This window comes from Agelaius phoeniceus, chromosome 17 (genome assembly GCF_051311805.1).
Source record: "Agelaius phoeniceus isolate bAgePho1 chromosome 17, bAgePho1.hap1, whole genome shotgun sequence".
NCBI lineage: Eukaryota > Metazoa > Chordata > Aves > Passeriformes > Icteridae > Agelaius > Agelaius phoeniceus.
Genome location: NC_135281.1, coordinates 15635841 through 15705963, shown reverse-complemented (window position 1 = coordinate 15705963; position 70123 = coordinate 15635841). Strand labels below are relative to the sequence as shown.

Below are 70123 nucleotides of genomic sequence, written 5' to 3'. Positions count from 1 at the left end.
GTCCTTAATAAAGGTAATCATCACATTTAAATTCCCTGTGTAAGTAAATATCAGAAAATTCCAGAAAAGTCCATCCCTTGATAAAGGGCAAAATGCTCACCAGCAAGCATTCAGCTGCCAGGACAACCTGTGGCACCTGCCCAAAGCCTGCAGGTGCCATCCCCAGGAGGGGGCTCAGCCTGGGGGCCCTGCCAAGCCCACCTTCCACACCATCCCAGAGAGACACAGCTGAGGGGGGATGTGGTCCTTGCCACCTTTATGAAACCAGACATGGACAAGAACAGAATGGCTTTAGCCTGAAGGATGGGGGCGAGGAAGTAAAACCAGCAGAATGGTGATATAGGGAAGGAAACTGCAGCTGGTGCACAAAACCAGCCTCAAACACATTGAGAGGCAGCTTGAGGAAATAGAAAGAGGAGGGTTGGGAGAGGAAAATAGGCAGAAATATCTCAGCAGGACAGTGACTCCCTTCAGCACAGCACTGGGGGCCTGGAGGCCCCAGGGTGAGTGGGAGCTGGGCTAAGACCTGGGCACAGAGAAGGGACCAGGGAAGGGTGGGGCAGGGGAAGGTGCAGGGTGAGAACAAAGGGGGAAGTACCAGGAACCAGAGCTCAGTCCCATGGCATTATCAGCCTGCCATGCTTCACTGGTTTGACTAAATATGTTCTTTTTAAACCAAAAGCAACTTCTTTTTTTCAAGAGTGAAGTAAGAGAAGCATCTCTGACTGGCTGCATTCTGTCCAACAGAGAAATGAAAAGTAGGGCTAAAGATGGAAACCCAAATGGAAACACCCCCAAAAATGAGTCTGCTGCAAAAGAAGACCAGCAGATAGCTCAAATCTCTGCAGCAGCCCCTCTGCAGAACAGAGCTTGCACTGCTTGTCCAGCAGCTGCTCAGCTACAAGTGTTAATTCCTGAAGTTGTTTGTGAAAGATGTATTAGGATTCTTAAAAAAATTTACTTGCCTTCCTAGGAACTGCACTTCACCCCGATGATGGTGGGGAATTGATTTGTATTTCCCTGTGTCTCCTTCTGGTCGAGTCACCGAGTAGCCTGCATACTGCACTCTGCATCAGAAAGGGGAGAAATAAAATAAACAAAAAATAATCACCCGTTGTGTTTGCTGTGCTGGCAGCGCTTCCAGGGCTGCAGTCAGAGCTCCCGGGGCTCTGGCCATGGCTCAGAGCCTTCCCATCCACGGAGCAGCCACACAAACCTCCTGCTGCCCTGGGCTCAGGCACGTCCCACAGCACCTCAGGGCCCCGCTCAGCAGCAGCGTGGGACCCAGCACAGAGCCAGGCCTGGAGTGGGACACAGCACAGAGCCAGGCCTGGAGTGGGACCCAGCACAGAGCCAGGCCTTGCAGTGGGACACAGCACAGAGCCAGGCCTTGCAGTGGGACACTGCACAGAGCCAGGCCTCGGAGTGGGACACAGCACAGAGCCAGGCCTGGAGTGGGACCCAGCACAGAGCCAGGCCTTGCAGTGGGACACAGCACAGAGCCAGGCCTTGCAGTGGGACACTGCACAGAGCCAGGCCTCAGAGTGGGACACAGCACAGAGCCAGGCCTCAGAGTGGGACACTGCACAGAGCCAGGCCTTGCAGTGGGACACAGCACAGAGCCAGGCCTTGCAGTGGGACACTGCACAGAACCAGGCCTTGCAGTGGGACACAGCACAGAGCCAGGCCTTGCAGTGGGACACAGCACAGAGCCAGGCCTCGGAGTGGGACACTGCACAGAGCCAGGCCTGGAGTGGGACACTGCACAGAGCCAGGCCTGGAGTGGGACACTGCACAGAGCCAGGCCTTGCAGTGGGACACTGCACAGAGCCAGGCCTGGAGTGGGACACAGCACAGAGCCAGGCCTTGCAGTGGGACACAGCACAGAGCCAGGCCTTGCAGTGGGACACAGCACAGAGCCAGGCCTGGAGTGGGACACTGCACAGAGCCAGGCCTTGCAGTGGGACACAGCACAGAGCCAGGCCTTGCAGTGGGACACAGCACAGAGCCAGGCCTTGCAGTGGGACACTGCACAGAGCCAGGCCTCGGAGTGGGACACTGCACAGAGCCAGGCCTCAGAGTGGGACACAGCACAGAGCCAGGCCTTGCAGTGGGACGCTGCACAGAGCCAGGCCTTGCAGTGGGACACAGCACAGAGCCAGGCCTCAGAGTGGGACACAGCACAGAGCCAGGCCTTGCAGTGGGACACAGCACAGAGCCAGGCCTTGCAGTGGGACACTGCACAGAGCCAGGCCTTGCAGTGGGACACAGCACAGAGCCAGGCCTTGCAGTGGGACACAGCACAGAGCCAGGCCTTGCAGTGGGACACAGCACAGAGCCAGGCCTTGCAGTGGGACACAGCACAGAGCCAGGCCTTGCAGTGGGACGCTGCACAGAGCCAGGCCTCAGAGTGGGACACTGCACAGAGCCAGGCCTCAGAGTGGGACACTGCACAGAGCCAGGCCTCAGAGTGGGACACTGCACAGAGCCAGGCCTCAGAGTGGGACACTGCACAGAGCCAGGCCTCAGAGTGGGACACAGCACAGAGCCAGGCCTTGCAGTGGGACACTGCACAGAGCCAGGCCTTGCAGTGGGACACTGCACAGAGCCAGGCCTTGCAGTGGGACACTGCACAGAGCCAGGCCTTGCAGTGGGACACTGCACAGAGCCAGGCCTCGGAGTGGGACACTGCACAGAGCCAGGCCTTGCAGTGGGACACAGCACAGAGCCAGGCCTCAGAGTGGGACACAGCACAGAGCCAGGCCTGGAGTGGGACACAGCACAGAGCCAGGCCTCGGAGTGGGACACTGCACAGAGCCAGGCCTCGGAGTGGGACACTGCACAGAGCCAGGCCTGGAGTGGGACACTGCACAGAGCCAGGCCTTGCAGTGGGACACAGCACAGAGCCAGGCCTTGCAGTGGGACACTGCACAGAGCCAGGCCTCGGAGTGGGACACAGCACAGAGCCAGGCCTTGCAGTGGGACACTGCACAGAGCCAGGCCTTGCAGTGGGACACAGCACAGAGCCAGGCCTTGCAGTGGGACACAGCACAGAGCCAGGCCTCGGAGTGGGACACTGCACAGAGCCAGGCCTCGGAGTGGGACACTGCACAGAGCCAGGCCTTGCAGTGGGACACAGCACAGAGCCAGGCCTTGCAGTGGGACACTGCACAGAGCCAGGCCTGGAGTGGGACACTGCACAGAGCCAGGCCTTGCAGTGGGACACAGTGCAGAGCCAGGCCTTGCAGTGGGACACAGCGCAGAGCCAGGCCTTGCAGTGGGACACAGCACAGAGCCAGGCCTCGGAGTGGGACACTGCACAGAGCCAGGCCTCGGAGTGGGACACTGCACAGAGCCAGGCCTTGCAGTGGGACACTGCACAGAGCCAGCAGCCTCCCAGCCAGCACTCCTCTGCTTCCCACACACCGCCCTGCAGGCTGCAGCAGCCCCTGCCCACGGAGCCAGCACAGCCAGGGCAGGCACAGCCAGCCCAGCCCCTGTCCAGGGTGGTAATTGTCCCCTGAGAGCACTCAGTGCCCCTGCCTGGGGTGGTAATTGTCCCCTGAGAGCACTCAGTGCCCCTGCCTGGGGTGGCAATTGTCCCCTCAGAGCACCCAGTGCCAGGCTCAGCTCACAAAGCACCACGGGGCCCACAGAGCCCGTACCTGTTCCAGAGGTCATCATCCTCGCCACCCCAGCCCCAGAAGGCGTTGGGGAACCCGTTGATCTTCTGGAACTGCTCGACAGTGAGGCCACTCACGCCCCCGAAGAACTCGTTGTACGGGAGCCTGAGCAGGAGAGAAGGGTCAGGGCAGAGCCCCCCTGCATGGGGCTCTCCCACCTGCCCTGGGAAAGCCCCAACCCTGAGGATGCTCTCTGACATTCCCTCTCATGCTCCCTTTGCACAAACTCTGAGAAAAAACCCACACTCATTCTCTGCCTTAAAAATCGATAAATGGAATCTATCAGTGTGTCCTCAGCAGCTGTGGCAGCAGGGAGGAAGAAGAGTGCTTACAGGTACATGTACTTATCCAGCTTGGCTGCAAAGTGCCTGGGCATCTGCCCACAGCCGTAGTAGTTGCGGTCGTTCTCTGGTATGTGGTCCACGTCGTGGAAGATGAGGCAGTCCCAGTCCAGGTCCTTCATTGCTTCCCGAAAGCCAACGTTGAAGAGCATGGCACGGTTGAAGGGTTGGTTTCCAGCCTGGCAGGGAGAAAGTTCCTTCTCAAGAGGAGTCCCTGCAGTTCTTGCTCTGTGTGTGTTCCCAGCCCTGCCTAAAAACTGCAGAGGGCAACCAGGTCCCATACTGGGACCACGAAAGAAGTGATGTATTGGAGCAGACCAGTGAGATCAACCAACACTGGAATATTCAATTTACAATACAGGAGTAAAAATAAAGATGCCGAGGCCTTGTTTCTCAAACACTTGGAAAAAATCCCAATTTTGATCAATCTGTTTTAGCTAGAGCTAAATATGGAGGCACATTTACCGTGTGGATGAAGCCAAGCAACCTAAGTGAGAGGTCCATGTACACATGAAATAACAGTCATGTTCTACATGAAATGCTTAACTCTGGTCAGGCCATTCCTGTGCCTGGGGGATGCTGCCTGGAACCACTGCAGGGATATACAAAAAAACTGCAGCATTGCCTGAACGGCAAATACCTGGTCCAAAGCTTTTTTTAAAAAAATAACTCCTACTAAACAGAATTTAAAAAATAAAACAACAACAAAAAATCCCCAATTTCTGTTTTTCATGTAAAACCAGTAACTTCTGGGCACCAGTAATCTCTTAGCTGTGCCACTTTTAGACAGAGCAGGACAACTTAGACATTGCAGCATGAGCCTGCACCTGGCAGTCAGAGGTGTGACCTGGCAGGGCCAGGGCAGAGCTGTGCCTGCCCCTGCTCTCACCTGCTCCACGACGTAGAAGGCGAACTGCAAACGCTGCCGCTGCAGCATGGGAATGAGGTGTCTGAAGAGGACGGGCAGGTGCTCGTAGCGATTGCGGAATGGGATCAGGATCGCCACCTGAGAGCAGAGAACAGGCCCTCACCCCCTGAGCCCGGGCTGGGCAGCAGCTGGGCTGGGGTTAGAGGAGCAGGAGCAGCACTAACCAAGCACTCTAAGGTCTCCCATGCAGAGCAGCCTGACACCCTCCCAGCTTCCAAAACATGGATTTCCTACTCAATTTTTGAGGAATTGTTGCTTTGGAAAAATTCAGTGTCACCTTGAGAAGGGAGACCTGCAGTGCCCCCTTGTCCTCTCTGCCCAGCACTGGGGACAGTGAAGCAGCCCTCGAGTTCACCATTCCTTCCCTGGGCACTGCATTGCCACAGTTGAGAGCTCCTCCCACCACTGCAGAGGTGCTCCATGAACACCCTCCCGCTGCCCACAGGAGCAGCACACGGGGCTGCCCAGCTCCCAGTCACCTTCCAGCGAGGCAGGCAGTCACTCGGCTTCCAGTGCCCTCCCAGCTTGATGGAAGGGTCTTTGGAGAAGAACTGGTGGATGTCCTCCATGGTGATCTCGCTCATATTTACATCAATGGGGCCCTCTGTGGAGCAGGAGAAGCAGAGAGGTGAGGCCCTGCTGTGGTGCTGGGGCAGCACTTGCTGCATCCCTGTCCTCCATCCCCAGCACTCAGCTGCTTTTCTCCAGCACCAGCAAAAGCAATCAGGAAATGCTGCTGGTGTAACACCTCAGCCTCCTCAGCCTTTGTGGCTGCTGTTGGATGCAGCTCTCCACGTGAGCCCCACTCCAGGGCTACCCCTCTGCTCCTCCCTGCGTGTTTCCAGCAGACTGAACCCCCCCCCTCAGCAGAGAGCATGCCTCCCTTTGGAAACATTTGCCCCCAAAGCCCAGTTTTCCCCCTGAGGGCAGCTTTGGGGGAAGCATTTCCCCCGGGGGCCCAGCCCATGTCCCACAGCAGCCTGGCACAGCTCGGGGCTGGGCCTGGCAGCACTGCCGAGGCACAGGGAGCCACCCCGCCGTCACTGCCCCTGGAAAAGGGCTGGCAGAGCCTTTCCACCGGCTCCCAGCACACAATCCCTCTTTTGTTTGTGTTTGCCAGGCAATGGGTTCCTACTTCAGCAGGGAGACATGCCTCCGACACAGCAGGGATTAATTCCTGAGGGTGGGTAAACAATGATTTCCCAGGAGGGAGCTGGCTCTGAACAGTGCTCCCATTCATCCCTAGGTGCCTGGCAGGGAAAGGTGCAATGGTGCTGAGGCTGGGAATGCCACTGAGAGCCCTCCAAAGCCATGGGGAGCAGGAGGGGGCACGGGGTGACAGGATGCCACTCACTCATAGAAGGGAGCCTCTCAGGACAGGTATTGTTGGGGAAGTAGGTAAAGTCTTCAGGAAGAAACGTTGTGGCTTGCAGAAGGGTGTCATTGTGGCTCAGATCAAGAGGATAATCTGGGAGGAAAAAAAAAAATAGAGAAGCTTTCACCTGAGCTATAGATCTGTTATTTCCAGCCACATCCCCATGCTACTGCAAGCAGACTCCAAAGTCAACCACAGCTGAGGATGTCCCCAACAGCACAGCTGTGTCCCCAGTGGAACGTGCTCTGGCCTTGCAACCCAGCTGGGTGCTCATCCCCATCCTGGGACAGGTGCCTGCAGGAGCCCCAGCAGCCTTAGCACCACACCAAAGAAACGTTTGCATTTTCTGGCCAAAGGAGGAATTTTGATCATCCAAAGGAGCACGTGACTCTTGAAAGGAAAAGCTACCAGTGCCTTGTCCCTGAAGGACCCTGGCACAGCAAGGGGATATGTGCTCCTCCAGCAGGTCTGCTCCCAACAGGAAAGAGGCAAGTCCCCAGGCAGGTCTCAGTGCCAGCTAGAACTGCCAGTGCAGTAAGTATCCTCCACGGGGCAATCCTGCCTGGAATCCTCCTCAAAGGATCAATAAAAACTCTCACATTACACAGAGACTTCCCTCTGCTTCCTGCAAGAGCAGAGGAGCCCCCGAGCTCCCAATTCCCCTTTAACACCCTTGAACCTCGCGGGCAGCACTCCCAGCCTGCTGCACCTGAGGATGCCCGAAGGTTTTCCACCTGAACAAGCTGTGGGTGCTAGTACATAACATCACGGCAGTAACGTTGTTTATTCACTCAAGTAAACAGTATCCAAACTATCTCAAAACTCAAGATGGGCTGTACACAGAGCCTAAGGGCTTCTCAAGTAGGATAGAGGTTATTTTGGATGTTTGACACTGTTCCAAATTTCCAGAAGCAATTTTCCCTGTAAACTCCCATTACCAGAGCACACCCGCAGTACTCGGCCCAGGTCCCTGCCCACAGTGAAGCTCAACTGCTGTGTTTTGCACCAAGAGCTGCCTTTTTTGCTGGGTTTCCTCTTGCAGCCATCTCAGTGCCCACAGCAGTGGGTACTCCCCAGGCAGTGATACCCACCCAGGCACCCAAAATCAGTCAGGGAGGGAAGGCTCTGACCCCAGTGTTAATGCAGTCCTTGTGGCCACAGCACCAAGTGCCTTCCAGACGTCACCACCACCCATCCCGTGCCTGCTCTGACCTGCCTGCCAGGGAAGGTCGCCCAAGGACGGTGCATGGTGCTCATATGTGCTAAAACTGTGCTCATGGCTGGGGCTCCTGGGGAGGGACGGTGTCCTCACGTGCCTGCACAGCTGGGACTGACTGGGACGAGGTTCAAGCAAAGCCCAGTGTGGCAGCACCAGCACTGGTGCCACTGGCACTGTGGCCACCAGCTCCTGCCTGCTGCAGGGGGACACAGGGTCCTGGATCACCTGGTGCCCCCCAGGCCACAGCCCCAGCAGGACGAAGGCTCTCACCACTTCCAGCAGAAGCAATGAAGCATCTCACCCTCCTCCCTTCAGGGGATCAGCCACTTCCTCACCCTGCCTCTGCTTTACTTGATGTTTCCAGTCTTAAAAATAGCCTGGGGTGGCTGCCCTGGCTGACTTCGTGCAGCACAGGGGTGACCCGGGGTGTTCATCTCCTCCTAAGTCGATAATTCCCCTCCCGTGCCACCCCAGCCAGGGCACAGCTGAACTGGTGGCTGCACCTCAACAGGCTGGGCACAAGGACACGGCTCATACTCCTGCTAATGAGAAAATGATCCTGCCTTGTAAAACTCTGTCAGCCCCTGCTCTGCTGCTGAACCCCGGCGGGCGAGGAGCCGAGCTCCCCACGCCAGCCTGGTGCCAACAGCCCCGGCGTGTGGGGACGTGCCAGCAGGGAGGGGACAGGCTGGGTGTCACCGGCCCAGCAGCAACGCCTCACACACAGCCAGGGGCAGCTCTGCCTCCTGCACCACACTGACAGCACAGCTCAGAGCCCACACGCTCCTGTGCGGGGATGATGAGGGGCTGGCAGGGCCAGCCTGCGCTCCGCTCCCCACATCCTGCCCAGAGTTCAGCAGATTATTTGTGGCAGATCCCCAGCCAAGTCAGCTCGGTTCATACTCGCACGGGAAGGGTGAAGCTCACGGGCACAGGCTCCTCCACGTGCCCAGAGCCAGGGCTCTGCGCAGGTGCACGCCTGGGACGGTATTTTTTAAACATGAAACCTGATCCTTGTACTGAATTTGAAAGTGTTTACCCTCAGACTTGTTGAAGCTACAAGTTGAATTCCTGGAAAGCAAAAAGGTTTTCAGATCAAATCCCATCACTTCAGACCTTTCAAAAATTTCACTTCTTATACAAGTTAGAAGCATTTGAACTTTTTACATATATAAATAAATAAAATTTTTATATTTTGACAGTATTTCTATATATAGGGTATTTTTATGTTATATATATATATTATATATAAAAATAAAAGCTGTAGACAATTAATCAAAGCTTCCACCCTGCATTTACCAGTATAAATTAATGCCTTCAACTTAATTTTCAATGAGAATGGGACTTTGAATCAAAATTTCAGTTATTCAAGAAATACCTGAGTCATTCACACTGCTGTTCCTCTTGGCATAGGCACTGCGGACCACCTGCTCGTACACCTGAGCTCCTATAGTTCGCATGTTCTCACGGATCATGATGCCTTGGGCTTGCATCATGAAGAGGTAGGTGTTCACTGCAAGGAGGAAGAAAAAGGAATATTTCCATCAGCATCAGCTTTTGTAGGGAAAAGAAATCAGGGTTTTTTGGAAGCACTCGCAGCCTCCTGTTTGATTTGAGCTCCCATGCCAGAAGGATCCCTGGGCTGCACGTGCTGCAGCAGAGCTGGGAAGGGCAGGAATTGGGCAGTGGAGGCGTAGGGCACGTGAGGGAACCCAGCTGTGACAAGGGGGATGCACCCAGCCAAACCTGACTGCCAGGCTGAGAGACAGCACTGCAGCTTAACCAACAGCACCTTTGGCTGCTTAATTAGGGGGGTTTAATTAGGAAATACCATTATAACAGGAAACCCAGCTGTGTGCCTGGAGAGGGGCAGCTGTTCCAGACTGCAGCACCGAGGGCTGGCACTTGCCTGGCAGAGGCACCACAAAAAGCACCACAAAAAGCATCCCCAGACCAGGCTCTGAGCCCCCAGCATGTCACACCCCTGGGCAGGCAGCAGCACAAGCCCTGGGTCCCCAGGGCAGCTCCCCAGCCATGTCTCTTCCCCCTCTCCTCTCCTGCTGACCCTGTGCCCTGGCACAGCTCAGGCTGAGCCTGATTAGGTTTCAGTTTAAGCTGACACCCAGCTGGCAGCACCAGGCCCCAAAGCAACAGCAGCAAGCACAGCCCTGTGTCCCCAGCAGCTCCCATGGCACAGCAGGACAGACACCCACAGGGGCAGCAGGACAGACACCATGCACAGCACCCCTCGCCAGTGCCACTGTGCCAGCCACAGCCCTCTTGGCGTAGTTTGAGGCTTAAGAATGAAGTGGAAAACAAAATCTTGACATGAAGATACTGAGAAGGGGCAACCTAGAATGCCTATTCTGCACTAGCAATTAAAAAACCAGGTCAAAAGACACTCCAGGAGGGATAAAGAGGGCACTGGGCCAAGGAAACAACAGAGACCCTGCTCAGAGGAGGGCAGTAGCTGATGCAATGTCACCAGGAAACACCCATAGCAGACAGGTCATTTGTACAGCAGACATATCACAGCCTGAAACCAGCAGCTACCAGTGCCAGGAAGGCACAGCCATGGCAGGAGCACCGGCAGCACAGGTTGGATACGGCACCACCACAGGAGAGGGGCATCCCCACCCCGGGGTACACACCCTGCATCCCCACAGCTGTCCCCCTTCTGCACCCACACACCGAGGCAGCTCCAGAAAGGCTGCCCAGATACATTTCCCAATCCCAAATGTATTTTGTTTTCACACAGTAAATATTTGAAAGGGGGATGGAGCCCCACGTCATGCCCAGAGCCCAGCGCCCTGCCCAGCTGCTGCCCATGCCCAGCCTGTCCCGGAGCCATGAGGAATCACTGGATTTTCAGAAAGAAGGGGGTCAACTGCATGAAGTGCTTGGCAACTAAACCTCTTGAAATGCAATTTTGAATGTCCATTTCCAGCCCCTCTCTTCCCCTACACGTGCCCTTTGCAGTTGGGCCAGTGATGGCACCTTAAGCCAGTGGTTACACAGCAATGAGCAGCAGCTGCCTCAAAGCTCAAACCCTCTTGGCTCAGCCACCTGTTCTGGGGCCAGCTCTGGAACCAGAGTGACCTCCAGGTCAGCTGGTGGCACCTACAGCTTAAACCAGAGTGAGCTCTGGTGCAGTTTCTCAGCAAGGCCCAGCCACAGCCCTGCCTCCGGTGTGCCACGTTAAGGGTTGGTGCTTGGGGCATCTGGTCCCCAAGGCCACATCCTGCCCAGTGACAGCAGCCACCCTGCTGCTGGCACCAGGCCCTACCAGCAGGCAGCAGCAAGCAAGGCATGCACAGGGCACAGCATCTCCTGGAGCTGGGCAGGGCATGGCAGGGCACAGCATCCCCCGGGGCTGGGCAGGGCATGGCAGGGCACAGCATCCCCCAGAGCTGGGCAGGGCATGCAGCCATGGGCACAGCATCCCCTGGGGCTGGGCAGGGCATGGCAGGGCACAGCATCCCCTGGAGCCGGGCAGGGCATGCAGCCATGGGCACAGCATCCCCTGGAGCTGGGCAGGGCATGCAGCCATGGGCACAGCATCCCCTGGAGCTGGGCAGGGCATGGCAGGGCACAGCATCCCCCGGGGCTGGGCAAGGCATGCAGCCATGGGCACAGCATCCCCTGGAGCTGGGCAGGGCATGCAGCCATGGGCACAGCATCCCCCAGAGCTGGGCAGGGCACGAGTGACTGAGTGGGACAGCGGCACCGCAGCCTCGGCGCCGCCTCCAGCCAGCACTGACAGCCCTCCCAAAGCCACTGAGCCTGGCCAAGAGGCAGGCACAGCGTCTCTCCTCTGCACAGAGCTATGGGGGCTGAAGCCGCTCAGCCGGGCCGCTCTCAGGCCCAGGCTGCTGCAGGAAGGGGCAGCCAGGCCGCATCTTCCAGCGCACACGGAGCTGGGTCAGCGCTGAAAAACAACTCGCTGATGCTGATCAAGTAATTTCACTTTCTACTTCATTATGCTTCTGCTTGCTGGGTAAAGCAGATCCAGGTTTGGTGAAGCATGAAAGAACAGAAGTCAGCGTGCAATCCTGGCGAATTTGAGGAAGAGGCAGGCTTGTCGGGCGCACTGAAAGCGCCGTTTGTTCCCTGCGCGGCGCAGACGGAGCCGGGCCCCGCCACAGCCACATGACACGGCTCGCAGGGCTCCAGCGGCTGCGGGGATCCTGAGCAGACTGTCACAGCATCCCAGGGGAGCAGGCAGCAACAACACCAGCTTTGTGTCAGGCAGCACTCGCCTTTTCACACATTAACCCCTTTAAGCAGATGATTAAGGAGATACCTGGCCAAGGATGGTGTGCCATCAACACGCCCAACACCCAACATCAACAGCCCCCCACGACCAGGGACCAGAGCCCCTTCTCCTACCCCCAAAACTGCCTGCGTGAGATAAGCTTCACAAACACTGTGTTTATCCAGAACATGCAATTCTTTCAGGTCAGAAAATCGGATTTAAACCACATTATTGTAAACATTTCACCCCCTGTGCACACACGGTGCTTAGATTGGCTCCAGGGGCTGCTGTGGCCAGGGCTGGGGCTGCACCAACATTTGGGAATCACTCCTCCTCCATTTACTGCCCTTTTGATGAGCAAATTAGCCATGTTTTAAATTTATTAAGCCTGACCTGGCTGACCCTGCAGAGCCCAGGGCCCCTCTACCCAGAGGCGTTTCCCAGAGCAGATGCCCATCACCCCTGAGCATTCACTGCTGCAGACACAGACTCGTGGTGGGCTTGGCCTGAACCGTGGTTCAGCCAGAAAGCAATTCTCCCTGTTGTGATATATTGCTAATCTCATCACACAGGATGATCTCGAAAATTACATCGGCCTTCTGCCTTTCCTCCCTGTGAGCATGCGGGGCTGCAGAGCCCAGCACGGAGTGACAACAGCCTGGCTGCTGCCACTGGGCAGCTGGACAAGGACAGCATGGCAGAGGGGAGCTGTTCCTTCTCCTATTCATTTTCAGCAAATCCTCATGCCCCACCCAGAAAACAAGCAGAATTTAAGAATCCATTTGCCCAAATAACTGCCTGAAGATTATTCTCGTTGGTTCATTAAAGGACAAGTCAACCCTGCTGTGATTTAAACACATGGGAAACATGACAGCTTGTCACCAGCTGGAGCAAGGCTGCACCCCAGGGCATGGCACCCCTTGGGAGGCTGCACCCTAACCTCTCTGCTCACAAGCAAACTGGGAGAGCAAGTGCTCACTCCAGCCAGCAGTGGATGCAACAACTTCAGCCAGGGAAGTAAAGTCCAATTACATAAATGAGCACTGAAGTCTTCCTGTAATCATTTCTCTGTTAGTATTTTCGGAGCACTTCTAATCAAGAAACAGCTGACTCTCCCATGGAAAATTAGTTTCATCATGATGATACATACTAGAAGAGGCAACAGGGTAATTTGCAGCTTGGGAGCTGATTTGGAAGGGGACTGACTGAGATCTGTGCCAGCCCCCGACACAGGACGGGGCAGACCTGACACGTCCCACTCCTGACCCGGGAGCTTCCTGCAGCATCCCATGCTGCAGGGGACAGCGGGGTGCCCGGGCTGGGGGACACAGCCCCTGCAGCTGGGGCAGGAAGAGGGGCCAAGTGCCTCACAGCAGCCCTGCACGCCCGCAGCAGCATCAGCGCCCAGCACTGATGGCCAGAAAGCCAGGCTTTCCTGAGGAAGGAGCCAGCCTTCCTCTGCTTTGAGATTTAGGGCTTTCTGTCACATTCAGCATTTTTCCCATTCATTAGTGCACTCAGAAACACAGAGGGGATGTTTGGGTTCATCGTGGTCTCACTGCTACGTGCAGCCTTCTCCTGCCAGTACCTGGAGCCCTGTACCAGCAAGGACAATCCCAGCCTGCCCCCAGAGCCCCAATTTCAACCAGCACAGTCTCAAACCAACGAATCACCAGGGAAACTCCTGCTGAACACTGTGCCAGATGCTTGGAGTGGGCACAAGGCACCAGCAGAGCTCGTGGGACCCCTCACGTGGGAGACGCAGCAGTGGCTGGGAAGGGGAGAGGGTCCCACAGGCAGCAGGGTGGGTGCTCAGGCCACCCTGCCAGGGCTGGGGGCTCCTGCCCGCTGCAGACACCTCCCGCAGGGCCCAGAGACAGCAAAACCAGCAGAGTCATGTCAAGGCTACGCCTTCTGCTAAGCTCTCCCCGCAGATCCCCAGCATCAATCCAGCTCCATTAGCATTAGCAATATAAAGGGGTTTAATCAAACTAAGCCTCTAAGGCACTGATAGACAGTTAGGATAGTCTTAACTCATAAATAACCCAACTAGGAAAAGTAGCAGCATCCCAGCGCTAATACACCATGAGACCTCAGTCTCCATTAGCTTTCCAGTGGCACTGTATTCCCCAGACATGCTGAGTGCCAGAACAATTAAATAAGAGGTTCCTATTAGTTTTAGAGAATTTAATATTAATGCCATCACTGTTACTTAGCCCTTTGCCTCTAAATAGCACAGGAAGGAATAATTTGATACATTAAATGGTCTAAGAATTAACAGTGCAGCAGCAGCACTGAGCTGGTAATTACAAACCACTTGTTCCCAAAATTGGCAAGTTGGCAGCTTGCACGTGCACACAGCAAGCAGGAAGATGGGAGGCTAAAGTGACACTCAGTCAAAACCTGAATATGGGAAATTTGTACCTGAACTGTCTTACAGAAAAATGACCCCGGGGAAGCCTCAGGAAGGGGAGGAAAATCCATATTATACTAAGAGACTCTAAATTTTTCAGGCACACATTTAAGGTGGCAACTTCCATTTGCACTGCCACAGCTGCCTGCACAGAGGTGTTTGTGCCACTGCACTGCTTTGGGATACCCAGCAAGGGGAGCACAACATGCTCTGCACACACGGGAAAACCCAGAAGGCCAAGGAACTCATAGAACAGCCACAGCACCAAAGCAGGCGTGGAAGGAGCTCTGCACCCCAGAGCAGGCAAGGCTGGCAGTGGGCCAGGCCAGGTGCCAACCCAGCTGTGAGCACGGGAGAGCCAGGAGCACACAGTTACCTGTGCGCCAGGGCAGGAATGCAGGGGTGGCTGTAAAATCACACTGGGCTGTGCTGCAGCTCCTCTCTGAGGAAGGGCACAGTGACACGTGCAGGCTGGAGCGCAGAGCATAACAAGCACTTGCCCAAGTTAAATATTACCCTTCCTCGAGAGATTCAGACTCTCTCTCCTGCTTTAATTGCCATTCAGGAGATGCAATTGCACACGGCTGCACGTCCTGTCTATTTTCCATCCCTCCGTGCCCATCTCCAGGCAGTCTGCTCTCCCCACCCTGCTCCCTTCACCAGGATCGGCACAGAGGCTCCCCAGGAGGAGCAGAGATCCGCCGGCAGCACGTTCCGTGCAGGCAGAGCACAAACGCAGCCACCACAAATGAGCAATCAAAGGCTCTTCAGCAGGCGCTGACACCGACACCGACCCGACCTCGGGGCTGGCAGCACCGGCTGCTGCTACCACAGCAAACATTTACACTTCCAAACACTCACAGCTCGGCGCTTGCTCCTTCCGTTCATTAGGAGACAAAGGGGTGGGAATTCCTGCCTCCTGGACACCCTCCAAAGGCGTCAGGAACCCCAGGGCCTGAGCCCAGTGCTCATGTAGGATCAGGATGAACAAACAGAGGGAAAGCATTTGTAAAGAAAAATAATAAGAATTAAGTGAATGCTTGGGCAAGCAAGGGAGAGGAAAAAACAGGCAGAACCTCCCCAGCACTGTCCTTGAAGCAGGAGGGCAGGGAAGGACATGGGGACAACTCCTCATCCCCTGTGCCATGGGAACTGGAACTGCTGCAGGAGACAAAGGAAATCCTCTACTGCAGGCAGGCCCTGCCACCAGCCTGGGCATCCTGCTCAAACAGGCAGCCACAGGACACGCAGGAAAATGGGGACATGTGGAGTGGAGCTGCCGAGGAAATGCAGTCAATAGGGAGTTCACCAGTGCTGTCCTTCACCAGCTGGAAGCAATCTAGAATACAGTCAGACCACAGCAGAGAACAGGAGACAGGTGGGATTTGGATTTAAAATTTCTATACACATCAAACACCAGTTAAATAGATTTTGAAATCATTGTTTTGTTAGTCTTCCAAATTAGGAGATTATACCCATTGGAGAGTACCCATTGGAAACTGTCAAAAAACAACTTAAGAGTAATGGATCTACTGACTCAGTTCACACACCACAAACTGCACTGCCTGGAGTCTTAACACCCTGACTTTGCTGGAGAAAAAGAGAACAGGTTCTGTTGTTTTGGCTATTCCTCCCCCCAAAAAAACCACAGACCTGATTTTTCAAGCATGTTCTACAAGTTCAGCGTGGCTGAACAAAAAGGGTTATCACATGCACAGCCGCATGTCTGCTGCAAGGGAGCCGTTCCAAGGGGGTCCGAGAGGCTGTTCCAGGTCAGTGCTTTGCCTGTCACACCCGGCTGGCCCGGGCTGCGAGGGGCGGCGCACGGGGCAGGGGCTGCGAGGGGCGGCGCACGGGGCAGGGGCTGCGAGGGGCGGCACACGGGGCAGGGGCTGCGAGGGGCGGCACACGGGGCAGGGGCTGCGAGGGGCGGCGCACGGGGCAGGGGCTGCGAGGGGCGGCACACGGGGCAGGGGCTGCGAGGGGCGGCACACGGGGCAGGGGCTGCGAGGGGGAGCGCACGGGGCAGGGGCTGCGAGGGGCGGCACACGGGGCAGGGGCTGCGAGGGGGAGCGCACGGGGCAGGGGCTGCGAGGGGCGGCGCACGGGGCAGGGGCTCCGCTCCCCCGGCCGCGCACGGGGCAGGGCGGTGCCGCAGCATCCAGGAGAGCGGGCGCTCCCCGCTCCGTTCAGCGAGACCCCCGGCACACCTCCCAGTGCCATTTACGGCTAGAGCACGGTCCAGCATGTCCTATCTACACGGTCTGAAAAGCCAGCTTGGGGAAAGCCCTGCTCCCAGCCGAGCTCGCCCACGATGCGTGCGCCCAGGGGAGCCGCACGGGGAGGATCCCAGGGCAGGGATTCTCATCCCCGAGGAGCGCTGGCCTGTACCGAGCCTGGCCCTGTCTCCGAGCTCCGCAGGGCAGCTGGGGACACCCAGCAGCCGCCAGGGAGGGGCACGGCAGGGGCAGAGTGTGCCAGCCCGCCCGGCTCGCCCTGGGCACACCCGGGACTGCCCTGCTCGGCAGGACACGGCCACCTGCAGCAGCCGTGGCCTCTGACCTGACTCGAACCTGCTGCTTCCACTCTCACCGGGGCTAAACGGCCCAGAGCCAGGCCCATCTCTGCAATGCCAGGCAGGAATAAAGCATCCCAAGCTGCCTCAGCCCTGACCTACAGAGGCTGCTTTGCAGCACATGCGATTTGCACCACGGAGACCAAGGAGAGATCCCTCAGCAGCAACACCCCGAGCCTGTCCCTGCTGTGGTTTCTTTTCTGTACATCGCCAGGTCCTGGGAAAGCAGCCATGCCAGCAGCCAGGGAAGGAGCACAGCCACAGCCCCACCTCCACACTATGCATCTGCCTCGCTTGCCAGACCTTTCAACTCCTGAAAAATTCTCCAAGCTGGAATTCTTCAATCATGTGGGATGATTGTTGTCCGAGATTTTCAAAGGCAGCAGCTCAGAGCTCCCTGCCAAGGGTACTCTCACCATGCAGTGAGTGTACCCATTTAAGACCCACAGCAGCTTGGCCTCCACAGTCAGATTACAGAGCTGTTCTTGTCTGCAATAATTAAAGGCAACACTGAATGGCCTCTCCAGCTGCTGTGTTTTATTAGAAGCAAAAAAGCTATCAGAGAAAGGGTGCAACTTTGAACTTCCAGCACACAGACCATTACCTACAGGATTTTGTAAGAACTCTGATGTCCCAAGACATTTATTAGCTTTGTTGTGAGCTAAGCAACCTTGGAATACACAATATTTTTATGATTTTCTTCCGCCTGACAAGCAAACTGGTAATACAGCTGCTGTAAATAAATTAACTGATTCCATTATCAGTGTAGGGAATGACTTCACTGGTAAAAAAAAATCATCCCTCTATCTATGAACTTATTTAACACCTAAGAAACTGCCCATCAAATCCCAGCCTGTGTGACACCTCCCTATGTGTCAGCATAGAGCAATGCCATGAGTCTGTTTGGGATGCCATGAACAGGGAAAAGAAAAACCCTTCCTTCAATCACCCCAGGTCTGTGCCACCTGTGCCCTTCAGGACCAGACCCTGGGCAGGGCAGGCCATGAGCCCAGCACTGCCCTTCCCTCCTCCCCAGACGCCCCAACCCTCGCCAGCAGTGCCGGCGCCAGGCACGGGCAAGCCCTGAGCCTTATCATGGGCAGGGGGAATCAGAGAGCAGATCCGCACCACCCTGTACCACAGCAGCACTGCCATTAAGTTACACATTAATCCCAGATAAGCGCCACAAGGCTATTGAGCCAGCCAGCTCAGCAAGGGATCAGCACTCGCACAGCCCCGAGCTGCAGCCGGGGCTCGCGGGCCACCAGCACTGAGAGGGACGAGGCTCAGAGCCCACCAGGCTCACCTGGCTCTGTACACACAGGAACACCCTGAGGCAAGTTCAGCAGAGGCTGTCTGTGATCAGGCTGTGGAGATGGGACACAAAATATCCTGCCTGTCCCTCTGTGGGCAGGAGCAGCCACCACTGCCTCCTCCTGCCCCGGCCACCAGCTCTGATCGGGTCTGCAGCTGCTTGGGAAGGGATGAGCACACACAGGGGCACATGAGGAACAGCAAACATCCTTTTCTTCCTTCCCTCTCTCCCACTGAAACACCTTTAAGCTCCTTGCACACAGCAGCAACTTAAGTTTCTTTAAGAGACTTGAGTGTCTGCCAAGGGTTCTGACCACTCTCCCATTGATACAAGCAACAGGGCAGAGGGGGGGAAAAATAATAAACTAATCAATTCCAAGCTGTCTACAGCCAGAAATGGAGCTCTGCATGAGTCAGACATACGGCTACCTTGGAAAAATTAAACACCTCGGGAATGGGAGGCCAGTGCTCCCAGGTGGAACAGCCAGAAGAGCAGAGCAGCAGCGAGGGCAGGACTCCTCTGGGCCAGGGCAGCCCCAAGGGGTCTCAGCAAGGAGCTGGCTGAGGCTGGTATCCCACAGACCCTGCCCACATCGGCACCTCCAGCTCACTGGGCATGGCACGAGCCCACAGCAAAGCAGCAGCCCACCCTCCTCCTCCTCCCTGCCAAGGCACCAGCCATTCCCTCCATCTGGATAATGAGATTTTACATTACACCATTTACCCACTCAAGTCACCCCATTGGTGCAGGTTGTGTTTGCTTCCCCAAGCTACTACAGCCAAAGGCCATCCTCCCCCACTGGCCCCTTTCCCCCCGTGGCCCTGTGAATGCCCTGTTGCTCTCTGGCACATCCCGTGGGTCTGGGCATTGGTGAGCCCTCCCCAGCCAGGGGGGACACCCCATGTGCAGAGGGAGGCAGCTGGGGGAGGGCAGTGTGGGGAAAAGGGTCAGAGTCAGCACCTGCCACGAGCCCTGCTCTGCCCCAGCTTTCTGCAGTGCAGCAGCAAACCCACAACTGCTGTGTTGACAGGCGTTTTCTCTTGTTTAATTAGGTGAAAGCAGGGTTAACCCAGAGCACCCTGAAGCCGGGCAGCCCTCGCCCCCCTCCTGCCACAGCTCCCTCCATCTGCTCCTGCCCGAGGGCCCTTCCCAGCCCCATGCACAGAAGCAGCAGCCCTGGAGCTGCTCACAGGGCCAGGTACCAGCAGAGACCCTGCTGCTGCAGCCCAGAAACTGCCAGGCCATCCAGGACAGCCCAGCACACTCCAAAGCCAGGCTGAAGGGGTGGCTGCACACTCACAATCCTGCCCAGGCCCTCCAAACACAAAGGGATGCTTGACCAACCCTTTCCTATAACTCCACACATGAGTTAGGGCAGGAAGATGCATAACGGGTCTGGGCAGAAGGAGAACTGAGGCAGCACCTTATTTGCAGGTTTGATTAGCAATAATTGAACAGGGAACGTTTTACACCTGGCTGTCACACAAGATGCTCTGCCAGCCCCACACCAGGGCTCAGGCCACAGCCAGGAGAGATGGGGCAGCCAGGACAAGGGGCCCACAGCACAGGCAGGGCGTGACAGAGCACGTCCCTGCACTTGCTCCAGAGTTATTCCTGCAGCAGGCAAGGAGGCAAAAACAAGGAGGCCTGAGAGGCAGAGGGGAGAGATGCTTGCAAAGTGCCAGGGCTGCTTTATGCAAAAGGAAGGAGCAGTGATGCTGTGGGAAGCACCTGCTGCTGCCTGAGAGCAGCCTGACCCACCTCAAAGCAGAAGCTGCCCTTGCCCCTCAGCCAAGCCTTTTGGTTTGGGGTATTTTCAGTTCTACAGGCAGTGCCCACATTCACAAAGTGGGAGAGCTGTGACCTATGCTTGCCATACTTGCATCAAACGACAGCAAGACAGAGCTTGGTTCCTAGAATAAACTTCCCCTTTTCAGAAAAAGAGAGGGTGATTTGAATAAGCAGTGTATTTTCAACATCTTGCTCAACTGGACCATGGCAGTGCCCGCAGGTGAAGCGGTGCAGACCATGCTCACAGGGCACCCAGAGCACCAACACACCTCTCGTGGCAAAAACCCCAGCCCCACAGGAGAGAGACACCACACTGCACAATGCACTGGCCCTGCCACTCCAGGCCAACCCTGACAAGCACAACAGCTCTTAACTGGAAAGTGATTTTAAACTTTTAACACCTCGCAAACACCTGCCCATAGGGACAGCTCTGAACCATGGGCTCCCTCTGCACACCAAGGGCACAGCAAGGAGCGAGTGCCTCAGGGCTGGCAGCAGCAAGGAACACCCTCTGCCTGGCTCTGCCTGGCTCCTCCACAACCAGCACCAGCTCCTGTGCTGCCAAAGGTCCCAGGGCAATGCTGCACCAGGGCCAGGACAAGGGGAGCAGAGGCCCCTGTGAGCTCCAACACTGCTGACAGCCACTGCAGGGAGATGTGGGGCTGCCTGTGTGAGCAATAGGGAGGCTGGTCTCCAATGCAGAGCCACACAAGCTCACAAGAGTCACAGCTGCTGTTCTAGAAGGTGGAAGCCTGACTGCTAAACAGCAGAGTGTCTCACTTAGCTGTCAGCACAAAGCTTTATGTGTCTGGAAACATGGTTTCAACCTGAAAGCTAGAAAAGGAAGCCTTTTCCCCTAAATGCTCCATGGTGGTCAATGACTAACAACATTCTCACACTCCTACCTCCCCATCACCTCAAACTTCTCCAATCTGGTTCTGCATTTGGTCACTGCTGCTGTCAAACCTGCCTGCTGAACCTTGGGCTTCTTCGAGAGCACAGCACCCAGGCACAGGCCTGAGGCATATTCCCACTCAATAGCTGGTCCCCAGGCTGGCATTTCCAAGGGCTTTGATCCATTCCAAATAAGGCAATCAGCTTAGCCCTTGATTAAATACATAGCATAATCCACCTAAATCTTGTTAGCCGAGAAGCAAGTTGCTCCTCTCACCAGTTGTGGGTGGCAGTGCGCGTCACCGCGGGGCAAGTGGGGCTGTGGCACTGCGCAGGTGGCCCTCGGGGCACGTCCTGGGCAGGCAGCAGCACTGGGGCAGCTGCTGACCACAGCAAGGCTGCTCCAGCCAGCCCCTGTGCACTCCCATTCGTGGGGTCCTCCTGCAAAGCTTCCCCTGCAGCATGCAAAAAGCACCCACAGAAGGCACCTGCAGCCTCCCAGCTGGCAGGTACAGGGAGGGTGCCCCCAGGGCACCGGGCACCCAACAGCCAGCAAAACCCTCAAAAAAAACCAAACACAGGAAAAGAGAATTCACTGATCCTGAGCAGGGAGCCAGGCTGCAGCAGGGAAGGAGGATGTGCTGCAGCTTTGGGGGAATTTCACACCACAGCAGTTTTTCCTTCCTTGGGAGGAATGAATCAGTAGCCCAGCCCTGTAGAGCCTCGGCAGAACAGGACGGTGCTGAGGGGGAAGCACGCCACAAGGGCCAGACAGGGGCCTGGGCAGGTGAGATGCAGGTGTGCAGGCAGGACATCAGCCCCACGCCCACCCCTCCGCTGCTCTGGGCAGTCCCTGCAGCTGGGAAAGCAGGGAAAGGCAGCAGCTCCTGCTGCCCCCAGACCCTCTGCACTGCCCAGAGCACCCCCACTGCAGGTGCACACACGTTTGCACCGTCCCCAGCAGCGGGACACAGGGAGAGTGAGTACCCAGTGGCAGTGGTGCCACCCGAAGCCGTACTGGAGCAGGGGAGATCTGCTCCCCAGACACAGAGCAGGCGTTACTGAAGTCGTTAGCAGACAAATTCCCTGGCAAGTGCTATTGCTCCCTGTTTCCCTCCTGGTTTTGGACCCATGCTCTGCATGCAGGTGACCCTCTGGGGGCTGGTCACAGCCTGCAGGCAGGAGCCCTGCAGATCTCTCTTCCATGCTGCATTAGCAGCTCCAGCACTTCCTGCAGCAGCCAGGCACGTTCAACAGCTACTGGAAAGATTTTAAGCTAATTTAACCCATTAAACTAGTTAACACATTATATGGCTTCTGTCATCCCAATTACCCTAAAAAGCCCAGGTATTGATCTTGAGACGAGTGCAGGGAGGAGGAAAAAAAATATTTAAAAATTAGTAAGAAGGGGAAAAGAAGGGAAAAAAAAGTCTTGGGCACAATCCCAAAACACAGTTGCAGGCAGATCAGGAAAATCTTCACAAGATTTCAAACAACAACAACAAAAGAAAGCAGCCAACAGAGGCAATATCTGCTCTCACCAAACACCAGCCAGGAAGGCTGAGCAGAGCTCGGCTCGCCAGTCACCAGCTGGTGTAACAGGAATCAGGTTTGTGGCATGGGGATCCTCCCCCCAAGCCGGGCAAGGGAACAGGCTGCCCGCAGAGGAGCTGTGATGATAAATGACAGCAGTTGAGCACTGCAGGGGCATTTCACCGCTTCAGAGGTTGCTGCTATAACAATCTTCTCTGACTCAGCAGCTGAAAGGGATGCCGGGAAGGAAGCACCATAAAAAAAAAAAGTCATGCATTATTAATATGGACTCTGGCAGCAAGACATGAGTTGGAAAAACACCGAGGGAGAAAAAAAAATGACTGCAGAATAGGAGCGAGCTGCATGTGTGGAAGCATTTCACATTCCTGCAGGAGTGGGGGCCACCCCGCGCCCCTGCAGGGTCCCCGGCTCCAAGGGAAGCCCGTGTTTGCTGACAGGAACTCCACATGCACGGTGCTCTCCCTGGAGCCAGGCTGCTGCAGCCCTGTGCAGAACCTGGCCATGGCCTGCACTCATTTCCAGCCATAGCAGCTCCTGGCTTTCCTGCCGAGGCACACGGCTGTTCCAGCAGCTGATTTTATTTACCTGTGCTCTGTGCATCGCCTGCTGACTCCCCAGGGCTTCCCCCCGTGCATCCCAGCCCTGCCTGGCCAGAGCAGCCGTGCCAGGAGTGCCCAGGGCTCCGAGGCACAGCCTGCAGCCTCTGCCAGCCCTGCTGGCACAGGGGCCACGGAGGCAGGCACTGAAATGCCTCCTTTTCCTGACAGGTAGCAAGGGAAAAAAAATCTGTTTGCACTTGACTACCTGGTGCACTGCAGTGTTTGCTTTCCTCTCCTATTCCAGCTGCTTTGTACAGTTTTTTTGAAGGCAATTTATAAACATTGGCATTCACGTAGCCACCTTCTCCACTTCCCACCCGAAATCCTTGCTCCCCACCTGCTGCTGTGGGGACTCACCATCAATCCAGAGTGTGCACTCCTGTGTCACAGGCAGCCCATGGCCCTCTCCAGCCTGTGCTGCCAGTGCAGGGACCCCCGAGCCCCACTCAGGAGCCTCTTGGCAGGCTCTGAGCACAGCTCAGCCCAGCCCAGCCCGGGCCCCAGGCTCTCCAAAGCAAGGGAGGTGGTGGCTAACACAGCACCAGGCTCCAAGAGTCTCCTTGGATAATTTGTATGGCAATAGCATTCAATAAAGCCAATCAATTATTTTGCCATAAAATTCTCCAGACGCACAAACAAGCGCTGGTGGAACTGCTTACAGCCCAGCCCAGCCCACAGCAGTGCAGAGGGTGCTCTGCCTGTGTTTCCTTCCTTCCATCATGTGTGCAGTGGTATCCTCCACACAGAAACAGCTCCCAGCCTTCACCTGTCAGGTTAGAAAGGCACGGGGAGGGAACAGCTTCATAGGAGCTGTCCCACACACAGCCCAACCATCACAGGGGCACGGGCCTGCCCATTGGGGCAGGAGAGGGGCAGGGGCTCCCACCGAGCAAGGGAGACTGAGGCACAAACCACAGGAAAAACCCACAGTCGTATTTGCACTCACATCCCCCGGGAGCAGCCCCTTCCCTGCCGCAGGAGCTGGGGGCAGGCGCGCACACCCAGCCGGGTCCCCCGTGCTGAGGAGGCTGCCCAGCTCCCCAGCAGCACCTCCAGAGGGGCCCCAGGGTGACAGCCCTGCCAGGGCAAGGGCTCCAGAGAGCTTTGTGCCAGCCCACGGATGCCACGTACAGCTGCAGGCTTACAAAGGCAGAACCCGTTGGTTTTGCACCTCAAACAAAAACCTAGGAAAATGACCTTTAGGAAGTGACACACAACGTCACCACACGCTTCCAGCTAAAGCCCCAGCAAGCAAGCACTGAGCCATCACCTCCCCTGCACAGCCAGGAGGGAAACAGGAGCTCAAATCCAGCTTCTCACACCCCTGCAGGCACGTTTGTGTGCCTTGAGAAAGCAAAGTGTCCAATAAGGGGCACTGAAGCTTGTGGCTTTATCAAAAACACCCATAGTCACCATAAAGCATCGTGGATCCCCCAAAACCACCTCCCCCCAGGTCCCTCCTTCACTTTAGCAAGACCAGCAAGCAGCAGGAAATTCCTTCCACAATGAAAAAAGGACCCCGTGGCCCTGCCCATCGCACTCCACACCATATGCAGTGTCCCACAAGGACACCTCCCACCAGGACGAGGGCTACACGTGCCATCCACTGTCACCCCTGGGACCTTTCCAAGCAGCAGATGAGGATGGCCCAGGGCTCTTCTCCTGCCGGGCACTGACATCACCCTCAGCTTTCCAATCCACCTTTCCTTTCAAAATAAGAGCAGCTCCAGGGTAATGCTGAAAGCCCTGGTGGTTTTAATGTTATCTATTCCACATTCCCTAAAAAACCACACCCACCAACATCTCTCAAAAATTTCTGATTTGGGCTTATCTTGCATTTCAACAGCACAGTCCACTATACATTTTCTCCTCTATCTCTCCAAACAGGACTAATCCCCATGGTATTTAGAGCTAGTGCTAGAAAAGCTTCAAACACACATTAACCACCCTAAAGCATCCGTGTTCAAAATGCTGCCAGCCAAAACCACAGCCAGAAGATTCTGAATGCAATGGAGAAGAAAAAGCCTGTATGGAAATAAACTTTACTAAAATAACCCAGCAAAGGTTTTGTCAAAGTAAATACACACATTGTATTGTGACAATGATGTTTTAAAAATAAAGCTGTTGAGGGAAGGCTTTTCTTGCTCTGTCCAGCTGCAGATCAGCTCCTCTTGCAGAGCCCTCCCAGTGCAAGGGCACATCTGCCATGCCACCACCACTGCCGCCACCCCTGTGAGGCTCCCCGGAAATTTCAGTTAAGATTAAGTATTTAAGGACTCCATGTGCTTGGACATTTAAATCCACCAATTGTAACAGCATTCAAATGGGATCAAGTGCAAACACAGAGCTCCCCACACCGCTCAGCTCCGCTCCTGCACTGGTCCCCAGGGGGGTTCCTCGTACCCTGCAGAGCAGATGCTGCCTGAGTTAATGCAATTAATGAGTCCACCTGGAAGAGAGGCAGAGGATCAGCCCAGGAAATAAAGCAGCAGTGCCAGAGCCCTTATCTCCACCAGAACCAGCACCACCTGAGGCAGCTGAGTGCCTGCTGAAGCCCTGGCCTCCCATACCCATGAAGACCATTGTCTCCTGGGCTGACAGCATGGGTGGTTTTGCTTTAAGGTCTGCTCTGCTACAGATTACTGAGGGTTTGAAGCACTCAATTCACTGGAATGAACCAGTACCTGGAAGCTTCTGTGTCTGCCAAGCAGCTTCCACAAGCCAGGCTTCCAGAGATACACGGATGAAACATGAACTCTACACATAATCTGCAGTTGCAACACCCAGAGAGACACCAGCAAAATAACCCAAACCAGATGTGCCTGACAAACAGCACAGGTGCTTACAGGCAAGGAAAACCCAGTAATTCATCTGCCCTCACAGTAATTTGTTAGCCTTGAGCAAGAGGTGGTCTCCAACCGACATTGCACCACCAGCATCCTGGACACACTGGCACAGGAGCAGCTGGGTGGAACAGGGCTGTTCCCCATCCCAGCCCTGCTTTGTAGGAGCCTCTGTGCTGGAAGAACGTGGTGCTGCCAAAGGAATGTTTCCCACAGCTGCCACCAGTCTCCTCCTGCTCAGAGCACAGGAGATCCCAAGCTCAAGTTCTTGTATCAAGAAGCACTTGAGCATTTCTTACTACCCCCAGTCACTGTCAGACCCAAGGACTGCAATATTCTCTGTGGGACTGGCTGTGGAACCAGGCTGCTCCCTCCTCAGGTTGTGAAATGCTGCTTGGCAGATCTTTGGGCAGAGGAGGGTGAGGGAGGGCAGGGCTGCTGTGTTCCACAGTAAGATACCACACTCCTCATGTGCCCGGGGAAGACCTGGAGATGGAAGCCAGGGCTATAACAGCACAAACCTCATTTCATTATTCCAAGCTGCACCTTCCCCTTCTGTCCTTGCTCAGACAGACCCAGCATGCTGCCAGCAAACCCAGAAGGACACCTGCACCCAGCCCCTGCCCGGCCAAGCTGAGGCCATCGCGGCTGAGCAGGGTCCTGGGCTGGGCACCAGCCCCGGTGAGGGCTGCCCCTGGCCCGGGGCTCTGCCCTGCCACCCCCTTCCTTCTGCCCAGGCTCCCACAGCAGAGCTCAGAGGCACAGCAGCAGCAACCTCTCCCCCACACAGCTGCCCCAGCCCAGCAGCTCCACTCCCCACCGTGCCATGCCCCTGCCTTGGCCACCGCTCTTCCTCTGCCCCTCACCACCACAGGCAGCTCAACCAGAGTGTCTCCAGCTGGGACAAGCTGGCAGTAGCAAAATCTTTTGCCATTTTCATCCCAGAACTCCTCTGTGCTAAGATCTGCCAGGCTGATGCACTAAACGACCAAGGTGGATCAGCCACCCTTGGTGATACAACATTGTTCCATAAGTGACAAATGAGCTGTACCACGGCAGCTGTTGGTCCCCACAGCCCTGCTCTGCTGGTCACCCACACCCACCAGATCAGAGTTTCAAAGCATTCCTGCCTATCAAAATCAAGTTCTTGCACCACAAATGTAATTCAGGGCTTGTGGTGCTATTTCATGCCCTGTATGACCAGTTGGGAGCAATTCCTGATAAGTTTGGAGGAAGTAAAGGCAGACTGAATTACAGCTCTCTCTCAAAGGTAACAATCCTTCACCCAGTAATTTAAATTCTCTACATTATTTTCCTGCATCAGATCCAACCAAGTATGACTTCTGGGGAAATCAAAATTAAAAAAAATAAAATTAAATAGAGGCTCCAACAGCCATTGAGACAGAGGAAAAGCGAAGAGCTGCTACCTGAGCATCAGGGAAGGCCCCTGCCAGCCCTCCCAGCCGTGCAGCCACCACCCTCCACACCAGGACCAAGTCCAAGGTCAGAGGTTGCAGCTAGAGGTATCAAGATTAAATGATTTTCAGCTTGAAAAAGCATTATTGCTTTCAGTTACAGGAGGAAATCCCCCTAGTTTCCTAGGCCCTGTTCAAAGAAAACAAAATCAGACACTTGTGGAAAAGCTGTATGAGCCACCACCATGTGAAAACAGGGCACGCAGGGACGACCCCACACGCCAGGGATGAATTCAGAAGCAGAGGATAGGATGAAGCAGAAACAGCTTCTCCAGGTGTTCCCCCTCCAGGTCAGCACACTCTTTGTGCCCACATCATCCCTGCTCCGACCCTGGGGTCTGGGCATGGACAGAGTGGCTCTGGTGAGCCCATTTCTCCACATCCTGCCTGGGGAAGGCAACAGGCACAGAGGGCAGCTGTTCCAGGGGGGAGAGCCTCAGTGCCAAGAACAGGCCCTACAAAATAACATGTCGAGGCCTCCATAACAGGACAAAACTGTCTGCCCAGTGCCAAGCTCTGTTTTTCCCAAGATGAGGCCAGTGTGAGTTCTTGCAGGGAAGGCCCAACCTGCCCTGCTGGTCCCAGGCCCTCTGAGCACAAGCAACCTCCCCACCTGCACGGGCATCCCACGTACCTGCTGCCCGAGCAGGGCCCTGAGTGGGACACGAGGGCAGCTCCTGGAGCCTCCAGCCACCCCAGCCCCGCCATGCCCTGGCTGCAGAACAATTGACCTCATCCTGCACACCATGGGCACGATGAGACAGACCCACACAGCCACCGGGAGCAGCTGGAGGTCAGGGAGAGCCTGCTGTGCCTGTGCCATGGCTGGGTCCCTGGCACTTCACCCGCCAAGGTGGGAGCCCAGGGATGGAGCTGCCAGGGTGGTGTTTGGGGAGGACACACAGGAATTGGATGTGAGAGCTGGGAAGGAGGTGGCACTGGCTGTTTACATTGGATCGCTCTGCGCAAACTTGAGGCCACAAGAACATTTCAGATCCCCAGGAGGAAACCCTGGTGAAGAACAGAAATGAGGAGCTACCTTGGGTATCACGTACGTCCAGGCACAGCACAAACATAAGACCCAAAAGCCCTGGACTGCCTGCAGGAGCCAAGCATGGCTATTTGCTGACAGTAAACAGAAATTTCTTCCTGCATTTCCATTTGAAGCAGATTGCTGGGTTACCTGGGCTGTGAGGAGCCAAACACCACGGTCAATCAGGTAGCAGGCCAGCACTGGGCAGGAAACTCAGAACCCAGGCTGGGGTCCCCTTCCCCATCTGCAAAGGGCACCAGGAGCAGTTATCCAGCTTTTCCAGCCGACAAGCATGCCAGCTCCACACCAATGCGCTGAGACAGCACCCAGAAGTGCAACTGTCCCAGTTTTCTCCTGGCACTGGCGCACAACTGCTTGAACACAACACGCCTCGGCAGTGCTGGTGAAATTTACCCCCACAGACACGGGGCCTGGGGACAGCCTCCCACCCATGGTGACAGCACACCCTGCCACAGGGCCATGGCTCCAGGGCAGGCTGGCTCCAGCCCTGCCACCACCAGCTGCTGACCCACGAGCACAGACCCTTCCCAGCAGCCTGTGGCACCAGGCAGACAAAAACCCTTCCAGGCTCCAGCTGGTTCAAGCTCACTTGCAGCTTCAGGTCCCATTTATTTGGATTTTTTTCTTTTCAATTGAGGTACAATCAAGGAATTGATTAATCACTTCCCTGCCCATGGTTTAGCCAATGAACTGCGAGTCCTTCTTCGGCCACTTCCCCAGCATTCCCTACAAGGGATGGTCTCAGGACAGAGGTTTCCCCAGCCCTTCAGTGGCCACAGAAGAGCAGCCCAGTCCCACTCCATGCACTGAGGCAGCAGCAGGCAGGACAAATGCCCCAGAACTCTCTGCTGACAGCATCTCTCCATCACCTGCATGTGGTTGATTTATTCAAATCCCCAGCTCAGCTCATCTCCTATCACACTCGCTCTTCTCCCAAGCTTCTACTCACCCCTGCAGCCTGCAAACAAACTCCCTCCAAGTGCTGAGAGGATTAGCCCAGCCATCCCAGGAATACCGGGCTGGGCTTTCATGAGGAAACATTTTTGGCTAAAAGAGGAAGGAAATTAAAAAAAAAAGGAAGCAGATCTTCTGTCACCTGATGAGAAGATGACTCAGAGCATCACTGACATCCATGGGTGGGTAGGGACAGGGACCACTAACACTTCCTTGCCTCCTCTTTGAGCATCACAGATAGGAAGAACATTGGGTAGGACGTGACCACATTATCTGAGGTCCACGCAGAGAAAATCCTCTTGGCACAGAACTAGCCTTAAATGTATTTATACCCTATACCACCTCTAAGACTGGTGACCACACAGAAGTAACATGAAATTAATCAGAATACTCAAAAGAAGGAAAAAAAGCCATCCTTACCAGAGAAATTTCCTTCTTAAAGCGCAATTCTAGCTGGGCCTGGGAAGCTCATCCACAGCCACGCCGTTCCCTGTGCCTGCCCCACAAAGGATGCCCTGGACACAGAGCCACTGGCCCACAGCAGCACGTGAGTGGACAGGACAAGCCAGGCTGTGCCCACAGAGGGAGCAGGAGGTGGCTGTGCCTCCCGGAGCCTGGGGGCCAGCAGAGCCCTGGGCCACCACGGCAAGGCTCAGCACACACAGCCCCACTTGGGATGTGCCCAGGACAGAGCAGAGCCTCATACACCAGCCAACCCCTACTCAGCCCTGGGAAAGGCTCCCAAAGCCCAGAGGCAGCCACGGGACATCATTTGTAAATAAAACCCCACAGAAGTCACCTTGAAAGCACACAGAGATCTCCTTGGGATGTCCAAGATAGGAATGGCATGAGCTATACCAATGACATTTCAAGGAGAAACTCCCTATTTCTTTGGAAAGGGCCGTTTCTATAGAAATAAATTGTTGCCAAAGTTTGGTTGAAGGCCAAACCACGAGCCTTGGCTCCTTGCAGGAACGAGATACACCGTATGAAGTGAACAGATGCTTTCCGGGCACAAGCCTTCCCGTATCTTAGAGGAGATAGACCGACAGCCCCAGAAGCACCGGGTGCGGGCCATATTGACACACGGCTTCTCCAGTTCCCCGCGAAGCTATGACACGGAACACAGGGACGAGTACGCTCTCCTTCTAAAATACACACTTCTCATCTTCCCACTTGACAATCAGAGTAGGGTTTCCGCGAGGGAGCACGTTCGGATCACAAGCACTTGGACAACGCTGCACTACTCCAAAACAAACTCCGGGGCGGGCAGCAGCGGGCTCGCTGCCCCCCGCCCGCCGCTGGCACAGGCGCCGCTCGGCCCCGGCGGCGCGGGGAAGGCGCGGGGAGCGCGGCCGGCGCCTCCCGCCGCCCCGGGGACCCGCAGCCCGGCCCGAGGGGCGCCGGGCACGCCGGGGGCAGCGCCGCCTCCTCCTCCGGCCGCGGCGGGAGATGAGCACGCGCTGGGCAGCCCCGGGCACCGCGGAGCCGCAGCCGGGGGCGCCGGGCCCGGGCCGCCCCTCGCCGGGGATGCCGCGGCCCCCGGGCCGGCCGGGCGCGGATTACTCAGCGTTTCCAGCGGCAGCCGGTGCGCCCGTGCCCCTGCCCGTGTCCCCCCGCCCCGGGCCCCGGCCCGCCGCTTACCGATGCCCGGCGCCACATACACGAAGTAGAGGAAGGAGGAGGAGAGCGAGAAGAGGAAGAGCGCGGCCAGCAGCGAGCGCCGGGGCAGCAGCCGCCAGGCGCCGCGGGGGCCGCGGGGCCACCGCATGGCCGATGCGGCGCCGCCGCCGCCCTGCTGCCGCTCCGCCGCTGCCGCCGCCGCTCACATGCGCCGAGGCCCGGCGGGAGGCGCCGCGCCGGGGCCGCTCCGAGCCGCCGCCCGCGCCCAGCGCCGCCGCATGAATGTGCCGCGGCGGGGCGGGCCGGGGCGGGGCGGGCAGCGGGGCGGGCCGGCTGAGCCCCCGCCGCACCGACCATCCCGGCATGCGCCGCCCCGCGCAGCGCCGGCGGTCCCAGGGAGCCGGCAGCGACCTCAGCGCGCCCGGCCGCGGTCCTGGGGTGCCACTGATGCTCCTGGGATAGCCAGCATCAGCCCCAGGACGTTAGGCACGGGCTCTGGGGCCCAGACAATGGCCCTGAGACAGACCGCGATGGCCCAGGACACCCAGCAGTGGTCAAGGGACACCCAACGACGGCCCCGAGACACTCAGAAGTGGCCGAGGGCAGCCGGCCGTGGCCCAGCGAAGCCATCCAAGACACCCAGCCACGGCCCTGGGACATTCATCCGTGGCTCAGGGCACCCAGCCATGGCCCGGGACACCCGGCCGTGCACCTGGGACACACAGCCCCAGGAGAGCAAGGGCTCAGCCCCTGCCCCACCGAGCAGCAGGGTCTGTTCGAGCCTGTGCTGGACATTGTGGGGGAAGACGCAGCCGGAGGGATGTGATGGACACCAATGCATAGAAGGGAACAGGGGTGAAGTCATCACAGTCAGTGCAATAATCAGCACAACCAGCAACCAGCACCCCAGTCAGTTACAGAGTAATTAAGTAGTTTTGCACACGTTTGTGGGCAGCTCCCCTGATGTGTGTAGGAGGAGTTGGAAGCAGATTTGGAGATGCTTGAAAATGAAAATATGAGAGACCAGAAACACCTTCTTTATTGAGGGAGCTGGAAGTAGCTGCAGAGCAGATGGAGCCCAGCCCAGCCCAGAGAGGACTGGGTTTTGCCTCGTTTATGATTGGAGACTTTGCTCGGGGGAGGCTGGAAGGAGAGACAATTCTTATTTCACCAAAAGATAGTGCTGAGAAAACCAAGCCAAGACTCCAGGCAGGAAGCAAGGCTGTGGGCCAGACATGACCAGCTGCCACTGGGAGGGCAGCAAAGGCAGCAGCACTCCCAGGAATGATGGGCTGTGGGGTAGGAGATGGGGACGGGCCATCTGCCAGGACATGCCCTGTATGTCCCTCTGGACACGTGTCCCAGGGACAAGGCTCTCCCAGGCAGGAGTGAGGCATTGCTCAACCCAAACTCTGACCCCAGAACACAGCGACAGCGGGGCTGTGGGCTGGGCAGTGCCTTGCACCAGCCCTGTGTCAGCCTGGTGCCACACACCGGGATAAAGGACTCTCCAGGTATGGCTGTGTGACACAGCAACCCCTGGAAGGACCAGCCCCCCTTCCAGCCTGGATGCAGTAAGGGCACATAGAGAAAACCATTCCCACGTTCAACAAATGGGACACAAGCAAGCTTCTCTTAGATACAGAGTCTCAGTGGAGCAAGGGAATAAAAATAAAGTTAAAAAAAGAGGAGAGTTTAGCAGAAAAATAGAAATCTCTCATTAAAAGGTAAGGCATTCATTTCCTTCATGTGCCAAGTCATGGAAGGATGCTGAGGAGGAAAACAGGGATTTCCCTGGAGAGGCTGCATGAGCTGCATTAATTTCAGGAATGAGGAAACTGGTACTTGTTCTTGTTTTCCAGGATTGCTACTCTATCACCCCCTTCATTGAAATAAATTAAATCCTGAGCCCTATTAACTTCTGATAGTCCACAGTACTGCAGCAGAACTGCATGGCCAAGCGGCGGCTGGATTTGCTGTTCACAAAATAGCGTTTAGCCAGCTCCTAAAAGGATGCCTTGGGCAGGGAAATGCAAGAAGATTTCTTGGTTGGTTTATGATTTGTTTGATGCAGACATGGTCAAAGGTGAGACATCGTCGCAACCAATAATCTAACCTTTAGAACATATTTAATTAGCAATGACATTGCTGGAGGAGCCACCCAGAAACTGGCTCCCAGGCCTGGGCTGCCGCAATGGGGACTGTCACACACAAGGGAAGTCAGAGAAGCCTTGGAGCCACACTGGGACATGCCTGTCCCTCTCTGACTCACCTCCCATCTCCCTCTCTCCCCAGGCCTCCAGTCAACCCACTTCACTTTGACCCTTTTATTATGTTTAGTCTGTTCCCCTCTCGTCCCTCCCTGCCCCTCCATTGCATCCCAGCTCAGGGGTTTGGAGCATCAGTCAAAGCCATCCTCCCACTTGTGCTTTCCAATAAAAACCCGACACTGAACAGGACGAGAGGTTTCAAAGTCTCAGGTCATTCCACAGGCCCGGTCAGGGCTCGGGGCGGGAGCGCTGCCAAGTGGGGCTGTCACAGGAGTGCGTGGGTCGCTCGCGCTGGGGAGCCCCGGCTCTGCCCCAGCTCCAGCCTGTGCAGGCACTGCCGCCCTCCCAGCTGTGGGAGCAGCAAAGCCGCGCTTTGTGCGGAGTTTAATGGGCCCACGGTGCCTCAGACACTTTCAGGCCGATTTGTGTGAGCAGCTTTGCCGATGGCCTCAAGGGGAAGGCAAGGTCTATTAGTGGCTGGCCATGAGCAGGATTGGAGGGACAGGTCCTGCCAGTGCACCTTCCCTCCCCAGAAGATGCAGCTGCACCCTTGGAGCACGTATCCACATAAAAGACATTTTGTATCTGGAGGCAGCGCAGTTTTGGTGGCTCAGGGTGCCCCAGGGCTGGCAGTGCTCCAAGGGAGGGCACAGACGCTGCTGCCCCAGCAGTGTGGGGAGGTTGGAGCTGCCCTTTGCCTCAGCAGGGACTCAGCCGCTGCAGTGCTGCGTGTGAGGGGCAGCTGCCACCGCCCGCCCCGATGAGCGCTGGCCATGGCATGGCTGGGCTGAGTCTGGCACATCAGATCCTGCACCCAGCCACGGGAGAGGGAGGCTGGGGCTGCCTGGCACCCTGCACGGAGCAAACCCACCTGCCCAGGAGCCGCCTCCTCACCCTCAGCTGGGCAATGCCACATGCTGCCAAGGGCCTCTGGAGACACCGAGCTGGGGAGCACGGCCTGGCAGGGTCAGCAGCAAAGCCCTACCAGAGCTGACCCCAGGGGAGGTAAAAGGACTGCTGTGGAGCACAGAACACTCAGGTCTGGAGTTTGAAACCATCACTAAAGGGATGCTCCAATTCAGCTGCACTTCTCTTATTGTCACTTTCCACAGATACTTGATGTGGACTAGATAATCTGGGCAGATATCTTTGTTCTGCCATTTCAGGGAAGGACAGGCCATAGCAAGGATGTCATCACCCTAGCCAGCATTTTGCAGCCTTTTTCATGGACTTTGGCACTTCTGGCACCTTCAGCCCCAATGGCAGAGACTTTCCAGAATAGACTTCATGCTATGATTAAGAAAACGCCTCCACTTATAAAGGTGAGGACAGTCAGCATTGCACCGTGTCAGCCCTCCAGCTGCCCAGCTTGCTTCAGCTCTTCCCTGGAGTTTCTGCTGCCAGATGGTTGTGAGGGAAGTGGGAACCTGAGCTGTGTCTCTCAGAGACAGGCAGAAACTTGGGGTGCACTGGACGCTGACCAGCTCTTGGCCTTGCAAAGCCATGTGCTCCCTCTGAATTTTACTAAATGTCTCTTTGCAGCACGGGCCTTGCTCCAGCTCCATTTAAAGACAGCACAGTGTCATCCCAGGCTCTGAGCAGGAGCAGGACACAGAGGACGCATGCACAGTAGGAATGTAAATATTTTTTAATGTACACCCACAGCCCCAGCGTATGCAATAAATACTCAGTGTATGCTATGCGCCAGAGCAGAGACGTAATTATTGATGCAGCAGGTTTTCAGAAAGACACAACAGGGTGTGTACTTAATTTGGCAATAAGAGCATACCTAAGTGGCCCTGGCATTTTCAGCTGGGTATCAGACCACGGCCACCCACGGATGCAGCTATTTAATCTCACATCAGTGTACCGGCAGCGGCAGAGAGAAACCCAAAAGCAAGTACTTGTTTGTTAAGATGGAAAAACTCCACTGGGTGCTGCAAGGTGCTCCTTGCACACAGGAGTGCTCTAGACCAGTTCTCAGATTATGCCACCCACCACACTTTCTAACAAGGCTATTAGGGCTCTGATCTTAGTAGCACCTGTACATGTGCCTAACCATAGGGATGACTCATTCTGCCAGAGTCAACAAATGTCTCACCGCTCCCAAAAGGAGGCAATATCCACAGAAACGATTTTGCAGAGCTCCACATTCACTTGGAAGGTAACTCTCATCAGAGAAATGGGCAAAAATTTTTATCTTCTTATGGCACATTGCAGAGATCCAAATGATTTTGTTGCATCAGCCCACCTCTGAAGGTTGATCATCTGACCCAGTCAAAGTGGGCTTGTGCAAAGACTCATAAAATGCCTTCGAGATCTAAATATTCAGTCAAGGGAATACAGCAGGCTGTACTTCCCAAAACTCCCAAAGGAAGGAAATTTCAGCTGACGAGATAAAATTATTGTGTAATTCAGCACCAGTAATTTATCCAGATTTAAAAATACTGTTTCAAAAATCCCTGTCAAAAGGCTATGGCAATAGCTGGGGTAAACTACTGCCAAACAACCCAAACTGTCTAAGAGTCAGAAAATCAACAGACTATTTCCAGTACACCTGGAGGTCAAGAGGAGAATGTCAGAAAGCTCTCCACTGGGGCCAGCCTTGTTTGTGCATCAGATGGAAGAATGCTGCTCTTCCCTGGTCTGTGAAGGATTGCAAGGACATCAGGCAAAACCAGATGAAAAGGCAATGCAGGCAGAGGTGAAACCCTGCCAGGGGACAGGGATGGAAAAACATCTGCATTATTCAGGAACACAGCTGGATTTCAAAACTAGCAGCAGAAGCAAGAAAGTGAAGGATAAAAATTCTGCCTTTCTTGAAGCCACCTGACTTCACAACTTCACACATTCATGTATAAATGCAACTGCCTTCCAGAAATCCGGGGACAAGGACACCAGGAACAAAAGAAGATTTCAGAGGAAATTGCTTTCTATTAACTCATAATTACATAATGCAAAATTAACTCACAAAGGCCAATAGCTTAATTGGATTCCCAAGAGGGGAAAACAGTTGTATGGTGAATAAGAACCTTCCACAGTCACATTAAGTATGATGGTTCAAATGCAGAATATAAATTCAACTGTGAAGCAAAAAAAATGCTCGTTTCCTTCAAAAGCTATTACAGATGGGGTTTTAACCATTTCTGCTCAATTGCTGACCAGTGGCTCAGGTGACCATACAAAATGGCTCTCTTCTGGATCCCTCCCTGCACTTTCAGCCACACAAAAAATCATGATTAATCCCATGAATACATTTGGGTATGTTGCTGGAATAAAGTATGAAGCCTTCCCGCCACCTTAATCTTCTTCTTAACTTGGATTTTGATTAACTGGAATAAATATTTAATTAGAAAGGCGAAGAGATGAACCTCTTGACCACCCAGGCGCTGCCTCTGTAGTCATTGCCCTTTGATGTACAAGGAAAGGGCTTGTAGGACTTCCTTAAAACATGTGCAGCCTTTCATTTCTCTTAAAATTGTAGCAAGGTCGGGCTCTGGTTTTGGATTTATCACTCGGAAGCTGTGCAGTGAACATGGCACAGAGTGATTTCTGCTCATCTTCGTCAGGTGAAGTAGGAAGGCTTGCTTTGCCCTGCACAGCCAACAGGAGCTGCAGCATTTGTTATCCAGGTGTCCGTGTCACGCCCGTGAAAAGCTGGGGCTGGGGAGCTGTGCCTGCTGGCCCCAGAGCTGCTCCTGCAGCCCTCCCTGGGCAGTGACAGCCACGAGGAGCCGGCCGCAGGGTCAGGGGCTCCTGGCCATGGCTCTGGGCATTTTCCTCCTGTCAGGGGCTCCTGGCCACAGCTCTGGGCGTTTTCCTCCTGTCAGGGGCTCCTGGCCACAGCTCTGGGCATTTTCCTCCTGTCAGGGGCTCCTGGCCACAGCTCTGGGCGTTTTCCTCCTGTCAGGGGCTCCTGGCCATGGCTCTGGGCGTTTTCCTCCTGTCAGGGGCTCCTGGCCACAGCTCTGGGCATTTTCCTCCTGTCAGGGGCACCTGGCCACGGCTCTGGGCGTTTTCCTCCTGTCAGGGGCACCTGGCCACAGCTCTGGGCATTTTCCTCCTGTCAGGGGTTCCTGGCCACGGCTCTGGGCGTTTTCCTCCTGTCAGGGGCTCCTGGCCACAGCTCTGGGCGTTTTCCTCCTGTCAGGGGCTCCTGGCCACAGCTCTGGGCGTTTTCCTCCTGTCAGGGGCACCTGGCCACAGCTCTGGGCGTTTTCCTCCTGTCAGGGGCTCCTGGCCACGGCTCTGGGCGTTTTCCTCCTGTCAGGGGCTCCTGGCCATGGCTCTGGGCGTTTTCCTCCTGTCAGGGGCTCCTGGCCATGGCTCTGGGCATTTCCCTCCCGGCAGAGCAGTGCTGTGGAGCCGACACCAGCAGGGTAACATCCAACACGGCGAGTTGGGCTGCAGGCAGGCATCCCTTTCCCCGCTCCCTGCCATCTGACAGAGCACTCGGGTACCTGCTGAAAAGTCACCGACCTCTGCAGGGGTCAGGCATGTGCTGAATCAAGGCTTGGGAAGCAGCTGAGCCTGTGAGAGATCTGCTGGAGCCAGCACCGCCCTTTGGGATTCCCTCTCCTCTGGGCTTAATTACCGCCTGCTTTTGGCACTAGCACCCTTTGTGCCATGTGCTCTTACTTTTCCCTGAAGGAGCATTTGCACCTTTACTATATTTATTTTATTCTGAGGAAATCCTAATGATTTCCTGTCATACTTGATTCTGATCCTGTTTGCTGTGGGACTCCTGCTATCCTCTATAAATATCTGACTCTCAAATCTTTACAGAAGTGAGCATGACTGTGAGCAGGAAAGGTGAAGTCAAGCTAAAGAGACCTTCACCAGCTCTAAAAACAGCTGCTGCTCTTGCTGCTGCAGCTGATTTATTCCTCATCTAGAGAACAACAGTTCAGAGCTCAGAATAGTTGTCTTTAATTATTTATTTGGCTGTGCTGGAGACTGGTGAGGTGCTGTATAATGTTTATTGCATGGAAGTGTTGCTCTGAGGGAGGTTTAATTGCTTTAAACGTGGATGGTGATGAGAACGCCTTGGAAAAGCTATTTGCATACATTTTCTCAAATGCCAAATGTGTAACTTCCTCCACACTCAGGCAGTTGGAGGCTGCTTCTCTGCATTACCCGGCTTTGCTGGGTGCCTCTGCAAAATTAACAACCAGAAATTCCCCAGCACGGAGCAGAAAGGGAAACTCAGGGTTTGAATGTGGCTTCATGTGTAACAGCCAAACCAGCAGGACTCTGAATCCAGGGATGCAAACTCTACACACAGAGTGCCCCTGGCCCTCGGGGCTGACAGCACGAGCACCGCCTGCTCCCAGTCACTGGCTTGACTTGCTGACCAAAGGAAAGGCAATCAGTGATTTCAGCAATACAAGGCCAGCGAGCTGCCACCAAGGGCAGGGCACACACCTGCGCCGCGCTGCACCCACACCACCGCTCACACCTGTGTTCTCAGCACTGATCTGGAAAATGCTCACCAGAAATATCGCCCCAGTGATCTTCACACAAGGCCATGCATGAATCTCTTGTCCTTCCTTCTCCAGAATTCAAGTGCAAAGTGTCTCTCAAGCGGCCTCACAGGTTACCCGGTTTCAGTCACAACAATCTGATCTACACAGATCTTTACTCCATGGAATATCTCACTCTGCAGGGCAGTTCACTTTTCTAATTACTTAATGCTGTCAAGTATCAGCTGTTGACATAAGCAGGACCCTGCCTATAGGAGTGAAAGAGGTATTGATTTAATGCCCTCACTGCAAGGGATCATAAGGCATCTGGAAACAACCTATTTCACAACTGAGCTATCCCTGAAGAGGAGTTTGCTGCCTGCCTGCCTTTGCCCAGATACCTGCTCTTTTTCAGTGGAGATGTTGCACTTGGAGAGAAGAGAGATTCCCAGCAGCCAGGGGCGTGCAGGCTGGCCAGCAGTGCTGTACAGCAGCCCCGGCCGTGCTGCCACACAGCAAAGTCAGGAGGAACAGTGTTTTTCTGTCTGCTGCATAGTCCATGTGCTGCAAGACCAACGCCTTCTGGAAGCATCAGGTTTACCATGGAGGTGCTGTGCAGCTGTGTGTGTGTGATGGGTCAGCACCTTTCGAGTGTGGTGGATTTGCTGAGCCTGTACAAACCATCTACCCAGGAAAGCACCAAGAAAGGCACCAGCCCTGGCACACAGGACAGCAGCACTTCTGCTCCCCCACAGGGAAAGACAGCAGCTGTGTCAAGGTGGGCTTGAAAGAGGCAGAACATTTCCCAAGGGGCACCACAGATCCAGTGTGACAGGGTTGTTTGTGCCATCGGAACAGGAACAGGAGCTGCAGTCCACAATCAGGCTGACCCTGCTCTGGTATTTCCTCTGGGAATCTCAGAATCTCCACCCAAGCCCACAGCAGGGTCTGCAGCTGACAGTGCAGAATAACCCTGAGATATGGGCAGGGCAGAAAAGGCAGAGCATCACCAGCCTGTACAGCAATGGTGGGAAGCTGTGGCGAAGCAGAATAGGATCACCTAAACTGGAATTTGTCCAGGACACCAGGGCTCATACTTGCTTCTTACAAACAACCTGAGTGACCACATAACTGCAGCCTGAAATATTCCAATTGAGAGTCAGGCTGAGTTTTGTAAGAGCAGAAGTGGAAGTGATAGATTTTTGATGTCTCGCTGTCACCCAATTAAAGCAGTGCAACTCCATGGAATTTAAGTGTCAGCCACACATCCTGAAATACAAGCTGTGGGGCTCATTACAGGGCTTCACAGAGGATAATAGTGGCCTGTGATACAGAGGTGGCCAGCGAAGGTCACCTCATGGTCTGCTGGCCCTGACTGCTGTGTCCCCAAACAGTCACCACCCCATGATTCAGCAGGGTGAGGGTGCTCCCTGCATGACCAGCTGGTTTCAGCCAGGTTTGCAGAGTTTCTCTTCTTATGCAACCTCCATTTGTTATTCACAATGGCCGACTGAGGCGAGCAGCCGAGTTTGCTAAGAACGGTGCCTAGTTACAACAACAAACCAGGCTTGGCCTTGCCATCAGCATATTTTTCTCAGACAAACCAAGAAAAATACTTTTTTACAGTGCACAGTTCATTGTACACAACCTGGATTTAGGCTGTTTAATTTGTAGGGGTATTTTAAACTAAACAAACACCTTTTTGTTAATGTTTTTCCCTGCTGCTGCAGATTTCTGGATTTAGGATAGCATGGATTGCTTTGAGCCATCACTGCTTTGCTGGGACAGAGGGATGTGATATTATATATCCCAGTTGAAACTCTGAGACTATTCAACCCTTTTTCAGACCTGAAATTATTGGAGTATCAGCAGAAGACCCCTTGGAGAGCAGGGGGAGCTGCTGGTTACAGCTCATCTCCCCCCAGAGCCAGGAACAGCCATGGGCAGCAGCACTGCAGGAATGGCAATGCACCCTCTTCAGCCTGTGTACCACGGCTGCATGCCTGTGGCAGTGAGAAGGAGCAGCTGCATCTATCCAAAGAGTCATCTATCAAAAGCCCTTGGCTTTTGGTCCTTTCTCACCAGGCTCTCCTCCTCCAGTGCTGCCAGACTGGCTCTGGCTGGGGACGAGTGGAGTTTCTTCAGTGGCACTGGTCAGGTGCTGTGCTTTGTAGTTTGGACAAAACCAGCCCTGGTAACACCCCAGTGCTTCACCCACTGTCCAGCAGGGCTGGCACAGCATCAAGGCCTCTTATTTTCCACACCCTGCCCTCACAGTGAGTAGCCTGGGGAGGTGAGAGACTGGTGAGGGGACACACAGCTGACCCTGAGTGACCAAAAGGATATTCCACACCACTGGACATTGTTCTCAGCAATAAAATCTCAGGGACAGGATGAGGAAAGAGAGATGTTCAAGGTTATGGTGTTTGTCTTCCCAAGTAACATTTATGAGCTTCCCTAGGAACGGCCCAACACTTGCCTGCTGATGCAAAGTGGTGACTGAATTCCTTACTTGCTCTCTTGCTTGTACAGCCCTGCTTCACTTACTGAACTGCTGCTGCCCCAACATATTCCTGCTTTCTCACTTTTGTCCTTCTGATCTTCTCCCCCATTTGACTGGAGGGGAGTGAACACCTGCCTGGGTATTTACCAGCCCACCACAGCTAGATAGCTTTCCTTCCATTGTCTTATCTTTCTTTCACAATGTATCTCCTTTTCCCTATGAGATAGTTATCGCTTGTGTGGCATTAAATCTTTGTTATTGTTGCTCTTCCACTTTACCTCTCTAAAATCTGCATTTGTCCCCTTTCAATGCTTCAGGATGCAGGAGCCATGTTCTCTATCCAGGGTAAGACAGGCCACAGGGCTCGGGAGGGGGGAGATGTAGCTCTGTGTCCTGCATGTTGTGTGTCAAAAGTGATTTGTGAAGTAGGTGTGAACAGGAGCTGTGTTTTATCAACAAAGCAATTGCTGTCCTGATGAGGGATTGCAGAGATAACAGAAGCAGAGAACATTCTTTTACTTCTTACACTTCAGAGATGCCCATAAAGACCACCAGCAGCAGCCTCTGACAGGAAGGACATGTGAGAGAGTGTGGTGTACCAGGCCGAGCAGAATTTTCAGGTGATTATTTTTCTCTCTGCTTTGACTTTGCTGGGTACTGAACAGAATACTTCTATAATTTCAGCTGTGAAGCTTCTCTCTCCCAGCAGAGGCACCATGGACAAGGTAATGGAGTCTCCCAAAAAGTCTGGGTTGTCCTGCTTGTATTCCCAACAATCTGCTAAAGGCATGGGCAGAGGTGTCTGGCTAGCTGCAGCAAGGGCTCCTGAGCAGAGCGGGCTGGAGGCCAGCAAGACCAGCTGGGAATACGTGTGCACACTGGCACACACTTGGGAGTGCCACCCCCTGCACCTCCCTGTGCCCCTGCCAGGCAGTCCCATTACTGGCAAAGGGCAGAGAAGACAGACATCCTTCCTGGAAGGGTCCTGCCTTTCCTCCTGTGAGGGCTGGCAGTTCTGGAGGCAGCTTGAGAGCAAGATGCTCATGTGAGCGAGAGGTGACAAGTCCTGGGAGTGCCCAGCAGCTCCAGGCTACTGCCATGAGCGAGAAATGCAGTTGTTTGTACAGTTGCTCTCTTTTCCAATTGCCATTTGTTTGTAGACATGTCACAGCAGATGCACCTCACCAGTACAACAGATACTTGGACTCATTTGCAGCTGGCACCAGTAAATGTAATCCAGCTAACCAAACACTCTGTTTATCAGAGCTGTCATAAAGATTTGTTAATTCCTATTGACAGAAGGCCTTTCAGGATAGTCTGTAATAAGGAAAGAGGAAGAACTTTTAATTTATAGACGAAAAAGAATGTAATCCAGAGAATACTGAACCCTGCCCTTAACAAACAGGTGATCAGCATTGAAACAAACCCCGGGCAGAGGGCAGGCAGTGAGGAGGTGAGCTGTACAGGAAGGAAGGCAGGGCCCAGGCAAGGCCAAGGTTTCTGCAGATGGCACTGGGGTTTCACTCCTGGGTGACAAATGGCTCCTGTCTGGGCAGCAGCTGCTGCCTGCCCACCGAGGGCAAACATGGGCACAACACTCAGGGCTCCCTGCAGCACATGGGCCCGTGCCCAAGGGATCTGTGGCAACCAGGTCTCGAACAGAAAAGGAGGTGGCTGTGTTCACAGACCAGTGGAGACTGGCTGCCAGAGGAAGGTGCAGATAATAGAAGCTTCCATGATTTTTATTTACTGAGGAGCAGCTGGAGAGGCTTTTGGAAGCCAGGTTTACCCTGTCTTTGCCTCCTGAGATGCCTCCTTACAGCTTCTACTGGCTTTGGGTATGGGAAAGGGGGACATTTGGTTGTTTAAATTCTAATTTTGGCCTAGCCATAATTGATTGTTCCATTCTTCATTATTTTAATTTTTTTCTTAATTTAGAAATGATACTCTCTATTGCTCTTGTCTTCTTTCCCTGTCATTCTCCTACACAAACACACACATGCAATGTGCCATCAAATTCTGGGATGGATACACATGCACCAAATACATAAATACACTCCAGAAACCACACCTGGGGCAGGGTGGATGAGGTTCAAACTTGCAATGCTGGTTTGAAATGAAGCATTGAGCAGACCTTTGAAAAAGAAAGTGGATTGACTTGAGGAAGACATTCAGGAAGAAAAGGAAAAGGATGGTACTTAGTCATCACTGCCTTCTCACATCTCATGTCGTGAGCATGCAGAAGCCCTTGGCCACTGCTGGGAAGAAGACTCGGGGCCTGCAGGACTCCCTGGCCTTGCAGTGTGTCTGTGTCCCTGGGACTGGGGGAGACAGGAGCACGGAGCTGCCCTGTGCTGGGCTCAGCCTGGCTGCCTGCCTGCAGGGTGCAGAACGGGCAGGTAAGTAAGGGGTGTCAGTGAGAGCCTCACTGATCGCTCACTTTGCCTGCAAACAAACAGAAACCTCTTTACTGGGAGATTGGGGTAAAGAAGGGGGAGCAGGTTTCCCCAGTGCGTTTGGGTTTCAAGATAAAGCCTTGGTCAGAAAGCAGGTGGAAGGGACCCTGTGAGACACTCCGCAGCTCACCCGTTGACTTGCTGTCTGTTCTGGGCCCGTTTCTCCAGCCTCTCTGTGCCTCAGTTTAGGCATTTGTAAAACAGCAACAGCCTCCTGCCGAAGCCTGTCACTAAACATAGCCCATTTGTGCTGGGAGAGTCACGTCGTGAGACAGAAGGCCCATCACACACTGCTGGGAGAGGGGACTCGATGAGTCACAGCACCAGCTCTGAAATTCATGGAATGCCTGAGTTCACAGTCAAAAAAATTCAGTGTTTAAAACAAAAAACAAGGGAGGAAAATTCCTCTCTGTCCTGTCTCTGGGGTAGCCCCTCCTGGCCGTACCTGTCAGTGTGTGAACCATGCAGCCAGCAGGGCCTGTCTGCTGGTAAACCAGCGAGCTCTGTGCATGGGGCCAGTCCTGTGGCTGCCTGCCTGGCAGAGCAGTTCTTGCTGTGTGGCAGGGCACAGGCCAGCATGAACAAACCTCTGCTGCCAAAAATGAAGACGAGAGGCTGGGGTCAGGAGAGCTGCATTTCCCTGAAAGGCAGTCAGGGCTGGAGAAGTTGGCATCACTCCTCAGCGAGGTGCTCTCCACCCCATGCCCACCCAAGGCAATACAGCCAGCCTGTGCATTGAGCCACTCAGCCAGCAGTGCCAGCAGGTGACGTGGCAGTGTCCTTGGGGACACTCCCTCCAGTGCCCTTTGGGTCCCTGCTTCCAAGGGCTGATCCCCTTTGCATTTCAGGTGAATCACAACCTTTGGTGCCTGGCTACAGCAGCACATCTTGCTAAGCACTGGCTGCAGCCACGCAATGTGATTCCCATTGTCACTGCTTCCTCCTGGATAAACTCCAGATTGAGCATGTCAAAACCAGACTAAACACGCAATGAAAACAAACCAAGCATCCAATAGTTTCAAACAACAGATAACAAAGCAACAGGAGAGAGATTATCTGTTGAGAACTAGTGCCTCGAATTTGCCTGCCTATGTATTTATTTATGTTTATACATGCAAGTCTGTGTACATGTATGCACCCAGGCATATGCCTACTGCACATAGCTAGAGAACAAGAGAATAAAATGTACATGCTAGGGCACTTGAAGAAATGGAAAAACAACTCTGTACAGTGAAGGGTCAAAAAGTGTTTTCAGCATTTCTTAGTCAGCTTAAGAGAATCTCTCACATCTATCCCAAAGCAATAAAGCAAACCACATGCTGATGCTTTCCCTGCCTCCTTAGTGGCAGCTGGACCTTCACCTGTGTAATAAAGAAATGTCCTCAGTTTAATAACAAAGATCATTCATCTGCCCTCTGAAAGTACCGCCAGTTCTCTCTCTTTCAGTCTCGGACTGAGAGAGAGGAGTGAGAGGAGATGATCCATTTGTGCAGAGGTTGTTCTCAGGCCACTGCAGCTCTCCAGCACCCACATCCCAGCCTGCCAAGATCTTCAGCAGCTGTGACGGGGCCAGTCCTGGGTGATGCTGAAGCCCCCAAAAGGCAGGTGTTTTGTAAGCCCTGTTGGTACTGTGGTGCCATAGCCACAGGCATCCCCTCCTCACATGCAGCCCACAGACATAGCCATTTTAAGGCCACTGCTGATCTTGGTGTTCTCAGTGTTGCTGATTTTGTCTTTGAAAACTGGCTCATTTTGGATTTTGGCCTATACTATATTCCATGCCAGAATCAAGATCTGGCTTCGGGTAAGTTTAGAGCTGAATCCCTCTCCACAACCCAGGAAATATTTTATCTTTACCATGAATCCAAGCTTGGAAGGGAACTGATGTATTTAAACACTTGTAGGATAGTTCTACAGTAAATCTGGTTGAAGCACTTCCACCTTCCCTGCATCTGGCAGCCTCCTCCCACTGTTGCTGCACCCCACTGCAGAAGTTCAGCACTGCTCCAGAGAGAATTGACTCAAGGGTGACTTCAACATGCCTGAGATCACCATGTTTGTAGATAATCTAAGAGGCAAACCCACATGTCTTCAAGGCCAAAGACTGTCATAAGAGCTAAACCAACTCCCTAGAGGAAATCTGGCATGCCCTTGGCCTTTAGAGCCAACAGAGTCCACTCCTGAGCGAGAACAAAGTCCTGGGCTGTAAATTAGCACCTTCCCCAACATTTCCAGCACAAGGTTACAGCTGGTCACTAACACATCTGTGCCTGCCCTCCATGCTCTACACAGCTATCTATTTAGGCTGCTCTGCATAATTTAAGAATTAAAACTAAACACTATGTTACCTACAGCCACATCATCTTAGATGAGCTTAAACAACTGTGAAATTCCTGTGATCTATTAAAAGCAACATTCAGTGCATGCATTAATCAACAGATGCTCAGTAGCTGTGCATCAGAAAACCACAAGTGAGAAGCAGCCTGAACAGCCTCCTGCTGAAATGATTACTTTCCTTGTCACCAAGTCCTTGAAGCACCAAGTGCGTTGTGATGCTGGAGCCATGCTTGCCTTGGTTACCTCAGTGGCAGTAACTCGGACTGGTCCCTTCTCGCTGGAAACAACAGGTCAAACAAGCAGTGGTATTTCCTGCTGATGAGTCAGAGATGAGACATGAAAATCACCATCTCTTGGCACAGAACACTTGAGACGTTATAATTTGGTATCACCTGTGATTACTTCAGCCAGAGTGTGCTGTGCTGAGCGTGTGTGCAGCACTGCAGCTCAGTGGCAAGGAGACAGCTGAGAGCAGCTCACCGGCTGCTACGTGCTGCTTGCTGCAATTTCCTGTTCTCACACAGGAGCCTGAGCCTGCAGCCCCTGTTGCCTCCAACTGTTCTGATGCTCCCCCCTGATGCTCCCTGGGACCCTTGTTCTCCATCTCCCTTTTTCCCTTTTCCTGTTGTTTTTTCCCTTCCGATCCTGGCCTTTGTGAGGTTCATTCCTGGGTTTGTGTTTATATTGCCAGGCCTCTGCTTTCCTGGCTAAATCTTCTTCCCTTCCACATCCCTTCCTGAATCCTTCCCATGGATCCCAAACCCCATCTGTGGTTTCCTTTTGGCCATGGCCAGCAGGCACAGTGAGGACAAGGTCAGTCACCTCCTGAAGACTTAAATCTGTACTCATCCCTTTTCTGCACCAGTCCCTCATGATTAAAAACACATGACAGCAAAAAGGCCAGTAAAACAAAACAAGTGTGGAGCTTTCTGATCACACCAGTTGAAAGATTCAAGGAACAAAAACAACCCAAAAAATGAGGCTGAGGCCAAGGCCAAAACCAAAAAAAAAAAACCAAACAAAACAAAAGCAAAGAAATAGCAAAGAAAAAGCAAACCAGTACAATTTCTGGCCTTCTTTCTTAGGCCAGATGACCTACTCATTATGCCAAACACAACTCATGTGACTAGGAAAGAGAGTTTTAAGATTTTCCTTGTTCTGCACCAGCCTGGTACAGAACTGAGCATTGCTCTGGTGACAAGGGCAGGACCCTTTTCCACTGGTGAAGATCACACAGGACTCCATCCATGCCCTTTTCCCTGACCAGCTGACTTTTCCACCACTGTCTGACTGGATTTGAAACCACCAGGAATGGACACAGCCACTCCTGCCTCAGATCAGTGTGGGCACAGCTGTGAGGGAAGAGGAGCAGGTGCCTGCCATGGCACCAGCTATGAAGTGCAAATATGGGGCTTCCAGCTGCACAACAGAAAGAGTTCTTCACCCTGAGAACAGTGCAGCACGAGGACAGGTCTCCCAGAGCAGCTCCATCCATGCTCCATCCATAGAGACATTCCATTCTTTAGACATTTTCAAAAGTTCTCTGGACAAGACCCCGACCTGGACAACTCCTCTGACCTTGAAGCTGGACCTGCTGTAGACAGAGGATGGGCTGGAGCTCTCCAGAGGTGCTTTCAATGATATTTTTCTCTGATTTTTAGGAGGACAGGATGATGACCTGCCAAAGAGGACTGGGCTGCACAGCTGGGGAGCTCCTTCCTGTCCTGTGACCAGAGCATGAGGTATACTGCATGGAACAGAGAGGCACATGGCCCCCCCGTCCTTCTCTGCCACAATCCCACTGACTCGCGGTCCCTTTCAACAGAACTTCTGGCTTTTTCACTGTGCTTCCCAGAAAAGCAAATAAAAACTCCAAAAGTTATTATGAGCTAAGACCATGCAAGGTTGCAGAAGACTAATTTCTTCTTAGAGGCATTCTCAAGGGAAACACTGATGATTCACCTCTTAGTGACCAGCTACTACCAGCCATCCTTGGCAACTCTGAGTTTTAGTTTTCACAGAAAAAAGGAAGACAGTATTCACAAGGAAATTTCCTGTGCTTCATCCACTTAAGTGCATCTCATTCTGGATCGAGCTTCATTATTTATGGATGAAGTGTTGTTCAAAATCTCTACTCCAGTATATAATGAAAACTGAGATCAAAAAGCACAAGTGCCTGGGTTTGTGATGTGTTGGGGGCCTGCAGTCCCGCTGTTTCCAAGTGGAGGAAGATGTGCACATCACTCTGGAAATCAGCTTGCACCACTTTGCAAAGCACCTTTTCACTGGCACCTGTGAGCTCCGAGTCACCCCCTGAGCTGTGCCTCTGCTGAAGCCATGCGCTCTGTCCCCAGTGCTACTGGGATGCAGAGAATGAGTTAAAGCAGATGGGATTAGCAAACTGCAGATCATCGGAAATTAGCCAATGTGGAAAAAAACCCTTGGTCAGAACTGCAGTAAGACTATCTAAGTAGGTCACAACAAAACCACATCAGATGAGCAAAGGAGGTGTAGGTTCAGTCTGTCAACATGAAACCAGACATTCTCCCGCTCTGCCCTGCCAGTAACCCGGAGAAAAACAGCTACTGTCCTGGTCACTGGTTTTTAAAATTCAGGCATGTTCATCCCTATTCAGGTGGCTTTCACTTTTAAGTAAATGAGTGTCAATGTCATAAATCTAAAATTTCATTTGATTAAGTTCACAGCTGATATTTCAGAGGGCCTTTAAAACAATCTGAGGTACTCAATGAGTGTTTGTACAGCTCCCCTTTTATTTCCTGAGCTAGTCAGACCAGAAATCAAAGGAATGCATGTGATGCTGTTATACACTGTCCCATGTCCCTGTCAGCCCAGCAACTTGAACTCGCACTGCATGGATGGATGGATGGATGGATGGATGGATGGATGGATGATTATCCTCAACTGACTTTATAAGCAGAAAGGTGCTAATTAGCATTATTTTCCAGGATGCACAGGAGACTTTAGAGACCCAACCCCAGCAGCAGCCTGGGCCAGGAGGGCATTTGAACTTAGACCAGATAAAGCTGGTTTAAATTTTATTTTAACTTGCCGATTAAAATTGCTAATTAATTACTCACTGCTATTTTAATTCAAGTGCATTTTTATGCTGTTTTTGAGGCAGTGGCCTATGATTCAGCTCAGTGGGACATGTCTGAGGCTCTGTTGTTGCTGCAGGGCCAGGCTCTGGCTGGAGGTGGGAACCGTGACCAGCTGTGCCCTGCTCAGGTCAGCTCAGCCAGGGGAAGGGTTCGGGCAGGTGAACGTGTCTGGTTGGAAAATCAGGGTCCATGTCTGCCCTGGGCACCGCAGAGCAGGCCTGGTGTGACACTTGGCAGGCATCTCACCCTGGTGCCAGAGCAGCCTGCGAGCCAGCCTGTGCCACCGTGACCGCAGCGGCGGCTCTGGGGATGGGGAGTGATGGCAGCTCTGAGGGAGAAATCACAATGGCGGCTCTGGGGACAGGGAGCGATGGCAGCTCTGAGGGACAGGACACAATGGCGGCTCTGGGGACAAGGAGCGATGGCAGCTCTGAGGGACAGGACACAATGGCGGCTCTGGGGACAAGGAGTGATGGCAGCTCTGAGGGACAGGACACAATGGCGGCTCTGGCAACAGGGATGGATGGTGGCTCTGGGGACAGGGAGTGATGGCAGCTCTGAGGGACAGGACACAATGGCGGCTCTGGGGACAAGGAGCGATGGCAGCTCTGAGGGACAGGACACAATGGCGGCTCTGGGGACAAGGAGTGATGGCAGCTCTGAGGGACAGGACACAATGGCGGCTCTGGCGACAGGGATGGATGGTGGCTCTGGGGACAGGGAGTGATGGCAGCTCTGAGGGACAGGACACAATGGCGGCTCTGGGGACAGGGAGCGATGGCGGCGCTGCAGCCGCTGCCCTCGCCGGCAGGGGGCGCCCCAGGCACCGCCGCCCCGGCGCGCGCGGAGCGGGAACGGTGGCGCGCGCCCGCCGCCGCCCCCGCGGCCGTTCCGCCGCCGCCGCCGCGCGCGGCCGGACGTGCCCGCCCGAGCGCCGGAAGCGGCGGCGCGCGAGGCGCCGTGGGAGCGTGAGCCCGGCAAGATGGCGGAGTGAGTGCGGGGTGGCGGGGGCAGCCCGGGGCTGCGGGCCACGGTCGTGCCGTGCCGCGCCGTGCCGCGCCGCGCCGTTCCATTCCATTCCGCGGCATGCCGGCCGGGATCCGTCGCGCTGCGGGGCACCGGCGGGCTGGGCTGTGCCGTGCCTGCCGAGGGTACCCGTCCCCTCCGCAGCGGCTCGTGGTGCCGTGCCGTGCCGTGCCGGGCCGGGCCGGGCCGTGCCGTGCCGTGCCGTGCCGTGCCGTGCCGTGCCGTGCCGTGCCGTGCCGTGCCGTGCCGTGCGGCCCGAGGCCCCGCGCGGTGCCGGAGCGGCGGGCACGGGCCGCAGTGGCGGAGGCACCGGACCGGCAGCGGGGTTGTTGTTGTTGTTGTTGTTGTTGTTGCCGTGCCCAGCCGGGTGCGCCGGCCGGAGCCTCGGTGCCAGGCTCGGTGCGCAGCGGGGTGGGCGCTGCGGTGCGTGAGGCGGTCAGCATCAGCCCGCTCCGGGAACGGGAGCGTGCCGTGTTTGTCTGATCTGACTGCTTGTGAAACGCACCGTGAGGAGCCGGTCACCCGCACGAGCTCCGTGGGATCTGGCGGTGGGTCCGTGTGTGCGTATCTGCGGTGGGCTTTGTCGTGCTGCTCCCATCCGGTATAATCACACATTGTATTGTCCTGACAGGTCTGCAAATGCCACCCACGAAGTCATCAATGCCACCCTCCACACTTTGCTGGCCGCTACTACCAAGTTGGTGGCACCTACACCTCCCAAGCCCATCCTTCCAGTTCAGACTGGAGTCCAGGCACAGCAAGAGGAACAGTCTAGTGGCATGACGATTTTTTTTAGTCTTCTTGTTATAGGTGAATGATGAACTAACTGAAAGTCTGTTAATCTCTGTTAACTGTAGTCTGTGTCTAAGGACATAGACCAACTCAAAATCAGTTATTTCCCCTCTGGTTCTCTCTGAGAAGTGGGATTTTACACAGGCACAGGGATTTAGAACATTTGTGGTGGTGGAAGCCGCTGCTTACACTGGTGCTTCTTCGTTTATTGCCAAAGTGAAGTCTCCTAAATCATTAGAAGTTTGCTTGTGTATTTTAAAAATAATACTTTAAAGTATATTTTACTCTTTTCCAACACTCCTCAATATCCATTCTTTTCCCTTCACAGCTATTTGCATCATATTGGTGCATTTACTGATAGAATACCGGCTTCATTTTTTACCAGAGAGCGTGGCTGTTGTTTCCTTAGGTGAGTAACCATGACATTTTTATGTTGGATTTGCGTTAATCCAGGCAGGGACTGTCAGTAGTGTGCACTAGAGATGTTATGAATATGAACGAGGCCAAACTTTCTCTGGAGAAAGAGGTTCTCATTTATTAAAACAGCTGCAAGGAATGGAGTACCCAAGATAACCCAAGCACCCACACAGCGAGCCAAAACCAGAATGGTGCACTAACCCCAAGCACACTGAGTGCTCCCCAGAAAACAAGTGTCCAAAAAGAAGAACCCCGACCCCACCGAACTGCCCCCATTTATAGCCCCCTTCTAGTCCAGGATTGGTCCGTTTTGGATCCGCTAGGTGATTGGTTCATTTCCAGGCGTCTCATTGGTCCTTAACGCCGTTCATTCTGGACCAATCGTTTCTGCAGGGCTTCGAGTGATTGGTCAGATCTTCCATCCAATCCCGCTTCGACCTCGCCTTGCCCCGCCAGGCCGCCCTTGCACCAAACCCTGGGCCCTTCTTCTAGAACATTCTGATAACCCCCCACTCTTAACATAACACAATTAATATGACATAATTAATACAATATAATTGAACTATACCCTAATTTAATATAACTTAACTTTTACCTATGACAGAGATAATGCTCTGTTGTGTGTTAGCCATCACTAGAAAGGTACAGCACACTGAACGCAGTGAAGAAAACAAGTAATTCTCAGTGTTAAATTGATTGAAGAAATAAAGAAATGAGCATACACACAGAGACTGGCCCAGGAAAATGGCATCTGTAGGGATGTCACTGCCTGAGTACTTTGGCATCTTCCTGTTTGCATCCTCAAACCTCTCCTCATGGAGATCAGGTGTGTACTTCATTTGGAATAAATTTGGAGTATTTCTGAGCCCACAGTTTTATGTCAGGGTAATTTAATTTATTTTTATGCTGCTGCTCCTGATTTTTAAATGTATAATTGAGGAGCAAATCGGGCAAAATATTAATTATTTTCTCTAATGTATTATTCTCTAATATTCATTATTTTCTCAATGTACTCTCAGCCCTGGTGGGAGTACAGCACCTGTGTGATCCCTGCAGCTGCCAGCTCAGTGACCCTCTGGTCCTGCTAATGCTCTGCACAGCTGCAAGAGCACAGATTGAGTTTCAAGTATCCAGTTTTGCCAGCAGTGCCAGAAGTGAGGTGTGTCCTGTTTTGACTTGTGAATTTAGCAGTCCTCTCAGGAAGTTATTGAAGGCTAATAAAAGTGGCAGCAGAGAAGAGAGATATGATTTTCACAAGTGTTTTTCCACCCATTGTCTAGGCTGCTCAGAAGCTTCTGGTTTATGTTTTCTAGAGGGTGTGTCTTTCCTGGTGGACAGGGTGGGAGTGCATTCTCTGAGGCTGGATTTTTATCCTCATCCTTATAAGTTGCTGGAATTTTGTTGGTAACAATAGTTTCCAGAAATGTTTTTTCTCTTTGATTTGTTACTGAGTTTTAACATGTTCTCAGGAAAAATAAAGGTTGGTTCCAATAAGAAAATGCCTATAAAATTTTCAAAAAATGAGGTATAGATTAACTGTTACTAACCCTTCTAATTAGCCCCTTGACAAAACTGACCTGCCTGATTTAATAGAAACAGCTGATCTAAACCTGCATTCATTCATTCATTTAGTAATAAAGAAAGAGTAGTTTGTAAATGCATGTGGCATGTGAGTGGCTGTATCTGCATTCTGTCCTTCAAGTAACAGCAGACCTTTGATGATGCTTCATTTATGTTTTCCTCTTCCTTTCCACAGAAACCATTTCATGGAACAATTATTTCCACCCTCTGGGACCGATGCCTTCCCAGATTTCTGTATAAAGGAAGGCTTAGGCCTCATGGCTTTGTGTGTGTGACACATCCATCAGCAGAAATCCATGTGATTCTGTTTGTGAGACTCTCTTGTTAGCTACAGCATGAGAGAAGTCTCATGAGTTACAGAAAAGCACACTTACCATGAATTACAGGAAGGCATACTTCAAGCTTCTCAGACACTCTGTACCTTTCATTTGGAGTATTTGGCTTCTGTCCCAGTGCTTGACTATGAAGTCTCCATTCTGTAAATTATAAAACACAACTATGCAGACGCACAGATCTGAAATCTGGCTGAAGACAAGTTCCCTAGAACTACTTGAAAATAATTGATGACAGTTCATGAGTTATCTTCATGACTTCCAGAAGAAATCTTGTTACAGTTTTATGTTTGAGGATGTATGGGAGGAAAGAGTGCTATAACCTTTAACCACTGAGTCTGCAGCAGCCTTGATAAAATTCTATCTTCTGTATTCACATTATTTCTACATGACTTAAACAGTGTGTAATTCATTTGGAAAATAGTTCTGACAGGATCCCCACCCTGATCAGAGTTTGTTGCCTTCTTCATTGCCAGAAAGGGCTATGATTTCATTCAAACAAAATTCACTTCTGTGGAGAAGACTGATTTCATTTAATCTACTTTAACTGCAAATAATATTGAAGTGACATGAAGCACAGAAGCCTAACTCATAACTTCCTGATTCTTCAGCAAGAAAGGTGAAATTTCATTTGAGTGCAGCTTAGATGAGAAGTGGTTTTGAGTAGTTAAGCCTGTTATCTTTCTGAACCAGTGAGCATCACACTCTCAGTAGGTCTGCTTGGAGCTGGGCTGTCCCAAGAGACAATCTGTTGTGCAGGGAAACTCTGCAGTTATGTAACGTATTGGGAACTGGGGATTCGGGGATTAAACCCAAAACCACTCAGTGTTTCCGTGGTTTAGGAGTGAAACTAACTTGCACTGTGTTTTGCATTGTTTTCACTTCTGAAACTTGGAGAGCTGATAAACAGTGACACATTTTATTGCTATTTCAGAATGTTTTCTTATTCTCTCCTAGGTATCCTTATGGGAGCTTTTATAAAAATCATAGAGGCTCAAAAGCTGGCCAACTGGAAGGTATAGTTGTAACAATTAATTTTTAAATGTAGAAAAATCCCTAAATCTCACAAAAAAAGGCTTTGTAATACTTTATGTTTTAGAGGCAAGTCCTGGCAGAAGTTTCTCCAAGAGCTGAAGTCTCCAGTGAAGCAAGGATTCTCCTACTGTTTATCCACATTATCAAAGCAATGAACTCTTCACTATTCCTGCTTTAATTTAAAATCTTGCAGCATTTAAACTATGATTTTGTTTCACAGCACCAAACAATTTATTAGATCAGTGAACTGATTGAAGTCACAGTGCCAGTTCTAAACAGAATTTATATCAGCCAGCTGAACATCTTGGTCTGAGTAGTGAATTTTAATCCTAGCTTGCAATTTTATGTTTCTTGGCAGTTTTTGCCCTAAAGGAAGATCTTTTTCTCCTTAGTTGAAATACATTAAAATGCATGGATTTTCAATCTGGTGTAGCTTTTGAACTACGTTTTATACTTTTTTTTTATCAACTAACTACACTGGTTTGGTGTACACTTGTTTAAACAATTACATAGCTCAGCAGTTGTGTTGAAATATTTCATTTTTACATATGAAGTCATTAGAAGCAGTGGGGGCTGCAGTAGTTAGTGCTTTTTCATTCATGATTTGTGTCAACTGGATTTGAAATTGAAAATCAGTTAAATGGCCACAACATCAGCATTTTAAATTAGTTTCTTATAGATTAAATAAAATAATCTGAGTAAGATCATGCATGTAAGAGAGAAAAATAAAGCTTCATGCTCTGATTGGAGCACTTGTTCTCTAAACACAGTAAATACAGCTGATCACAGCTGATGCATTACATGGGGGTTTTCTGGGAAGTGTTGGTCTCATCTTGGGAGGCACTGGGGAGCTGTGCTTGTTTGTGTTGTCAGCCAAGATGAAAGGCCACAGATATCACGTTATTATTTTTTTATTTGAGTTATTTTCACTGTAATAAAGCTTAGGTTTTAACACAGGCTGTTGTAATGTTAGATCAATAATTATGGACTTTATTACATGCTTATAAATGGTTCTAAATTCACTAAATAGCTTTTGTTTATCTGATAAGATAAAAAATGAAATATTTAACTGCGGGCTATATCCCTATGTAAAGCAAATCTTGGATCATGTCCCTGCCCTGAAAACTTTGCTGTGTAATTTCTGGTGATCACGCCTTAGTGAGCGTTCATTCAGCTTCAGCACTAAGACCTTGTGCTTGCTGGTTGTTCTTGGCCAGCACAGCTGATAGTCAGAGTCCTCATGTTTTATTTTCCTCTGCTTCCATGCAGCACACACACAGTCCTTCCTCTCCATTGTTGTCAGTTCCCTGTCCAGCTCTGTTTCAGGTTTTTGTGGGGTGCAGGCTCAGCTCTGTTTCAGGTTTTTTTGGGGTGCAGGCTCAGCTCTGTTTCAGGTTTTTGTGGGGTGCAGGCTCAGCTCTGTTTCAGGCTTTTGTGGGGTGCAGGCTCAGCTCTGTTTCAGGTTTTTGTGGGGTGCAGGCTCAGCTCTGTTTCAGGCTTTTGTGGGGTGCAGGCTCAGCTCTGTTTCAGGTTTTTGTGGGGTGCAGGCTCAGCTCTGTTTCAGGCTTTTGTGGGGTGCAGGCTCAGCTCTGTTTCAGGCTTTTGTGGGGTGCAGGCTCAGCTCTGTTTCAGGTTTTTGTGGGGTGCAGGTGCTGTGCAGGAGCAGGCAGGGTCAGCCATGGGCTCGGGGCTGTGTGCACACCCACAGCCTGTGGCCTTTCAGCCCAAAGGATGAGTTTGGTTTGCTAAGCCCCCCCAATCCTTTAAGATGATTATCACTGGTACAGGCAGGAATGAGACTTTAGAGAGATGAGTACCTCTGTTGTGAAAGCTGGTGTTAGAACAGAACAGAGCAGTCCATCAGCTGTTCACCCCGCTTTAAACGAGTCAATTGGTGCTCGTGGAGGTGACAGCTCTGGGGGGACCAGGGGAGGAAACAGGTGGGAAAAGAGACTGGTCCCTCAGCTGGGATTCATTTGCCTTTTGTGCCTACTCTGCCAGCAGAAAAACCAGGGTGCCAGGCTGGGGGTGCAGTGTGAGCAGTGTTAGCCAGGCGATGAGATAAGTGACAAAGACTGAGGACACAGAAAATAGCATCTTACCTCATGGTGGGTTCCATTTATATCACTGTGAGGGCAAAGAGGAGCCATCAGAGCAGTACCATTCAATTCAGGCAGAAATGACATCTGCTGAGAAGAATCCAGCCTCAGGCCCCTCAGGTGATGTGTCACCTGAGCCTGGTCACCTGCAGGGGCTGATGATGTGTTTTTCTTGTCAGGTGATGAGTTTTCCAGTGAAACTGCTTGGTCCCAGTTAACCTGTTCTGTTCAAACAGTGGCCAAGAGGTCACTGTTCCTTGGCAGTCCTTACAAATTTCCAAACTCTCAGATAAAGAGGGAATGCTCTCTGTGGAAACAGGAGGATTTTTCTTTTACCATAAATAACCTATTTTCTATGCAGCTTTTTTGGAGACAGTAATTTAAAAGAAGTAACTCCTAGCTTTCTATCACTGGGTTGAAAAAGAACAATAGAAGCCCTGGAACAGTGTACTGTTCTTCAGTCTTGTACTACATGATAAGAAGGGAGAAAGATCTTTCATTTTCCATCACAATTTTTAATGGCTTTTCTTTTGGAAGATTTGATGTTATTTCAATAATGATGACATCTCTGAAATTATAATGAATTTTTTTTTTGCAGGAAGAAGAAATGTTTCGTCCAAATATGTTTTTTCTGCTTTTGCTTCCACCTATTATATTTGAATCTGGATATTCACTGCACAAGGTCAGTCCCTGCCAGACACTCATTTTGGATGTTGAGGTTTTGTTTGGAACAGATTCTGCTTTTAGTTATCTCCATGAAGCTTAGGATAATTGCATTAAATTCCATTATATTAATCATTAGGGAATTGAGAGTGCAAAATTTAAACCTCTTCAACCCAGAGTGCAGGGAGTGTAGCTTGTTGCTGATAACTGAGTGCTGGCTAGGTGTGGGGCACAGCACAGACGAGGTTTTCCTTGGCTGGAGAGGTTCTTACCTCACCAGAGCTGTACAAGGGCTGCTGTGAAGGAGGACAAGTGGGAAGGGTGGGGTCACTCCATTGCTAAAGAAGAGGGAAATGTGTGTGAGGTTGTGACCCTTGCTGGGGGCCCGTGTTTCCATGGGCATTTCTCACACTCCCCTCCTGGCTGAGGGGCTTTGCTGCTCCCTTGGGCAGCCCTGGTGCTGCAGGAGAGGAGGGAACAGTGGCCATGGAGGTACCAGGAGCTGCTACCAGCCCTGGAGACCTTGTCATACAAAATCACAAGCAATGGACCAGCAGCTGGGAAGTGTACAAGCCTTTTTAACGTGCCCTGTCTCCAGCAGAGGGATTAACTTACACTTTTGCCAGGTGGGAAATATGTCCAAGTGCTGGTGAATACTTGCCTGAGGATTGGGTTCTTGTTGTGGTGCTGACAGGGAGTCAGTCCTGGGAGGCAGGGGAATTGCTGTTGTCCTCAGGAGAGCAGCAGTCTCTCCAGGCAGGTGGTGTGGATGTGTGTCCTGGGGCACCTGGAACCAAACTGAGCCTTTGTAATGGGAAACCCAGTTGTGAGTTAGAATCTAATTAAATGGAAACCCAAACATGAGATTTCCCTCAGGCCATTTTTACTAATTTACTTATTTTGTTACTGTGTTCCAGGGTAATTTTTTTCAGAACATTGGTTCCATCATTCTGTTCTCAGTGTTTGGCACTGCAATATCAGCTTTCATTGTAGGTGGAGGAATCTATTTCCTGGGCCGGGTAAGTGCTTTAAAGCACTCCATTTTATCTGGCTGTTGGTTGAAAGTCCCTTTTTCAAGAGCAGACAAATAGAGTGCAGGTGAATTGCTGGTCACAAAGTGCAGTTCTCTGCTCTCACAAAGGCACTGGCACACCCCCCTTGCATGGATATTGCTGGAGAGGCCATGGAGTCTCCCTCCCTGCAGGACTCAAAGCTCTCTGGACACGATCCTGGCTCCAAGGGCTCTGTGGAGCTGGAGGGGTGGGGTCAGGGACCTCAGGGGTCCCTTCCAGCCTGAGCCACTCTCTGACACAGCATGTGTCATGGGAAAAGCAATTCAGACTTGAGTTTTACTTTTCTAACTTCCACAGTCTTCCTGTTCCAAAGCCTGTGTTCTCTAGAGCCATCTCACACTCCACAATTTTATTTTTTTTTTGCTTCTGTGGTTTGGTATTTCCCATTGGTTACACATAAGCACAGATATTTATCTTTTCTCTCAGACTTCATTCTGGAAGGCCAAGCATTGTGTACTTTCCTCTTTGCCACTCAGATTTTTCCTCCTCTGAATGTCATGGTTGCCCTTCTCACCTGACTCTGCTCTGTTCCCTGATCTTGGGTGACCAGAATTGTAGCAGTAGATTACAGTGGGAGGGCAGTGGTAAACTGGACAACATCACTACTGTGAATTTTTCTTCATAATGAATTCAGGATTTGATGAATAGTTTGGTTTTTAAGAACCGAAGAACACCACAGTTAATTGTGATTATGTTCTACCTATTCTTTCAGGCTGATGTAATTTATAAACTCAACATGACAGACAGGTAAGCTCTTGGGGAAATGGTGTAGTATATGAAATAAAGCTTTCTTCAGGATAGCTATAGGTAGGAAATGCACTACAGTTGGCCACCTCTTTTGGTCAGTGTATAGACTGCTGAGATTCAACATTGTATGTGAAACTAAGAAATAGATGGAGCACTTCTATACCCTATTTATTACCCTTATTTCCAAATACTATTGTATTATATTCCATCCTTTTGCATTCCAGTGTATTCTGTTCTGTGCTCAGTGATTTCTTGAGAGAGATACTGGGTATTTTAACCAAACTTTAAGATTTGTAAACCTTGATTAGCTGGTATTATTAATATATGTGATAAGGGTATAACTTCCATGTCCGCATCCTCTCTTAAAAGACAGGGTAAGTTTTTCAGAATCAATAATGTAAATTTTTCAAGAGCTTGGCAAGTGGCCAAGTTCTTATGACAGGAAAGAAAGTACTTTGTTATCACTGTGTAGAAACTGTACCACAAATACCTTTGTTACTGTTGTTCATGGAAGTTACTAGGTAGGTGTTTTTGTTTCATCTAGTTTCCTCTTTTGTGTTCTCCCAGTTTTGCATTCGGCTCTTTAATATCTGCAGTTGACCCCGTGGCTACTATTGCCATTTTCAATGCCCTTAATGTGGATCCTGTGCTTAACATGTTGGTTTTTGGAGAAAGTATTCTCAATGATGCAGTCTCAATTGTCCTGACCAAGTAAGTGCCTTGGAGCCACACGTGTTTATGGAAACAGTCCCTACATCATTTTCTGTTTGTTTTTTGGTCTACAGTTATCCTGCCACCTTCCTTTGGAACACATTGTGTATTTCAGGTGTAAGGCTGAATCTTGGATGGTGCTTCTGTGTCAAAAGCAATCCAGAACATGAGCTGCATTACCCCCACCTCAGAGCCTTGTCTCATTGACCCTAGATAATGGACTCTTCCTAATTCCATTCATGATCAGCTCTCTCTCCATGGAGGGTCCTGGCAGCAGGGCCCCACATGTCACCTGCCAGGCACAGCAATGTTCACCTTCCCTGCTGCTCTGTCTGTGCCCTTGGCTTGTGCCCAGAGTGCCACTGTGAGCAATACAGGCCATGCAGTGGGGTGGTGTTCATGTCGGGGCTGCAGGAAAGAGGAACCTCCAGTATCCTTATCTTCTGCCTGGGATCATTCTTTGGGGCTGAAAGAGAGTGGAGAGATGTATCTCCCTCTTATTGCTGAAGCCAATAGATGGGAGTGTGAATGTATAGAAGGAGCAGCTGTACCAAGCAGGTGGTGAAGTCAGAGTAATTTTCTAATGGATTAATTGCTTTTGTTACAGTTGTGGTGCTTTCAGTACTGAAGGCTAAAAGCAGCCAAAAGAAACACTAGCTAGAATCTGTGTGTTCTTTGCACAGAATTTTCATTAAGTATATTCCTGAAATTCAAAGAGGTTTCTTCCCTTTCCTGTTAAGAGCTGCTTTGTTTTCCTTCAGTGACCTTCTTGTCTCTCATCCACACCTAAATATTTGATGAGAGTTCTTCCTGTTCATTTGTTCTTCTCAGAGGATCACATGAGTTTTTAGCACCGTAAAATGTGTTTTCTTTTCCTTCTCCAAGTTTGAACATTGTTTTCAAATGCTGGGCATCACCATAGCCTATTTACGCCATTCTGGGATTCTTCAGAGGAGCAATGCTGGATTTTTAGCAGAATTAGGTTTCCCTTTGGGGATTACACTGAGGCTTGATTTAACGTCTTTTGACATTCCTCTTGTTATATATATCACAGTAAAACCTTTTAAGAGTGGTAGCAACAAAGAAATGGGAGTCTTTTTTGTTGTTATGCTCAAAAGATGTTTGATATTTTTGGATCCAGGCTTAGAATGTATAACCATTTCTTTTTATTTCTCTTTTAATTGTATCTAGCACAGCAGAAGGTTTGACAAGGGAAAATATGTCAGATGTAAGTGGATGGCAAACCTTTCTACAGGCACTGGGATACTTTCTCAAGATGTTCTTTGGTTCTGCAGCACTTGGCACACTTACTGGTCTTATTTCTGCATTAATATCCTTTTTTAATTTTGGTGATATTTATGTATACATTGGTGAACTGCAACATCCTAGTAGTATTTTTCTCTCCATCTTCTCCAGCATTTCTTAGAGGATATTTCTTATTAGACATTATTTTGGTTTTATGTTAGTGTGCATGGGGGTGTATTAAAAGTGGCATCAAATTTTTATGAACATAATTAAGGTCTGAAATGTTGTATAATAGCTTATGTGCATTGGAGTGTTATAAGATATGGTAATTGTTTTGTAAATTCAAAATATATTAATTCCATTTCAATACCAATCCATTTTAACAAGCATATGGCTTCTCCTTTACATACATAAAACAGTTAATTAAAAAGAAAAAAAGCTGCTTTTCCCGGGGGCCTTTGAGTCAGCCCAGCTCGTTTGTCCCTATGGATCATGTGCAGGCAGCTGAATGCGGACACTGTTCTGTTTGCATTTACCCTGGGTTATATTTTGCCTCTTCCACTTCCATGAATTGGTTGCTAAACAACCAGGAGCTGCTGTGCTGAGATCAGGAAGGCTGTTTGCTGTAGCCCAGACACCTTTGTTACTTCTTGGGCTGGTTTAATGCTAGCTCTGACTTCACTGTGTGAGACTGGCTGTGCAGCTGTACTTGGATCAGCTGGGACACACTGCCAAACACTTGGTTTGTAACAACAGGAAGAGAATATTTGATTAAATACACACTTATTTCCCTTTTTGGTTCATCAGCCTAATTCAAAAACTTTGAAATTATTCCATACATCACAACAAGAGAGGGAGACAGATGTTCAACACTTCTTTGACTCATATCTAAATTATACTAAGTCAAAGAGAAAAGCAGCTTGTTTGCCCTTTGGAGTTACTAGTGCCTCAATAACCTGTTGTTATCAGTATTGTAGAGGCACATCAGTAGGAGATCTTTGTGTCTAGCTCTGTCTTCTGACAGACTTCTACCAGCAGTAGCTTCCATAGGACACATTCCTCTCATAAGAAATTACTCATCTTTCCATACTTGAGTTGAATATGTAGATTTTATTGGTTATTCAGTAGAAAAGTACATTAAGTGTAATCATTGTTTTGTAATGGAATGAACACATCAAAATATTTCTTTGATTTATTTTTTAATTTACTTTTTCCATAACATTTCTGTGTGTACGTACTAAAGCACATTGATTTAAGGAAGACACCTTCCCTAGAATTTGGGATGATGATTATCTTTGCTTACCTTCCTTATGGACTTGCAGAAGGGATCTCACTCTCAGGTGAGTAGCACAATGAGTTCTGACCACTCTGTTTGATATGTTAAAATATTTGTATTGCTGTAGAAGCAGCCTTTGCCTTGTGAGAGATTACTCTGGAGGGTCCCAGCAGTAAATCCTTGTGCTGACTGCCCCGTTCTTGCCCACAGGTATCATGGCAATCCTGTTCTCTGGCATCGTGATGTCTCATTACACTCACCACAACCTGTCCCCAGTGACACAGATCCTGATGCAGCAGACACTCAGAACTGTGGCTTTCATGTGTGGTAGGTGCTGCCTGCTATTAAATCTAGTATTAATCCTTTAAAATTTCACTTGCATGGAACTGTGGTTCTGTTGGGAGCAGCAGAGGTGTGGATTTGCATCCAGGCATTTGTGTGTCCATGGTCCTTGTCTTTAAGAGAAGAATTCCTGAGAGTGGGGACTGGAAGGCACTCAAAAGTCACCTTTCCTGCCACACTGGATAAGACATGCAGTAAATCTCTCTCCCATCCTGCAGGCTCCTGCTAAGATTTGCCATAAGATTGATGGCCAAATAGAGATCGCTGACTCTTATTCCTCTAGTCTGTTTTTAGTTCTAGGAGGTGGGGGTTGAGTGGTATTTTTTTATGTTTTTAATAGAAAAAGCTACTTGCAAAAACAACAACTTTACATATGAAGGTTTTTGGAAGTAGTGGTACAAGCAGCTCAGTCCTAGAGCCTTTCCAGTTCCTTTTGCAAACCAAACTTTGAAGAAATGACATGTTCCTGCATTACAAACATGACCCTGGTTTCTGGGGGCTGCCATGAATGAATTCTGTATTGTTTGCAGGAGGATGCAGTGTGAGCAGGGAGTGGCTTTGCTGCAGAGGGAACTTAACCACTCCTTAGTGAGCAGCAGCAGCTCTCCAGGGTTTGGTCAGGAAATCCTGTTTTATGTACTGTATGTGGTAATTAATAACAGGAGTAGAAAAGGTTTTCTGGAATTGTTTATTTAAATGTGATTTCTCTTTTTCAGAAACGTGTGTTTTTGCATTTCTTGGCCTGTCAATTTTTAGTTTTCCTCACAAGTTTGAAATGTCCTTTGTCATCTGGTGCATAGTAGGTATTTACTTCCTTCCATATCTTTTTAGATGCATTTTTGGTATTGGGGAGGGGGAAACACCTTACAGTTAAAATATTATAGAATAATTGTTATGATTTCTAGGATTTTATAAAAAATTCTCTTTTCCTAATTCTTTTGTTTTTAAACCCATTTCAGTGTGCCTTAGTGCAGTGACTCTGTGGATCTCGTTTCACATGGGACTTGGCCCCACCTGTTGCCATTATAATGGTGTAATATCAGCATGAGAAATGTGTTCCTTTTGCAGGGAGGGCAGTGGGTCCCTTTCCAGCTGTGTAGAGCAGTGTACACTGGCCCATTCAGTGCATGGTTCAAGGGAAGGATTGTTATCTGCACTTCCCCAGAGAGGGGTATCAGCAAGGGAACTGCTCTGCCTGCCCTGCACACAGCTTCCCTAGCTAATATTTATCTAAGGTGTGACACTTCCTTCTGGGTGGCATTGCTCTCTCAGGCATGATGCAAATTGTGTAATTTTGGGGTGATTCATAAAGGAAAACAGCACAGCCCTTCAAGGATCCTGCTGACTAATTCTAGGATATTTACCTTATCAAGGTCTGTTTGTAGTGGAGCTTAAAAACAATGCTCTGAGAAAACCTTGCCTTTTTCTGAGTTAAAGTTTTCTCTGTGTTTGTTAATTGTTTGCCATTAAATCAATAGTCCCCCTTTTTTTCTTTTCTGCTCTCAAAAGTGTTGCTTCAATGTGGGGTATGTTTTATAGCCTTACCCAGGGTCATGTTGAGAAACAGGCTGACGTGTATTTGTTTGGCTCCTGGCCTTCCTGAGCTACAGGGAGACAATAGAAATACCTTCTTGCCTCTTGGCTGCTGCAGCCAGGGAGTGATTAAAGGAGCTGAACTGAGGAGCACTTTTACCCAAAGTACTTCTTGGTCTCCCTGGAATGTCTCGTGGGTTCCATTTATTTACTATAAGTAAAGCAACTTGGTCTCCATCAGTGACAGGTCTGATTTAGTTTCAGTTAAGCAGACAAAATGTTTCAGGAGCAAAATTCCACAATGCCCTGTGCTGTGGAGTTTCTGTTTGTGGAGCAGTACACCTGCCTATGAGCAAAAAGAACATATTCACCTTGCCCTGTAAAACCAGCTGCAACTGGGGCCTCGTGGATGTAACACATCAAATGGTCTTTGCTTTTATTTCTGTTTTTCAGGTGCTGGTTCTCTTTGGTAGAGCAGTGAATATTTTTCCGCTTTCCTACCTACTCAACTTTTTCCGTGATCATAAAATCACTCCCAAAATGATGTTTATCATGTGGTTTAGTGGTAAGTTAAAGCTCAGAATACTGAGAACCAGAAAAAATGTTTTATCTCTTTCATTGTGTGGCCCACTCGAGGAGGAACCAGTTTCTCATTGGTTGAGCAAAACTCAGCTGAACATTTCCCTATTCTGATACCCAAGTGCAAGGAAATGTTCTCTTTCCCCTTTGTGCTGGAGGACTTTGCTCTGGTGAGCCCCACGAGAGCTTTTCTGCGTGGAGGCTGCTTGTCTCTAGGCCTGGCAGCTTCACAGTTTGACCAAGAGTGTCTGAAATGCTCAGACTCGTTTAGGGTGGCAGCCAGGTGGTAGATCATGGGCACGGACAGGATTGTGAAGGCCTTTGGAGGTGGAGAATTGTGAGGTCCTGTGGAGGGTGGGGAATTGTGAAGCCCTGTGGAGGGTGGGGAATTGTGAGGCCCTGTGGAGGGTGGGGAATTGTGAAGGCCCTGTGGAGGGTGGGGAATTGTGAAGGCCCTGTGGAGGATGGAGAATTGTGAAGCCCTGTGGAAGGTGGAGAATTGTGAGGCTCTGTGCAGGGTGGGGAATTGTGAAGGCCCTGTGGAGGATGGAGAATTGTGAAGGCCCTGTGGAGGATGGAGAATTGTGAAGGCCCTTGGGAGGATGGAGAATTGTGAGGCCCTGTGGAGGGTGGGGAATTGTGAAGGCCCTTTGGAGGATGGAGAATTGTGAAGGCCCTGTGGAAGGTGGAGAATTGTGAGGCCCTGTGCAGGGTGGGGAATTGTGAGGCCCTGTGGAGGATGGAGAATTGTGAAGGCCCTGTGGAAGGTGGAGAATTGTGAGGCCCTGTGCAGGGTGGGGAATTGTGAGGCCCTGTGGAGGATGGAGAATTGTGAAGGCCCTTTGGAGGGTGGAGAATTGTGAGGCCCTGTGGAGGGTGGGGAATCGCTGCTGGGCTCTCTGGCTGCTCAGCTGCTGCTGCTGTTGACTCTCCCCTCTGCCCTGTTCTCTCCCCTCAGGATTACGTGGTGCCATTCCCTATGCCCTCAGCCTGCACCTGGGCCTGGAGCCCATCGAGAAGCGGCAGCTCATCGGCACCACGACCATCATCATCGTGCTCTTCACCATCCTGCTGCTGGGAGGGGGAACCATGCCCCTCATCAGGCTCGTGGACATCGAGGACTCCAAACCACGCAAGAGGAGCAAGAAGGATGTCAATCTTAGCAAGACAGAGAAGATGGTTTGTTTGGGCTTTCATTCACAGCGTCACTGGGGTTTGGGTGGGGAGTTTTTTCTAGTTCCGACATTTTTCAGTACTAGTACGTGATTTTTTACTAAAAAGGAAGATGAAGGCAGTAGAAAAAGCCAAGGTAGTAGGACAAAGCCAAGCAATATAATTTTAATATATCCCAAAGACAGAGTTTGGTTAGTGTTTATACAAAATGTTAGTATTTGGACAAGGGGAGGAGAAATAATCTCTTAATTCAATCCAATTACAGGTTGAGCTGTATAAATTAAACTAATCCCTGGAAAAGCATAAAGCAGATGATAGAGGATTGAGTCATATACAGAGAGAAAGTAGCTGCTACAGTGTGAGATGGAAATTAATCATAAAAGGCAGATGGAAATTATTTTGAAAAATGCAAAGGTTGTGAGAAGGTCATAACAATAGCCCCCCTCTGACTGGACTTTATTTTAAAGCAATTTCTGGCAAAGCAAGAGATCTGACAAAGCCAAAAGCCATTCTGGAACCTCTTGTGCAAAAGATGAGACTAAAAAGTATCACAGAACATTTTTTGCCTGTTTTTCTCTAAATCATTGAAAGGTATATGCAGGGTATTGTTCTGGAGGATCTTAAGAACATTTTCTCCTCACATGAGGTTGGTTGTAGTCTTTAGAGTGACCTTGCACTGTCCACACAAGGAAGTGCAGGCAGAGTGCAGGGACAGGGCATGTTTGACAGGGCTCGTTTTCAGTGGGACAGTGACAGCAGTGGTGCTTGCTGGATTAAAGCATTGTCCAGCTCACAAGAGAAAACCTGCACAGTAGAAACCTGTTCTCAGCAATAGTGACAATACAAAACATGGAACATTTGAGGTCTTTTCCCTTTCAGCATGGAAAGGGAACTGAGTGGCTCAGGGATTCAGTGGCTGAACAGACTCACAGTCCTAAGCCCTGCAAGGCTGGGACGGGGATCAATTCCATATTGTTCCAGCATGACAACTGGTTGTGACAAGGGACACCACAGAGCAGGGGCTGAAGCAAGGAGGTGGGATGACTGCCACTTCTCTCAGTTATTCCTTCTTTGTGATTTTTCTAGGGAAACACCATAGAATCTGAGCATTTGTCAGAGCTCACAGAGGAGGAATATGAAGCTCAGTACATAAAACGTCAGAACCTCAAAGGGTTTATGCGGCTTGATGTGGAGTATTTGAATCCTTTCTTCACCAGAAGACTCACACAAGAAGTAAGTCTTCCTTATTTTCTTGAAGAAGAGAAACTGGTCGAGTTGGTGGTTGTCCTCAGTACCACACAGGGCTCATCGTGCAGCCACACAATGTGTGTGGGGACAGTGGGACATCTGTGTATTGCTCATGCATAGAGAGAGCAGCTGTAATGAGCAGCTGCTCTGTAAGTTGGATTAAATGAGCATCTCAGAGCTCCCCCAGTTAAACTTGGTGTAGGGATTTGCTGAACTCGCCTTTAATTGTGCAGGGAACCATGAAGGGCATCAGGAGTCACTGGCTGCTAGAAAAAGCTGCTGCCACTCGAGCAGCATTTTTAAAGAGCTGTCACACACAGTTCCTGCCTCTTACTGTCAGTGGTCCTGTGACTTCTGGAGCTGTGCTGTTGCTGCAGAGTGCAGTTTGTATCTTGGAAACAGGCACCAGCATTGCACCCTGTGCTTTCCAGACTGCTCGCTTCCCACAGACAGGGCTCTGGGGCTGTACATGCAGAACAACGCCTGACAGTAATTAACACTGAGTGGCCCCAAGGTGTAAATACTGTGCCTTTTTCACTCTCATGCTTCAGAAATCTGAGGCTCCTTAGTCACAGAATTCACTGTTTTTCCAATTTCCCATGGAAGCATTTTAGCTGTGGAGTTAATAATTTTGTGTAAGTGCACATTCCATCTTCCTAGCCTGCTCAAAAGTGCTGTTTTTCCTCTTGTTTTGTACTTTTCAAAAGTACCATTTCAGCACTTTCCTACAAAAACTAAAGTCATTTATTGCAAAACCAGAAAGGAATCAAAAACCAAAGTAAGCATCTGATTCGTAGTTGGTAGCCAAAAGCACAGGCTGCCATCCAGATTGCAGCCAAAGGCTGGAAAAATAAGCATGTGAATCACCACGGCAGGCCACAAGGTTCCCAGTGTCCCTGGGAGCATGAGGAGCAGAGGCAAAGCCAGGCCCTCCAGACAGCATTAGGATTGTTGAAACACAGAGCAGGACTGTCTAGAGAACACAGGTAAAAACAGCCATCAGCAAAGCTGTAGCATTAATGAATATTTTCCGTGGGGAAGCAGTGGTGCTCAGAGGGCAGGGGCAGATGATCCCCGAGGGCTGTGCCCAGCCCTGGCCCTGCAGTGCCCTGGCAGGTGACACGCCGTGCTGTGCTTTGCCCCAGGACCTGCATGACGGGCGCATCCAGATGAAGACCCTGACCAACAAGTGGTACGAGGAGGTGCGCCAGGGCCCCTCGGGCTCCGAGGACGACGAGCAGGAGCTGCTGCAGCAGAGCGGGGCCGGGGCGCGCTGAGCTCGGGGGCCATGGAGCGCTGAGCCCGGCCTGGGCTCCTGCCTTGCAGTCTCGTGCTCCTTGTTTAGGTGACAGCCACAGCTCTGCCCTCACTGTTCAGGAAGGGAAACCCACAGGGGTCAGACGCTGGCTGGGCTCGAGGAAGAACCTTTTGCTCAGACTTCACCGCGCAGCAAATTCCAGGCAGCCCGACGAAGAACAGAAGCATCTGCCATGGAACGATGACATTGTTAATGAGGGTGGGTTCTTCCCATCCCAAAACCTGCTGGGCTCACACGCTGCAGGACAGGGCTGTGTGTGGCTCTGCAAAACAACAAATTGCACTTTACCTTTTATATATATAAATATATTCATTCACAGCATGAAGAATCTTGACAGCTTATACTGTGAATTGGTTTCAGCACTAGTAAGGGAATCTGACTGGAGGAAATGTATAATTTATGGAATTTGCACATTTTGAACCCAGAAAAGATGCATACCTTGACAAGAGCAGATGTTGCACATACAGGGAATCACCTCTGAAAATGTAGTTTTGCCACTTAAGAAATCCTTGATTTCTGTTTTATGGGACTTTTCAGTTTTTATAGTAAGGGATCTGATCCACAGTACTGATTATAGCATGGTTTTGGGGAAATGGGGGTCTGTGACAGCACAGAACTGCGTTTGAAATTGTAGCTTCTTTTCTTTGGCTAAAGCCAGTTGCAGTTGGGTTTCTCTAATTGGCAGTTGCTCTTTGCTGGCACTTTGGCTTCAAATCTTAGAAAAGAGCAGCTTCTGTTTTGCCTAATTTATGAAATGTCCCTAACACTCCAGAATTCACCAGTGGAATTTTTAAGCTTCAGTGGAAGCAAAAGCAGGACATGCATGAGGAAAAAGAGCCTTCAAAATCTAATCCAGGTACAGAAAGATGAATATTGCCCGTGGCTGAAGCAGTCTCTGCCGGGAAGTGCCAAACAGCTTCCATTAAGCTGTTCCATTTTTCTCTTCTGCTTACAGTGTTTCAGAGTCTGTGTTATCACTGCATTTGTTCTCCATGGCCCAGTGTTTGCTTGGCATTGCCAACACCTGAACGTGTTTGTTACACATTTGCCATGGTGACACATGCAGCAGTTTGCTCCCACTGCCAAATTCCTCCTTGGTCATTTGCATATCCATTGTCAGGATGTGAATTACAGTTCAGCACCGAATCTGACATGCAAATGTGCATGTTTGTTTCTGAAGATGTGAGACTTCGTTTTGGTCTGGTTTTGCTACGGAGTTTTTCTAATCCACTGCTTACCTACCGAGAGAATAAAAGTTCAAGAATGTATTCAGAATCCTGAACCTGTTGTCTGAGCAGTTTTTCAAAATACCACATCTTGTTCCCTGCTGCCCTTTCCCCGCCTGTGGAAAGGGCTCACTCCTTGTCCCAGAGCTGGGACATGCACAGCCAGGGCTGAGCAGGCTGTGAAAGCCGTGAGTGCTTGTTTCATCCATGGGGAATCTGTGTCAACAGCGGCCTTTCTGTCGCCCTTCTAGACCCCAGCACACTGAATTATAAACTTCAGTTACCCATCACTCCTCCTGCCTTTCTCACCTCTACGCCCAGGAGCTGCGGAAGGTCCCTGAGCGCCTCTCCTCAGGTGTTCGTGGTGGAGCTGCTGTTACCCCGGGGGTGGCACAATGCCTCAGTCCCGCTGCCGTGCGCGAGGGCCGCGCTTCCCGGTGCCCCCCGGTCCCTCCCGGCCGTTCCCGGTCCCTCCCGGCCGTTCCCGGTGCCCCCCGGTCCCTCCCGGCGGCTCCCAGTGCCCCCCGGTCCCTCCCGGCCGTTCCCGGTGCCCCCCGGTCCCTCCCGGCCGTTCCCGGTGCCCCCCGGTCCCTCCCGGCCGTTCCCGGTGCCCCCCGGTCCCTCCCGGCCGTTCCCGGTGCCCCCCGGTCCCTCCCGGCCGTTCCCGGT

General features: G+C 51.7%; 2 protein-coding genes across 2 annotated transcripts in view; one reads left to right on the top strand and one right to left on the bottom strand.

Moving 5' to 3' along the window:
- B4GALT5 (beta-1,4-galactosyltransferase 5) overlaps positions 1-31176 on the bottom strand; it is a 34242-nt gene extending 3066 nt beyond the window's left edge. The window contains exons 1-8 of the mRNA XM_054644297.2: positions 30913-31176; positions 8925-9059; positions 6307-6420; positions 5432-5556; positions 4914-5030; positions 4016-4203; positions 3666-3788; positions 966-1067 (exon numbers count right to left, since the gene is read on the bottom strand). Of these exons, the coding sequence (XP_054500272.2) occupies positions 966-1067; positions 3666-3788; positions 4016-4203; positions 4914-5030; positions 5432-5556; positions 6307-6420; positions 8925-9059; positions 30913-31039 (1031 nt within the window). The 5' untranslated portion in view covers positions 31040-31176. The remainder of the gene's footprint in view (positions 1-965; positions 1068-3665; positions 3789-4015; positions 4204-4913; positions 5031-5431; positions 5557-6306; positions 6421-8924; positions 9060-30912) is intronic.
- Positions 31177-50005: 18829 nt separating this feature from the next.
- Positions 50006-69510, top strand: SLC9A8 (solute carrier family 9 member A8). Its single transcript, XM_054644653.2, has 16 exons — positions 50006-50028; positions 50696-50874; positions 51185-51265; positions 54144-54202; positions 56919-57002; positions 57901-58002; positions 58769-58803; positions 59371-59514; positions 60706-60844; positions 61994-62099; positions 62246-62362; positions 63094-63176; positions 64364-64475; positions 65448-65668; positions 66749-66895; positions 68056-69510. Exons 1-16 carry the CDS (start codon positions 50021-50023, stop codon positions 68185-68187), a joined length of 1749 nt encoding a protein of 582 aa, XP_054500628.1. The 5' UTR covers positions 50006-50020; the 3' UTR covers positions 68188-69510.
- The last annotated feature ends 613 nt before the right edge of the window (positions 69511-70123 follow it).

What these genes read in the sequence shown, in the direction of transcription:
- SLC9A8 (XM_054644653.2), top strand. An exon ending in CTGGATATTCACTGCACAAG is followed by an intron (nt 57,003 to 57,900) that starts GTCAGTCCCTGC and finishes ACTGTGTTCCAG; the next exon opens with GGTAATTTTTTTCAGAACAT. An exon ending in AACTGTGGCTTTCATGTGTG is followed by an intron (nt 62,363 to 63,093) that starts GTAGGTGCTGCC and finishes TCTCTTTTTCAG; the next exon opens with AAACGTGTGTTTTTGCATTT.